Source organism: Oncorhynchus tshawytscha, unplaced genomic scaffold (genome assembly GCF_018296145.1).
Source record: "Oncorhynchus tshawytscha isolate Ot180627B unplaced genomic scaffold, Otsh_v2.0 Un_contig_10121_pilon_pilon, whole genome shotgun sequence".
In the NCBI taxonomy this organism is placed as follows: Eukaryota; Metazoa; Chordata; class Actinopteri; order Salmoniformes; family Salmonidae; genus Oncorhynchus; species Oncorhynchus tshawytscha.
In genome coordinates, this window is record NW_024608584.1 from 1 (window position 1) to 68623 (window position 68623).

Genomic DNA, 68623 nt, shown 5'->3' on the forward strand with positions numbered 1-68623 from the left:
ACCCAGTGGACTCTGTCGCCGGGCAGACAACACAGACCTCTCAGCTGAACTTCACCGCCTGGATGGAAATGAAAGGGAGTCATTTTGCAGAGAATTTGATGTTTTTCTTTTGTATGATCTGAGTGTGAGTACCTTCTGACCTCTAAAAGTATTTGAACTCACCGGTGGTGGAGAGGTGGTGGTGGTGGTGGTGGTGGTGGTGGTGAGGTGGTGGAGAGGTGGTGGTGGAGAGGTGGTGGTGGTGGTGTTGGAGAGGTGGTGAGGTGGTGAGGTGGTGGAGAGGTGGTGGTGGTGGTGGTGGTGGTGAGGTGGTGGAGAGGTGGTGGTGGTGGTGTTGGAGAGGTGGTGAGGTGGTGGAGAGGTGGTGGTGGTGGTGGTGAGGTGGTGGAGAGGTGGTGGCGGTGGTGTTGGTGGTGGTGGTGGTGTTGGAGAGGTGGTGAGGTGGTGGAGAGGTGGTGGTGGTGGTGGAGAGGTGGTGGTGGAGAGGTGGTGGTAGTGCAGAGATGGTGATGGTGGTGGTGGTGGAGAGGTGGTGGTGGAGAGGTGGTGGTGGTGGTGGTGGTGGAGAGGTGGTGAGGTGGTGGAGAGGTGGTGGTGGTGGTGTTGGAGAGGTGGTGAGGTGGTGGAGAGGTGGTGGTGGTGGTGGTGGAGAGGTGGTGGTGGAGAGGTGGTGGTGGTGCAGAGATGGTGATGGTGGTGAGGTGGTGGTGGTGCAGAGATGGTGATGGTGGTGGTGGTGGAGAGGTGGTGGTGGTGGAGAGGTGAGGTGGTGGTGGTGAGGTGGTGTTGGTGAGGTGGTGGAGAGGTGGTGGAGAGGTGGTGAGAGGTGGTGGTGGTGGTGGTGGAGGTGGTGGTGGAGAGGTGGTGGTGGTGCAGAGATGGTGATGGTGGTGGAGAGGTGGTGGTGGTGCAGAGATGGTGATGGTGGTGGTGGTGGAGGTGGTGGTGGTGGAGAGGTGAGGTGGTGGTGGTGAGGTGGTGTTGGTGAGGTGGTGGAGAGGTGGTGGAGAGGTGGTGATGAGGTGGTGGTGGTGGTGGTGATGAGGTGGTGGTGGTGGTGGTGGTGGTGGTGGAGAGGTGGTGGTGGTGGTGGTGATGGTGAGGTGGTGGTGGTGGTGGTGAGGTGGTGGTGGAGAGGTGGTGGTGGTGGAGAGATGGTGGTGGTGGTGAAGAGGTGGTGGTGGAGAGGTGGTGGTGGTGGTGGAGAGATGGTGGTGGTGGTGGAGAGATGGTGGTGGTGGTGAAGAGGTGGTGGTGGTGGTGGTGGAGAGGTGGTGGTGGTGCAGAGATGGTGATGGTGGTGGTGGTGGAGACGTGGTGGTGGTGAGGTGGTGGTGGAGAGGTGGTGGTGGTGGTGGTGAGGTGGTGAGGTGGTGGTGGTGGTGATGGTGAGGTGGTGGTGATGGTGAGGTGGTGGTGGTGAGATGGTGGAGAGGTGGTGGTGGTGGAGAGGTGGTGAGGTGGTGGTGGTGGTGGTGATGGTGAGGTGGTGGTGATGGTGAGGTGGTGGTGGTGAGATGGTGGAGAGGTGGTGGTGGTGGAGAGGTGGAGAGGTGGTGGAGAGGTGGAGAGATGGTGGTGTTGGTGGTGAGGTGGAGTTGCTCAAGGGCAGTCAAGTCTGCGGTGAACCAAGGGCTATATCTGTTCTTAGTCCTACATTTTTTTAATGGAGCATTCTTATTTAAGATGGAGAGGTAAGTACTTTTAAAGAGCAAGCAGGCATTCTCTACTGACGGGATGAGGTCAATATCCTTCCAGGGGGGTAATATGGGGGGTTCTAGGGCCTACAGTGGTAGTATGGGGGATGGGGGAATATGGGGGGGTACCAGGGCCTACAGGGGTAATATGGGGGACAGGGGTTCTGGGGGGTTCCAAGGCCTACAGTGGTAGTATGGGGGACAGGGGTAATATGGGGGGGTTCTAGGGCCTTCAGTGGTAGTATGGGGGACAGGGGTAATATGGGGGTACCAGGGCCTACAGGGGTAGTATGGGGGACAGGGGTAATATGGGGGTTTCTAGGGCCTACAGTGGTAATATGGGGGACGGGGGTAATATGGGGGTACCAGGGCCTACAGGGGTAGTATGGGGGACAGGGGGTAATATGGGGGTTCTAGGGCCTACAGTGGTAGTATGGGGGACAGGGGGTAATATGGGGGGTTCTAGGGCCTTCAGTGGTAGTGTGGGGGTTCCACGGCCTACAGGGGTTGTATGGGGAGACAGGGGTAATATGGGGGGTTCCAGGGCCTACAGTGGTAGTATGGGGACAGGGGGTAATATGGGGGGTTCTAGGGCCTACAGTGGTAGTATGGGGGACAGGGGTAATATGGGGGTTCTAGGGCCTACAGTGGTAGTATGGGGGACAGGGGGGGTAATATGGGGGTTCTTGGGCCTACAGTGGTAGTATGGGGGACAGGGGGTAATATGGGGGTTCTTGGGCCTACAGTGGTAGTATGGGGGACAGAGGGTAATATGGGGGTTCTTGGGCCTACAGTGGTAGTATGGGGGACAGGGGGTAATATGGGGGATCCTAGGTGAACTGGGCCTACAGTGGAAGTATGGGGGACAGCGGGTAATATGGGGGGTTTAGGGCCTACAGGGGTAGTATGGGGGACAGGGGTAATATGGTGGGTTCTTGGGCCTACAGTGGTAGTATGGGGGACAGGGGGTAATATGGGGGATCCTAGGTGAACTGGGCCTACAGTGGTAGTATGGGGACAGCGGGTAATATGGGGGTTTAGGACCTACAGTGGTAGTAAGGGGGACAGGGGTAATATGGGGGGTTATTTGGCCTACTAGTATGGGGGACAGGGGTAATATGTTTTTTAGGGCCTACAGTGGTAGTATGGGGGACAGGGGGTAATATGGGGGGATCCTAGGGCCTACAGGGGTAGTATGGGGGACGTGGATAATATGGGGGTTCTAGGGCCTACAGGGGTAGTATGGGGGGGAGGGGATAATATGGGGGGTTTAGGGCCTACAGTGGTAGTATGGAGGGACGTGGATAATATGGGGGTTCTAGGGCCTACAGGGGTAGTATGGAGGGACGTGGATAATATGGGGGTTCTAGGGCCTACAGGGGTAGTATGGGGGGTTCTAGGGCCTACAGGGGTAATATGGGGGATGGGGATAATATGGGGGGTTTCTTGGGCCTACAGGGGTAGTATGGGGGTTCTAGGGCCTACAGGGGTAATATGGGGGGGACGGGGATAATATGGGGGTTTCTAGGGCCTACAGGGGGTATAATCCAGCAGCATGTGCTCTAGAGGCTCTAGAGACTGCAGGGTCACACCTCAGGATTAGACCCCAGGGTCACCTCAGGGTTAGAAATAAGGGTTTGACCTCAGGATTAGACCTCAGGGTCACCTCAGGGTTAGAACTCAGGGTTACACACCTCTGGGTTCGAACTCAGGGTCACCTCAGGGTTAGACCTCAGGGTCACCTCAGGGTTAGACCTCAGGGTCACCTCAGGGTTAGAACTCAGAGTTAGACTCGGGATCACCTCAGCGATAGAACTCAGGGTTAGACCTCGGGGTCACCTCAGGGATAGAACTCAGGGTTAGACCGCAGGGTCACACCTCAAGGTTAGAACTCAGGGTCACCTCAGGGTTAGAACTCAGGGTCACCTCAGGGTTAGAACTCAGGGTTAGACCTCAGGTTTAGACCTGAGGGTTAGGGTCAGACCTGAGGGTTAGAGTTAGGGTTAGACCTGAGGGGTAAGGTTAAACCTGAGGTGACCCTAGACCAGCTGGGGTTAGGGTCAGGGTTAGACCTGAGGTGACCCTAGACCAGCTGGGGTTAGGGTTAGGGGCAGGTTTATACCTGAGATGACCATAGACCAGCTGGGGTTAGGGTCAGGGTTAGACATGAGGTGACCCTAGATCAGCTGGGGTTAGGGTTAGGATCAGGGTTAGACCTGAGGTGGCCCTAGAACAGCTGGGGTTAGGGTCAGGGTTAGACCTGAGGTGACCCTAGACCAGCTGGGGTTAGGGGTTAGGGTCAGGGTTAGACCTGAGGTGGACTTAGATCAGCTGGGGTTAGGGTTAGACCTGAGGTGACCCTAGATAAGCTGGGGTTAGGGACAGGGTTAGACCTGAGGTGACCCTACATCAGCTGGGGTTAGGGTTAGACTTGAGGTGACCCTACATCAGCTGGGGTTAGGGTTAGACCTGAGGTGACCCTAGATCAGCTGGGGTCAGGGTTAGACCTGAGGTGACCCTAGACCAGCTGGGGTTAGGGTTAGACCTGAGGTGACCCTAGACCAGCTGGGGGTGAGGGTTAGACCTGAGGTGACCCTAGATCAGCTGGGGTTAGGGTTAGACCTGAGGGGACCCTAGATCAGCTGGGGTTAAGGTTAGACCTGAGGTGACCCTAGAACAGCTGGGGTTAGGGTTAGACCTGAGGTGACCCTAGAACAGCTGGGGATAGGGTAAGGGTTAGACCTGAGGTGACCCTAGAACAGCTGGGGATAGGGTAAGGGTTAGACCTGAGGTGACCCTAGAACAGCTCGGGATAGGGTAAGGGTTAGCCCTGAGGTGACCCTAGATCAGCTGGGGTTAGGGTTAGACCTGTGGACTTAGATCAGCTGGGGTTAGGGTTAGACCTGAGGTGACCCTAGATCAGCTGGGGTTAGGGACAGGGTTAGACCTGAGGTGACCCTACATCAGCTGGGGTCAGGGTTAGACCTGAGGTGACCCTAGACCAGCTGGGGTTAGGGTTAGACCTGAGGTGACCCTAGATCAGCTGGGGTTAGGGTTAGACCTGAGGTGACCCTAGATCAGCTGGGGTTAAGGTTAGACCTGAGGTGACCCTAGACCAGCTGGGGTTAGGGTTAGACCTGAGGTGACCCTAGATCAGCTGGGGTTAGGGTTAGACCTGAGGTGACCCTAGATCAGCTGGGGTTAGGGTTAGACCTGAGGTGACCCTAGATCAGCTGGGGTTAGGGTCAGGGTTAGACCTGAGGTGACCCTAGATCAGCTGGGGTTAGGGTTAGACCTGAGGTGACCCTAGATCAACTGGGGTTAGGGTTAGACCTGAGGTGACCCTAGATCAGCTGGGGTTAGGGTTAGACCTGAGGTGACCCTAGATCAGCTGGGGTTAGGGTCAGGGTTAGACCTGAGGTGACCCTAGATCAGCTGGGGTTAGGTTAGACCTGAGGTGACCCTAGATCAGCTGGGGTTAGGGTCAGGGTTAGACCTGAGGTGACCCTAGATCAGCTGGGGTTAGGGTTAGAACTGAGGTGACCCTAGATCAGCTGGGGTTAGGGTTAGACCTGAGGTGACCCTTGATCAGCTGGGGTTAGGGTTAGACCTGAGGTGACCCTAGATCAGCTGGGGTTAGGGTTAGACCTGAGGTGACCCTAGATCAGCTGGGGTTAGGGTCAGGGTTAGACCTGAGGTGACCCTAGATCAGCTGGGGTTGGGGTTAGACCTGAGGTGACCCTAGATTAGCTGGGGTTGGGGTTGGGGTTAGGGTCAGGGTTAGACCTGAGGTGACCCTAGATCAGCTGGGGTTATGGTTAGGCCTGAGGTGACCCTAGATCAGCTGGGGTTAGGGTTAGACCTGAGGTGACCCTAGATCAGCTGGGGTTAGGGTTAGACCTGAGGTGACCCTAGATCAGCTGGGGTTAGGGTTAGACCTGAGGTGACCCTAGATCAGCTGGGGTTCGGGTTAGACCTGAGGTGACCCTAGACCAGCTGGGGTTAGGGTCAGGGTCAGACCTGAGGTGACCCTAGATCAGCTGGGGTTAGGGTTAGCCCTGAGGTGACCCTAGACCAGCTGGGGTTAGGGTTAGACCTGAGGTGACCCTAGATCAGCTGGGGTTAGGGTTAGACCTGAGGTGACCCTAGATCAGCTGGGGTTAAGGTTAGACCTGAGGTGACCCTAGACCAGCTGGGGTTAGGGTTAGACCTGAGGTGACCCTAGATCAGCTGGGGTTAGGGTTAGACCTGAGGTGACCCTAGATCAGCTGGGGTTAGGGTTAGACCTGAGGTGACCCTAGATCAGCTGGGGTTAGGGTCAGGGTTAGACCTGAGGTGACCCTAGATCAGCTGGGGTTAGGGTTAGACCTGAGGTGACCCTAGATCAACTGGGGTTAGGGTTAGACCTGAGGTGACCCTAGATCAGCTGGGGTTAGGGTTAGACCTGAGGTGACCCTAGATCAGCTGGGGTTAGGGTCAGGGTTAGACCTGAGGTGACCCTAGATCAGCTGGGGTTAGGGTTAGACCTGAGGTGACCCTAGATCAGCTGGGGTTAGGGTCAGGGTTAGACCTGAGGTGACCCTAGATCAGCTGGGGTTAGGGTTAGACCTGAGGTGACCCTAGATCAACTGGGGTTAGGGTTAGACCTGAGGTGACCCTAGATCAGCTGGGGTTAGGGTTAGACCTAGATCAGGTGACCCTAGATCAGCTGGGGTTAGGGTCAGGGTTAGACCTGAGGTGACCCTAGATCAGCTGGGGTTAGGGTTAGACCTGAGGTGACCCTAGATCAGCTGGGGTTAGGGTCAGGGTTAGACCTGAGGTGACCCTAGATCAGCTGGGGTTAGGGTTAGAACTGAGGTGACCCTAGATCAGCTGGGGTTAGGGTTAGACCTGAGGTGACCCTTGATCAGCTGGGGTTAGGGTTAGACCTGAGGTGACCCTAGATCACCTGGGGTTAGGGTTAGACCTGAGGTGACCCTAGATCAGCTGGGGTTAGGGTCAGGGTTAGACCTGAGGTGACCCTAGATCAGCTGGGGTTGGGGTTAGACCTGAGGTGACCCTAGATTAGCTGGGGTTGGGGTTAGGGTCAGGGTTAGTCCTGAGGTGACCCTAGATCAGCTGGGGTTAGGGTTAGACCTGAGGTGACCCTAGATCAGCTGGGGTTATGGTTAGGCCTGAGGTGACCCTAGATCAGCTGGGGTTAGGGTTAGACCTGAGGTGACCCTAGATCAGCTGGGGTTAGGGTTAGACCTGAGGTGACCCTAGATCAGCTGGGGTTAGGGTTAGACCTGAGGTGACCCTAGATCAGCTGGGGTTCGGGTTAGACCTGAGGTGACCCTAGACCAGCTGGGGTTAGGGTCAGGGTCAGACCTGAGGTGACCCTAGATCAGCTGGGGTTAGGGTTAGCCCTGAGGTGACCCTAGATCAGCTGGGGTTAGGGTTAGACCTGAGGTGGACTTAGATCAGCTGGGGTTAGGGTTAGACCTGAGGTGACCCTAGATCAGCTGGGGTTAGGGACAGGGTTAGACCTGAGGTGACCCTACATCAGCTGGGGTTAGGGTTAGATTTGAGGTGACCCTAGATCAGCTGGGGTTAGGGTTAGACCTGAGGTGACCCTAGATCAGCTGGGGTCAGGGTTAGACCTGAGGTGACCCTAGATCAGCTGGGGTTAGGGTTATACCTGAGGTGACCCTAGATCAGCTGGGGTTAGGGTCAGGGTCAGACCTGAGGTGACCCTAGATCAGCTGGGGTTAGGGTTAGCCCTGAGGTGACCCTAGACCAGCTGGGGTTAGGGTTAGACCTGAGGTGACCCTAGATCAGCTGGGGTTAGGGTTAGACCTGAGGTGACCCTAGATCAGCTGGGGTTAAGGTTAGACCTGAGGTGACCCTAGACCAGCTGGGGTTAGGGTTAGACCTGAGGTGACCCTAGATCAGCTGGGGTTAGGGTTAGACCTGAGGTGACCCTAGATCAGCTGGGGTTAGGGTTAGACCTGAGGTGACCCTAGATCAGCTGGGGTTAGGGTCAGGGTTAGACCTGAGGTGACCCTAGATCAGCTGGGGTTAGGGTTAGACCTGAGGTGACCCTAGATCAACTGGGGTTAGGGTTAGACCTGAGGTGACCCTAGATCAGCTGGGGTTAGGGTTAGACCTGAGGTGACCCTAGATCAGCTGGGGTTAGGGTCAGGGTTAGACCTGAGGTGACCCTAGATCAGCTGGGGTTAGGGTTAGACCTGAGGTGACCCTAGATCAGCTGGGGTTAGGGTCAGGGTTAGACCTGAGGTGACCCTAGATCAGCTGGGGTTAGGGTTAGACCTGAGGTGACCCTAGATCAACTGGGGTTAGGGTTAGACCTGAGGTGACCCTAGATCAGCTGGGGTTAGGGTTAGACCTGAGGTGACCCTAGATCAGCTGGGGTTAGGGTCAGGGTTAGACCTGAGGTGACCCTAGATCAGCTGGGGTTAGGGTTAGACCTGAGGTGACCCTAGATCAGCTGGGGTTAGGGTCAGGGTTAGACCTGAGGTGACCCTAGATCAGCTGGGGTTAGGGTTAGAACTGAGGTGACCCTAGATCAGCTGGGGTTAGGGTTAGACCTGAGGTGACCCTTGATCAGCTGGGGTTAGGGTTAGACCTGAGGTGACCCTAGATCACCTGGGGTTAGGGTTAGACCTGAGGTGACCCTAGATCAGCTGGGGTTCGGGTTAGACCTGAGGTGACCCTAGACCAGCTGGGGTTAGGGTCAGGGTCAGACCTGAGGTGACCCTAGATCAGCTGGGGTTAGGGTTAGCCCTGAGGTGACCCTAGATCAGCTGGGGTTAGGGTTAGACCTGAGGTGGACTTAGATCAGCTGGGGTTAGGGTTAGACCTGAGGTGACCCTAGATCAGCTGGGGTTAGGGACAGGGTTAGACCTGAGGTGACCCTACATCAGCTGGGGTTAGGGTTAGATTTGAGGTGACCCTAGATCAGCTGGGGTTAGGGTTAGACCTGAGGTGACCCTAGATCAGCTGGGGTCAGGGTTAGACCTGAGGTGACCCTAGATCAGCTGGGGTTAGGGTTAGACCTGAGGTGACCCTAGATCAGCTGGGGTTAGGGTCAGGGTTAGACCTGAGGTGACCCTAGATCAGCTGGGGTTAGGGTTAGACCTGAGGTGACCCTAGATCAGCTGGGGTTAGGGTCAGGGTTAGACCTGAGGTGACCCTAGATCAGCTGGGGTTAGGGTTAGACCTGAGGTGACCCTAGATCAGCTGGGGTTCGGGTTAGACCTGAGGTGACCCTAGACCAGCTGGGGTTAGGGTCAGGGTCAGACCTGAGGTGACCCTAGATCAGCTGGGGTTAGGGTTAGACCTGAGGTGGACTTAGATCAGCTGGGGTTAGGGTTAGACCTGAGGTGGACTTAGATCAGCTGGGGTTAGGGTTAGACCTGAGGTGACCCTACATCAGCTGGGGTTAGGGTTAGATTTGAGGTGACCCTAGATCAGCTGGGGTTAGGGTTAGACCTGAGGTGACCCTAGATCACCTGGGGTCAGTGTTAGACCTGAGGTGACCCTAGATCAGCTGGGGTCAGGGTTAGGGTCAGGTTCAGGGTTAGACCTGAGGTGACCCTTGACCAAATCAAATCAAATCAAATCAAATGTATTTATATAGCCCTTCGTACATCAGCTGATATCTCAAAGTGCTGTACAGAATCCCAGCCTAAAACCCCAAACAGCAAGCAATGCAGGTGTAGAAGCACGGTGGCTAGGGAAAACTCCCTAGAAAGGCCAAAACCTAGGAAGAAACCTAGAGAGGAACCAGGCTATGTGGGGTGGCCAGTCCTCTTCTGGCTGTGCGGGTGGAGATAACAGAACATGGCCAAGATGTTCAAATGTTCATAAATGACCAGCATGGTCCAATAATAATAAGGCAGAACAGTTGAAACTGGAGCAGCAGCACGGTCAGGTGGACTGGGGACAGCAAGGAGTCATCATGTCAGGTAGTCCTGGGGCATGGTCCTAGGGCTCAGGTCCTCCGAGAGAGAAAGAAAGAGAGAATTAGAGAACGCACACTTAGATTCACACAGGACACCGAATAGGACAGGAGAGGTACTCCAGATATAACAAACTGACCCTAGCCCCCCCAACACATTAACTACTGCAGCATAAATACTGGAGGCTGAGACAGGAGGGGTCAGGAGACACTGTGGCCCCATCCGAGGACACCCCCAGACAGGGCCAAACAGGAAGGATATAACCCCACCCACTTTGCCAAAGCACAGCCCCCACACCACTAGAGGGATATCTTCAACCACCAACTTACCATCCTGAGACAAGGCTGAGTATAGCCCACAAAGAACTCCGCCATGGCACAACCCAAGGGGGGGGCGCCATCCCAGACAGGATGACCACATCAGTGAATCAACCCACTCAGGTGACGCACCCCTTCCAGGGACGGCAAGAGAGAGCCCCAGTAAGCCAGTGACCAGCTGGGGTTAGGGTTAGGGTCAGGGTCAGGGTTAGACCTGAGGTGACCCTAGATCAGCTGGGGTTAGGGTTAGGGTCAGGGTTAGGGTCAGGGTTAGGGTCAGGGTTAGACCTGAGGTGACCCTAGACTGCCATTTATTATACCACTGGTGTCATTCTAACTCTCCCACAGTCCTCAATGTTAGGCCATCTCCTCCCCTCTCCTCTCTCGCTGCCTATGAGGGAGGTATATTAGTCTGGCCCTAGTTGAACTGTTCTATGGCCTGTCATGTCCTCGGGCGAAAGCATAGTGCATTGTCCAGAAACATACATTTTCGTAAAATAAACGTTTTCATTTTCAAAATAGTTTTCATTGGGACAGCAGATAAAATGTTTATATCTAATCAATCACTTTTTTTTTTTAAATGTGAAAACAAAGAATCCTATTTACGTCACTTTAGTTTTGATCCGACTTCGCCAGCGGCCCAGAGCCCGGTTTCAAAACGATTGGGTGGATTCAAATATGCTGTGAAAGGGGGAGGAGCTCCCTAATCAGATGGAACAGTGATCTGTGCTGCTTTGTCATTTTGTCAACAAGCCAGCGTGGTGCATCGTCCACAAACCTACATCTATTTTCAATTCAAATAAATGTTAGAATTTTCTACCTGGTTTTCATTGGGAAGGCAGATAAAGCTAGTTGCTACCACTTGCATTTGGAAACACAGAATCCTACTCATTACTCCACTTGCATTTGGAAACACAGAATCCTACTCATTACTCCACTGGCATTTGGAAACACAGAAACCTACTCATTACTCCACTTGCATTTGGAAACACAGAATCCTACTCATTACTCCACTGGCATTTGGAAACACAGAATCCTACTCATTACTCCACTTGCATTTGGAAACACAGAATCCTACTCATTACTCCACTTGCATTTGGAAACACAGAATCCTACTCATTACTCCACTGGCATTTGGAAACACAGAAACCTACTCATTACTCCACTTGCTCCTACATCACTTTAACTTTGTTTTGAGCTGACTTTGCCGTGGGCTTTTGGTGCATTCAAGACAACTGGGATCTTGGAAAAATACAAGGTCAATTAATGACTTCAGTGATCTTCAGGTCAGAAAGTTGGAGCTCTGGAAAGAGGCCCGAGTTCCCGAGTTGGATGACTGTTCAAAAGATTTTTCTCTGTCGGAGCAAGTTTTGTTTTCTCTCCAGAGTTCCCAGTTGTCTTGAACGCACTGCTGTCGGTAGTCTGAGATTTCAGAGTTCCCAGTTGTCTTGAACGCACTGCTGTCGGTAGTCTGAGATTTCAGAGTTCCCAGTTATCTTGAACGCACTGCTGTCGGTAGTCTGAGATTTCAGAGTTCCCAGTTGTCTTGAAGGCACTGCTGTCGGTAGTCTGAGATTTCAGAGTTCCCAGTTGTCTTGAACGCACTGCTGTCGGTAGTCTGAGATTTCAGAGTTCCCAGTTGTCTTGAACGCACTGCTGTCGGTAGTCTGAGATTTCAGAGTTCCCAGTTGTCTTGAACGCACTGCTGTCGGTAGTCTGAGATTTCAGAGTTCCCAGTTGTCTTGAACGCACTGCTGTCGGTAGTCTGAGATTTCAGAGTTCCCAGTTGTCTTGAAGGCACTGCTGTCGGTAGTCTGAGATTTCAGAGTTCCCAGTTGTCTTGAACGCACTGCTGTCGGTAGTCTGAGATTTCAGAGTTCCCAGTTGTCTTGAACGCACTGCTGTCGGTAGTCTGAGATTTCAGAGTTCCCAGTTGTCTTGACCGTTACAGTGTGATGTTATTATAGAAGACTAGACAGACCATTACAGTGTGATGTTATTATAGAAGACTAGACAGACCACTACAGTGTGATGTTACTATAGAATACTAGACAGACCGTTACAGTGTGATGTTATTATAGAAGACTAGACAGACCGTTACAGTGTGATGTGTAACAGACAGACCATTACAGTGTGATGTTATTATAGAAGACTAGACAGACCATTACAGTGTGATGTTATTATAGAAGACTAGACAGACCACTACAGTGTGATGTTATTATAGAAGACTAGACAGACCACTACAGTGTGATGTGTAACAGACAGACCATTACAGTGTGATGTTATTATAGAAGACTAGACAGACCATTACAGTGTGATGTTATTATAGAAGACTAGACAGACCACTACAGTGTGATGTTATTATAGAAGACTAGACAGACCACTACAGTGTGATGTTATTATAGAAGACTAGACAGACCGTTACAGTGTGATGTGTAACAGACAGACCATTACAGTGTGATGTTATTATAGAAGACTAGACAGACCATTACAGTGTGATGTTATTATAGAAGACTAGACAGACCGTTACAGTGTGATGTGTAACAGACAGACCATTACAGTGTGATGTTATTATAGAAGACTAGACAGACCATTACAGTGTGATGTTATTATAGAAGACTAGACAGACCGTTACAGTGTGATGTGTAACAGACAGACCATTACAGTGTGATGTTATTATAGAAGACTAGACAGACCGTTACAGTGTGATGTTATTATAGAAGACTAGACAGACCATTACAGTGTGATGTTATTATAGAAGACTAGACAGACCACTACAGTGTGATGTTATTATAGAAGACCAGACAGACCATTACAGTGTGATGTTATTATAGAAGACCAGACAGACCATTACAGTGTGATGTTATTATAGAAGACTAGACAGACCATTACAGTGTGATGTTATTATAGAAGACCAGACAGACCATTACAGTGTGATGTTATTATAGAATACTAGACAGACCACTACAGTGTGATGTGTAACAGACAGACCATTACAGTGTGATGTTATTATAGAAGACTAGACAGACCATTACAGTGTGATGTTATTATAGAAGACTAGACAGACCATTACAGTGTGATGTTATTATAGAATACTAGACAGACCATTACAGTGTGATGTTATTATAGAAGACTAGACAGACCATTACAGTGTGATGTTATTATAGAAGACTAGACAGACCGTTACAGTGTGATGTTATTATAGAAGACTAGACAGACCATTACAGTGTGATGTTATTATAGAAGACTAGACAGACCATTACAGTGTGATGTGTAACAGACAGACCGTTACAGTGTGATGTTATTATAGAAGACTAGACAGACCATTACAGTGTGATGTTATTATAGAAGACTAGACAGACCGTTACAGTGTGATGTTATTATAGAAGACTAGACAGACCACTACAGTGTGATGTTATTATAAAAGACTAGACAGACCGTTAGTCTTAGGCGGTTGACTTGGATGTCGATTATGGCAGCTCCCCGCACCTCTCTGATTCAGAGGGGTTGGGTTAAATGCAGAAGACACATTTCAGTTGAAGGCATTAGGTGTACAGCTGACTAGGTATCCCCCTTTGCCCACTGTGATGTGTAACAGACAGACAGAGAGACAGACAGAGAGACAGACAGACAGACAGACAGATAGACAGAGTGCAAAACACGCCTACACGGGCCCCCTAGCGAAGGGCCTCAATGCAATTTAATTTCACCCTATGTAAACTCCTCCCAGTGGGGTAACCCGGGCCAGATAAACGAAACCCCTTATTGTCACTACCTCACCAGTCTGTTCCGAGTCGCCCCTAACCTCCTCTCCCCCTCCTCTCCCCTCCTGCACGTCTGGTCGAAGAGAGTGGCTTCCTTGTTTGGGGGTGGGCCATAGTCCGTGCATCCAGCCTTCAGTCGATCGGAGAGGTGTTTTCCCCTGTACAGCGGAGAGAGAGAGGAACTACACGGCCAGGCGGATAACGTTACTCGCTCTGTCTGAGAATGTACTAGTCTGAAGAAATGGCATGCGGATACACTTTAAAACAAATTACTTTAACTTGGTAGCAATATGTATTATGTCGTACTCAAGGGAATGTGAACGGGCACCGGAGACAGACTCAGGCTGGAAGTTTTGAAGGGCCGATCACGGCGCCTCTTCCCCGGTCCGGTGTTATTACCGGGGTCCCATTTCCCCGGGTAGCCCCATGCAAAACATAACGGCACCCGGCAGCCCCAACAACAACTCTGATGTCATTTGCTCCTGTAACTGCACCGGTCCCCAGCCGGAGGGAATGGAGATATGTAAGTAGTATTGTAGCGGAAACCGCGGATGCCGCTTTGGAAATGATGTCTGTTGTTCTACTGTGATTTATCACTATGTTACCTTTACGCATCGATTACGCGCATGTAAACGACGATGTGTTATAAACGAGAGGTACACATTGTAGGGGATTATTTAAATACAATTTGGTTATGGTTTGGGAACTTTTTATCAGTCAAATATCCGTGTTTGGTTGGTGTTCTGGTATGTTCGCTGTCAGTCGTTTATGGTTACGTTACCGTGTTGCTGTCGTCGTTCGGTAATTGCCATAGACTGGCAGTAGTTTCTGCTACATACTCCAACACTGTAAAACATTGAGACGAAATACGCTATGAAGGAAGATATATAACCCTGTTGACAGTTTCATGGGACTTGCTGGGTTACGTTGTTGTGTTGAGATGTTGTTACAGCCAGACAGACAGACAGTGTGTTGTGTGACAGACAGACAGACAGACAGTGTGTTGTGTGACAGACAGACAGACAGTGTGTTGTGTGACAGACAGACAGACAGACAGTGTGTTGTGTGACAGACAGACAGACAGTGTGTTGTGTGACAGACAGACAGACAGTGTGTTGTGTGACAGACAGACAGACAGTGTGTTGTGTGACAGACAGACAGACAGACAGACAGACAGTTTCATGGGACTTGCTGGGTTATGTTGTGTTGAGATGGTGTGACAGACAGACAGACAGACAGACAGACAGATAGTTTCATGGGACTTGCTGGGTTATGTTGTTGTGTTGAGATGTTGTTTGAATGGAATGTAGACAGAACTACTGATTTCATTGCAGACAGTCAGACAGACAGACAGACGGGTTGTGTTACAGTGGATGTGTCATTTCCCCTGGGACCAGGGCCAGACAGACAGACAGACAGACAGACAGACAGACAGTCATTTCCCCTGGGACCAGGGCCAGGCAGACAGACAGACAGTCATTTCCCCTGGGACCAGGGCCAGACAGACAGACAGTCATTTCCCCTGGGACCAGTGCCAGACAGCAACACGACGAGAAAAGGAAGGCAGCAGGATATATTAGATGGTGATTTGGCAGTTAGGCTGGGATGAACTGACGCCATCATGTAACCAAAAGACCACTATCGCTGTCTGCTATGGTCTGTCTGCTATTGGCTGTCTGCTATGGTCTGTCTGCTATGGTCTGTCTGCTATTGTCTGTCTGCCTGCTATTGTCTGTCTGCTATGGTCTGTCTGCTATGGTCTGTCTGTTCTGGTGCTGTCTGCTATGGTCTGCCTGTTCTGGTGCTGTCTGCTATGGTCTGTCTGGCCTGGTGCTGTCTGCTATGGTCTGTCTGTTATGGGTCTGTATGCTATGGTATGTCTGGTGCTGTCTGCTATGGTCTGTCTGGTGCTGTCTGTTATGGTCTGTCTGGTCTGGTGCTGTCTGCTATGGTCTGGTGCTGTCTGCTATGGTCTGTCTGGTCTGGTGCTGTCTGCTATGGTCTGTCTCGCCTGGTGCTGTCTGCTATGGTCTGTCTGGTCTGGTGCTGTCTGCTATGGTCTGTCTGCTATGGTCTATCTGCTATGGTCTGTCTGGTCTGGGGCTGTCTGCTATGGTCTGTCTGGTCTGGTGCTGTCTGCTATGGTCTGTCTGTTCTGGTGCTGTGTGCTATGGTCTGTCTGGCCTGGTGCTGTCTGCTATGGTCTGTCTGTTATGGGTCTGTCTGCTATGGTCTGTCTGTTATGGGTCTGTCTGCTATGGTCTGTCTGGTGCTGTCTGCTATTGTCTGTCTGGTCTGGTGCTGTCTGCTATGGTATGTCTGGTCTGGTGCTGTCTGCTATGGTCTGTCTGCTATGGTCTGTCTAGTCTGGTGCTGTCTGCTACTGTCTGTCTGCTACTGTCTGTCTGCTATGGTCTGTCTGGTCTGGTGCTGTCTGCTATGGTCTGTCTGCTATGGTCTGTCTGCTATGGTCTGCCTGCTATGGTCTGTCTGGTCTGGTGCTGTCTGCTATGGTCTGTCTGGTCTGGTGCTGTCTGCTATGGTCTGTCTGGTCTGGTGCTGTCTGCTATGGTATGTCTGGTCCGGTGCTGTCTGCTATTGTCTGTCTGGTCTGGTGCTGTCTGCTATGGTCTGTCTGGCCTGGTGCTGTCTGCTATTGTCTGTCTGGTCTGGTGCTGTCTGCTATGGTCTGTCTGGCCTGGTGCTGTCTGCTATGGTCTGTCTGGTCTGGTGCTGTCTGCTATGGTCTGTCTGGTCTGGTGCTGTCTGCTATGGTCTGTCTGGCATGGTGCTGTCTGCTATTGTCTGTCTGGGCTTGTGCTGTCTGCTATTGTCTGTCTGGTCTGGTGCCATCTGCTATGGTCTGTCTGCTCTGGTCTGTCTGGCCTGGTGCTGTCTGCTATTGTCTGTCTGGTCTGGTGCTGTCTGCTATGGTCTGTCTGGCCTGGTGCTGTCTGCTATGGTCTGTCTGGCCTGGTGCTGTCTGCTATGGTCTGTCTGGTCTGGTGCTGTCTGCTATGGTCTGTCTGGCATGGTGCTGTCTGCTATTGTCTGTCTGGTCTTGTGCTGTCTGCTATTGTCTGCCTGGTCTGGTGCCGTCTGCTATGGTCTGTCTGCTATGGTCTGTCTGGTCTGGTGCTGTCTGCTATGGTCTGTCTGGCCTGGTGCTGTTTGCTATGGTCTGTCTGGTCTGGTGCTGTCTGCTATGGTCTGTCTGGCCAGGTGCTCTCTGGTCTGATGCTGTCTGCTATGGTCTGTCTGGTCGGGTGCTGTCTGCTATGGTCTGTCTGGTCTGGTGCTGTCTGCTATGGTCTGTCTGGTCTGGTGCTGTCTGCTATGGTCTGTCTGGCCAGGTACTGTCTGCTATGGTCTATCTGGTATGGTGCTGTCTGCTATGGTCTGTCTGGTCAGGTGCTGTCTGCTATGGTCTGTCTGGTCTGGTGCTGTCTGCTATGGTCTGTCTGGTCTGGTGCTGTCTGCTATGGTCTGTCTGGTCTGGTGCTGTCTGCTATGGTCTGTCTGGCCAGGTGCTCTCTGGTCTGGTGCTGTCTGCTATGGTCTGTCTGGTCTGGTGCTGTCTGCTATGGTCTGTCTGGTCTGGTGCTGTCTGCTATGGTCTGTCTGGTCTGGTGCTGTCTGCTATGGTCTGTCTGGCCAGGTGCTGTCTTGTCTGGTGCTGTCTGCTATGGTCTATCTGGTCTGGTGCTGTCTGCTATGGTATGTCTGGTCTGGTGCTGTCTGCTATGGTCTGTCTGCTATGGTCTGTCTGGTCTGGTGCTGTCTGCTATGGTCTGTCTAGTCTGGTGCTGTCTGCTATTGTCTGCCTGGCTTGTTGCTGTCTGCTATGGTCTGTCTGGTCTGGTGCTGTCTGCTATGGTCTGTCTGGTCTGGTGCTATCTGCTATGGTCTGCGTCTGTCTGCTATTGTCTGTCTGGTCTGGTGCTGTCTGCTATGGTCTGGGTCTGTCTGCTATTGTCTGTCTGGTCTGGTGCTGTCTGCTATGTTCTGTCTGGTCTGGTGCTGTCTGCTATGGTCTATCTCCTCTGGTGCTGTCTGCTATGGTCTGTCTGGTCTGGTGCTGTCTGCTATGGTCTGTCTGGTCTGGTGCTGTCTGCTATGGTCTGTCTGGCCAGGTGCTGTCTTGTCTGGTGCTGTCTGCTATGGTCTGTCTGGTCTGGTGCTGTCTGCTATGGTCTGTCTGGTCAGGTGCTGTCTGCTATGGTCTGTCTGGTCTGGTGCTGTCTGCTATGGTATGTCTGGTCTGGTGCTGTCTGCTATGGTCTGTCTGCTATGGTCTGTCATGTCTGGTGCTGTCTGCTATGGTCTGTCTAGTCTGGTGCTGTCTGCTATTGTCTGCCTGGCTTGTTGCTGTCTGGTCTGGTGCTATCTGCTATGGTCTGGGTCTGTCTGCAATTGTCTGTCTGGTCTGGTGCTGTCTGCTATGGTCTGGGTCTGTCTGCTATTGTCTGTCTGGTCTGGTGCTCTCTGCTATGTTCTGTCTGGTCTGGTGCTGTCTGCTATGGTCTATCTCCTCTGGGTCTGTCTGCTATGGTCTGTCTGGTCTGGTGCTGTCTGCTTGTGTCTGTTTGGCCAGGTGCTGTCTGGTATGGTGCTGTCTGCTATGGTCTGTCTGGTCTGATGCTGTCTGTAATTGTCTGTTTGGCCAGGTCTGGTCTGGTGCTGTCTGCTATGGTCTGTCTGGTCTGGTGCTGTCTGCTATGGTCTGTCTGGCCAGGTGCTGTCTTGTCTGGTGCTGTCTTATATGGTCTGTCTTGTCTGGTGCTGTTTGCTATGGTCTGTCCGGTCTGGTGCTGTCTGCTATGGTCTGTCTGGCCAGGTGCTGTCTGCTATGGTCTGTCTAGTCTGGTGCTATCTGCTATTGTCTGCCTGGCTTGTTGCTGTCTGCTATGGTCTGTCTGGTCTGGTGCTGTCTGCTATGGTCTGTCTGGTCTGGTGCTGTCTGCTATGGTCGGTCTGCTATGGTCTATCTGCTATGGTCTGTCTGGTCTGGGGCTGTCTGCTATGGTCTGTCTGGTCTGGTGCTGTCTGCTATGGTCTGTCTAGTCTGGTGCTATCTGCTATTGTCTGCCTGGCTTGTTGCTGTCTGCTATGGTCTGTCTGGTCTGGTGCTGTCTGCTATGGTCTGTCTGGTCTGGTGCTGTCTGCTATGGTCGGTCTGCTATGGTCTATCTGCTATGGTCTGTCTGGTCTGGGGCTGTCTGCTATGGTCTGTCTGGTCTGGTGCTGTGTGCTATGGTCTGTCTGTTCTGGTGCTGTCTGCTATGGTCTGTCTGGCCTGGTGCTGTCTGCTATGGTCTGTCTGTTATGGGTCTGTCTGCTATGGTCTGTCTGTTATGGGTCTGTCTGCTATGGTCTGTCTGGTGCTGTCTGCTATTGTCTGTCTGGTCTGGTGCTGTCTGCTATGGTATGTCTGGTCTGGTGCTGTCTGCTATGGTCTGTCTGCTATGGTCTGTCTGCTATGGTCTGCCTGCTATGGTCTGTCTGGTCTGGTGCTGTCTGCTATGGTCTGTCTGGTCTGGTGCTGTCTGCTATGGTCTGTCTAGTCTGGTGCTGTCTGCTATTGTCTGCCTGGCTTGTTGCTGTCTGGTCTGGTGCTGTCTGCTATGGTCTGTCTGGTCTGGTGCTATCTGCTATGGTCTGGGTCTGTCTGCAATTGTCTGTCTGGTCTGGTGCTGTCTGCTATGGTCTGGGTCTGTCTGCTATTGTCTGTCTGGTCTGGTGCTCTCTGCTATGTTCTGTCTGGTCTGGTGCTGTCTGCTATGGTCTATCTCCTCTGGGTCTGTCTGCTATGGTCTGTCTGGTCTGGTGCTGTCTGCTTGTGTCTGTTTGGCCAGGTGCTGTCTGGTATGGTGCTGTCTGCTATGGTCTGTCTGGTCTGATGCTGTCTGTAATTGTCTGTTTGGCCAGGTCTGGTCTGGTGCTGTCTGCTATGGTCTGTCTGGTCTGATGCTCCGTGTCATCTTGCCAGGAAAGGACACAATGAAGTCTAACATAGCTAGTTGAGAATAAATAGACCGTAGATAATGTTTGTTGTTGTTGTTGTTCATTCGGAAGAAGTCTCCTGTTTATTGAATTGTCTTCTGTTGTCAGACAGCCATCATCCTGTAGACCAGGTCCTCTGGTGTCAGACAGCCATCATCCTGTAGACCACGTCCTCTGGTGTCTTCTCTTGTCAGACAGCCATCATCCTGTAGACCACGTCCTCTGGTGTCAGGCAGCCATCATCCTGTAGACCACGTCCTCTGGTGTCAGACAGCCATCATCCTGTAGACCACGTCCTCTGGTGTCTTCTCTTGTCAGACAGCCATCATCCTGTAGACCAGGTCCTCTGTTGTCAGACAGCCATCATCCTGTAGACCAGGTCCTCTGGTGTCAGACAGCCATCATCCTGTAGACCACGTCCTCTGGTGTCAGACAGCCATCATCCTGTAGACCACGTCCTCTGGTGTCTTCTCTTGTCAGACAGCCATCATCCTGTAGACCAGGTCCTCTGTTGTCAGACAGCCATCATCCTGTAGACCAGGTCCTCTGTTGTCAGACAGCCATCATCCTGTAGACCAAGTCCTCTGTTGTCAGACAGCCATCATCCTGTAGACCACGTCCTCTGTTGTCAGACAGCAATCATCCTGTAGACCAGGTCCTCTGGTGTCAGACAGCCATCATCCTGTAGACCAGGTCCTCTGGTGTCTCTGTTGTCAGACAGCCATCATCCTGTAGACCATGTCCTCTGGTGTCTCTGTTGTCAGACAGCCATCATCCTGTAGACCATGTCCTCTGGTGTCTCTGTTGTCAGACAGCAATCATCCTGTAGACCAGGTCCTCTGGTGTCAGACAGCCATCATCCTGTAGACCAGGTCCTCTGGTGTCTCTGTTGTCAGACAGCCATCATCCTGTAGACCATGTCCTCTGGTGTCTCTGTTGTCAGACAGCAATCATCCTGTAGACCAGGTCCTCTGGTGTCAGACAGCCATCATCCTGTAGACCAGGTCCTCTGGTGTCTCTGTTGTCAGACAGCCATCATCCTGTAGACCAGGTCCTCTGGTGTCTCTGTTGTCAGACAGCCATCATCCTGTAGACCAGGTCCTCTGGTGTCTCTGTTGTCAGACAGCCATCATCCTGTAGACCAAGTCCTCTGTTGTCAGACAGCCATCATCCTGTAGACCAGGTCCTCTGGTGTCTCTGTTGTCAGACAGCCATCATCCTGTAGACCATGTCCTCTGGTGTCTCTGTTGTCAGACAGCAATCATCCTGTAGACCAGGTCCTCTGGTGTCAGACAGCCATCATCCTGTAGACCAGGTCCTCTGGTGTCTCTGTTGTCAGACAGCCATCATCCTGTAGACCAGGTCCTCTGGTGTCTCTGTTGTCAGACAGCCATCATCCTGTAGACCAGGTCCTCTGGTGTCAGACAGCCATCATCCTGTAGACCACGTCCTCTGTTGTCAGACAGCCATCATCCTGTAGACCAAGTCCTCTGTTGTCAGATAGCAATCATCCTGTAGACCACGTCCTCTGTTGTCAGACAGCCATCATCCTGTAGACCAGGTCCTCTGGTGTCTCTGTTGTCAGACAGCCATCATCCTGTAGACCAGGTCCTCTGTTGTCAGACAGCCATCATCCTGTAGACCAGGTCCTCTGTTGTCAGACAGCCATCATCCTGTAGACCAGGTCCTCTGTTGTCAGACAGCCATCATCCTGTAGACCACGTCCTCTGGCGGGCAGACTGGTGTCAGTGTTGTAGTTTGTTCAGGTGTTGAGGAGACTCACTAGTTGACCCTCACTCCCATACCAATACTAGTTAGGATCCCTCACTCCCCTGTCCAATACTAGTTAGGATCCCTCACTCCCCTGTCCAATACTAGTTAGGATCCCTCACTCCCCTGTCCAATACTAGTTAGGATCCCTCACTCCCCTGTCCAATACTAGTTAGGATCCCTCACTCCCATACCAATACTAGTTAGGATCCCTCACTCCCCTGTCCAATACTAGTTAGGATCCCTCACTCCCCTGTCCAATACTAGTTAGGATCCCTCACTCCCCTGTCCAATACTAGTTAGGATCCCTCACTCCCCTGTCCAATATTAGTTAGGACCCCTCACTCCCCTGTCCAATATTAGTTAGGATCCCTCACTCCCCTGTCCAATACTAGTTAGGATCGCTCACTAACATACCAACACTAGTTAGGATCCCTCACTCCCCATACCAATACTAGTTAGGATCCCTCACTCCCCTGACCAATACTAGTTAGGATCCCTCACTCCCTGTCCAATACTAGTTAGGATCCCTCACTCCCCTGTCCAATACTAGTTAGGATCCCTCACTCCCATACCAATACTAGTTAGGATCCCTCACTCCCCTGTCCAATACTAGTTAGGATCCCTCACTCCCCTGTCCAATACTAGTTAGGATCCCTCACTCCCATACCAATACTAGTTAGGATCCCTCACTCCCCTGCCCAGTGCTGGTTGTGGTGTGTGTTGGTGTTTATGGGGTTAGGCAGTGTGTTTCTGTTAGTAATGTTCCATAATGAGTCTCTTGTACATTCATTCTAAACCAGAGAGCTGAAGTCAAACCCAGCTCTGTGTTACTCACTGACATTAGTTTCACTTCTTTGGTTTGACTCTCAATGGAGCTTTGTTTTGTTCAGTACTTTCAGCCTGGTTCCTTATAGGCTCTGTGGGCTATAGTGTGGTCTGGCTCTGTGGGCTATAGTGGGGTCTGGCTCTGTGGGCTATAGTGTGGTCTGGTTCTGTGGGCTATAGTGGGGTCTGGCTCTGTGGGCTATAGTGGGGTCTGGCCCTGTGGGCTATAGTGGGGTCTGGCTCTGTGGGCTGTAGTGTGGTCTGGCTCTGTGGGCTATAGTGTGGTCTGGCTCTGTGGGCTATAGTGGGGCCTGGTTCTGTGGGCTATAGTGTGGTCTGGCTCTGTGGGCTATAGTGGGGTCTGGCTCTGTGGGCTATAGTGGGGTCTGGCTCTGTGGGCTATAGTGGGGTCTGGCTCTGTGGGCTATAGTGTGGTCTGGCTCTGTGGGCTATAGTGGGGCCTGGTTCTGTGGGCTATAGTGGGGTCTGGCTCTGTGGGCTATAGTGGGGTCTGGCTCTGTGGGCTATAGTGGGGTCTGGCTCTGTGGGGTCTGTCTCTGGGCTATAGTGTGGTCTGGCTCTGTGGGCTATAGTGGGGTCTGGCTCTGTGGGCTATAGTGGGGTCTGGCTCTGGGCTATAGTGTGGTCTGCTTCTGTGGGCTATAGTGGGGTCTGGCTCTGTGGGCTATAGTGTGGTCTGGTTCTGTGGGCTATAGTGGGGTCTGGCTCTGTGGGCTATAGTGGGGTCTGGCTCTGTGGGCTATAGTGGAGTCTTGCTCTGTGGGCTATAGTGGGGTCTGGCTCTGTGGGCTATAGTGTGGTCTGGCTCTGTGGGCTATAGTGTGGTCTGGTTCTGTGGGCTATAGTGGGGTCTGGCTCTGTGGGCTATAGTGGGGTCTGGCTCTGTGGGCTATAGCGGGGTCTGGCTCTGTGGGCTATAGTGGGGTCTGGCTCTGTGGGGTCTGTCTCTGGGCTATAGTGTGGTCTGGCTCTGTGGGGTCTGGCTCTGTGGGCTATAGTGGGGTCTGGCTCTGTGGGCTATAGCGGGGTCTGGCTCTGTGGGCTATAGCGGGGTCTGGCTCTGTGGGCTATAGCGGGGTCTGGCTCTGTGGGGTCTGTCTCTGGGCTATAGTGGTGTCTGGCTCTGTGGGGTTTGGCTCTGTGGGCTATAGTGGGGTCTGGCTCTGTGGGCTATAGTTGGTTCTGGCTCTGTGGGCTATAGTGTGGTCTGGTTCTGTGGGCTATAGTGGGGTCTGGCTCTGTGGGCTATAGTGGGGTCTGGCTCTGTGGGCTATAGTGGGGTCTGGCTCTGTGGGCTATAGTGTGGTCTGGCTCTCTGGGCTATAGTGGGGCCTGGTTCTGTGGGCTATAGTGGGGTCTGGCTCTGTGGGCTATAGTGGGGTCTGGCTCTGTGGGCTATAGTGGGTTCTGGCTCTGTGGGCTATAGTGTGGTCTGGCTCTGTGTCTGACTCTGTGGGCTATAGTGTGGTCTGGCTCTGTGGGGTCTGGCTTTTGGGCTATAGTGGCGTCTGGCTCTGTGGGCTATAGCGGGGTCTGGCTCTGTGGGCTATAGTGGGGTCTGGCTTTGTGGGGTCTGTCTCTGGGCTATAGTGTGGTCTGGCTCTGTGGGCTATAGTGGGGTCTGGCTCTGTGGGCTATAGCGGGGTCTGGCTCTGTGGGCTATAGTGTGGTCTGGCTCTGTGGGCTATAGTGTGGTCTGGCTGTGTGGGCTATAGTGGGGCCTGGTTTTGTGGGCTATAGTGTGGTCTGGCTCTGTGGGCTATAGTGGGGTCCGGCTCTGTTGGCTATAGTGGGGTCTGGCTCTGTGGGCTATAGTGGGGTCTGGCTCTGTGGGCTATAGTGGGGTCTGGCTCTGTGGGCTATAGTGGGGTCTGGCTCTGTGGGCTATAGTGGGGTCTGGCTCTGTGGACTATAGTTGGGCCTGGTTCTGTGGGCTATATTGTGGTCTGGCTCTGTGGGCTATGGTGTGGTCTGGCTCTGTGGGCTATAGTGGGGTCCGGCTCTGTTGGCTATAGTGTGGTCTGGCTCTGTGGGCTATGGTGGGGCCTGGTTTTGTGGGCTATAGTGTGGTCTGGCTCTGTGGGCTATAGTGGGGTCCGGCTCTGTTGGCTATAGTGGGGTCTGGCTCTGTGGGCTATAGTGGGGTCTGGCTCTGTGGGCTATAGTGGGGTCTGGCTCTGTGGGCTATAGTGGGGTCTGGCTCTGTGGGCTATAGTGGGGTCTGGCTCTGTGGACTATAGTGTGGTTTGGCTCTGTGGGCTATAGTGGGGTCTGGCTCTGTGGGCTATAGTGGGGTCTGGCTCTGTGCGCTATAGTGTGGTCTTGCTCTGTGGGCTATAGTGGGGCCTGGTTCTGTGGGCTATAGTGTGGTCTGGCTCTGTGGGCTATAGTGTGGTCTGGCTCTGTGGGCTATAGTGGGGCCTTGTTCTGTGGGCTATAGTGTGGTCTGGCTCTGTGGGCTATAGTGGGGTCTGGCTCTGTGGGCTATAGTGTGGTCTGGCTCTGTGGGCTATAGTGGGGTCTGGCTCTGTGGGCTATAGTGTGGTTTGGCTCTGTGGGCTATAGTGGGGTCTGGCTCTGTGGGCTATAGTGGGGTCTGGCTCTGTGCGCTATAGTGTAGTCTTGCTCTGTGGGCTATAGTGGGGCCTGGTTCTGTGGGCTATAGTGTGGTCTGGCTCTGTGGGCTATAGTGTGGTCTGGCTCTGTGGGCTATAGTGGGGCCTGGTTCTGTGGGCTATAGTGTGGTCTGGCTCTGTGGGCTATAGTGGGGTCTGGCTCTGTGGGCTATAGTGTGGTCTGGCTCTGTGGGCTATAGTGTGGTCTTGCTCTGTGGGCTATAGTGGGGCCTGGTTCTGTGGGCTATAGTGTGGTCTGGCTCTGTGGGCTAAAGTGGGGTCTGGCTCTATGGGCTATAGTGTGGTCTGGCTCTGTGGGCTATAGTGTGGTCTGGCTCTGTGGGCTATAGTGGGGCCTGGTTCTCTGGGCTATAGTGTGGTCTGGCTCTGTGGGCTAAAGTGGGTTCTGGCTCTATGGGCTATAGTGGGGTCTGCCTCTGGGCTATAGTGGGGTCTGGCTCTGTGGGCTATAGTGGGGTCTGGATCTGTGGGCTATAGTGTGGTCTGGCTCTGTGGGCTATAGTGTGGTCTGGCTCTGTGGGCTATAGTGGGGTCTGCCTCTGGGCTATAGTGTGGTCTGCCTCTGTGGGCTATAGTGTGGTCTGGCTCTGTGGGCTATAGTGGGGTCTTGCTCTGTGGGCTGTAGTGTGGTCTGGCTCTGTGGGCTATAGTGGGGTCTGGCTCTGTGGGCTATAGCATGGTCTAGCTCTGTGGGCTGGCTCTGTGGGCTATAGTGGGGTCTGACTCTGGACTATAGTCGGGTCTGGCTCTGTGGGCTATAGTGTGGTCTGGCTCTGTCTCCGTGCCTGTCTTTGTGTCTGTCTCTGTCTCTGTGTCTGTCTCTGTGTCTGTGTTTTATGGTCTGCAGTGTGGTCCTTTACACAGAGGGTTCTACATGGAACCCAAAATAGTTCTCCTCGGAACCCAGAAGGGTTTTCCTACGGGGACAGCCGAAATACACTTTTGGAGCCCTTCAGAGTGTACGGTTGTTATAGAGGACTACAGCCAGGGGATACGGTATGACAATTAGAAAGAGCTGCTTGTCTATGGGGGTCAAGGAGCAGGCTGAGGCACTAGGCAGAGAAGAGGAGAGGTCCGCCCTCACGTCACGTCCTCTTGTCTCAGACCTCAGACTGGTTCCTGCTTGCTGAGACATGCTACAGGCAGCCAGCCAGCCAGTGACTGGGCTCCCTCTCTTTGTGTCTGGGTTCCTCACCACCCACTCCCTCTACTTGTTCCCAACCTTCCCCTGTTTGTCTGTGGTGTGTGACAGGCCATTAGTCAGACTAGAGAGGGGTGTGTGTGTCTGATGTCTCGGAGGGTCAACAGCTATTTACTCTCTAGATGGTCTGAGATGACAACGCTGTCTGAGATGATAACGCTGTCTGAGATGACTACGCTGTCTGAGATGATAACGCTGTCTGAGATGATAACGCTGTCTGAGATGATAACGCTGTCTGGGATGATAACGCTGTCTGGGATGATAACGCTGTCTGGGATGATAACGCTGTCTGAGATGACTACGCTGTCTGAGATGACAACGCTGTCTGAGATGATAACGCAATCTGAGATGATAACGCTGTCTGAGATGACTACGCTGTCTGAGATGACTACGCTGTCTGAGATGACTACGCTGCCTGAGATGATAACGCTGCCTGAGATGATAACGCTGTCTGAGATGATAACGCTGTCTGAGATGACTACGCTGTCTGAGATGACTACGCTGTCTGAGATGACTACGCTGCCTGAGATGATAACGCTGCCTGAGATGATAACGCTGCCTGAGATGATAACGCTGCCTGAGATGATAACGCTGCCTGGGATGACAACACGGTCTGAGATGATAACGCTGTGATAACGCTGTCTGAGATGATAACGCTGTCTGGGATGATAACACTGTCTGAGATGATAATGCTGTGATAACGCGGTCTGAGACGATAACACTGCCTGAGATGACAACGCTGTGATAACGCTGTCTGAGATGATAACGCCGTCCGAGATGATAACGCTGTCTGAGATGATAACGCTGTCTGAGATGATAACGCTGTCTGAGATGATAACGCTGTCTGAGATGATAACGCTGTCTGAGATGACTACGCTGTCTGAGATGCTAACGCTGTCTGAGATGACTACGCTGTCTGAGATGCTAACGCTGTCTGAGATGATAACGCTGTCTGAGATGCTAACGCTGTCTGAGATGCTAACGCTGTCTGGGATGATAACGCTGTCTGAGATGATAACGCTGTCTGGGATGATAACGTGGTCTGAGATGATAACGCTGTCTGGGATGATAACGCGGTCTGAGATTATAACGTTGTCTGAGATGATAACACTGTCTATTCTGCCACTGTGTACTCTCTGTTTAGGCCCAAATAGCATTCTAGTTCAGTTTTTTGCCAATTCTTTCCAATGTGTCAATGAATTTTCTCAACCTGGTCTCTCCTCTCTTCTCTCTCCTTCTTACAGGACATTACAACCTGGTCTCTCCTCTCTCCTTATAGGACATTACAACCTGGTCTCTCCTCTCTCCTCTCTCCTTCTTACAGGACATTACAACCTGGTCTCTCCCCTCTCCTCTCTTCTTACAGGACATTACAACCTGGTCTCCTCTCTCCTCTCTTCTTACAGGACATTACAACCTGGTCTCTCCTCTCTCCTCTCTTCTTACAGGACATTACAACCTGGTCTCTGGGTCTCTCCTCTCTCCTTACAGGACATTACAACCTGGTCTCTCCTCTCTCCTTACAGGACATTACAATCTGGTCTCTGGGTCTCTCCTCTCTCCTTACAGGACATTACAACCTGGTCTCTGGGTCTCTCTTATCTCCTTCTTACAGGACATTACAACCTGGTCTCTCCTCTCTCCTTCTAACAGGACATTACAACCTGGTCTCTCCTCTCTTCTCTCTCCTTCTTACAGGACATTACAACCTGGTCTCTCCTCTCTCCTTCTTACAGGACATTACAACCTGGTCTCTGGGTCTCTCCTCTCTCCTTACAGGACATTACAACCTGGTCTCTGGGTCTCTCCTCTCCTTCTTACAGGACATTACAACCTGGTCTCTGGGTCTCTCCTCTCTCCTTACAGGACATTACAACCTGGTCTCTGGGTCTCTCCTCTCTCTTACAGGACATTACAACCTGGTCTCTCCTCTCTCCTTACAGGACATTACAACCTGGTCTCTCTCTCTCCTTTCTCCTTACAGGACATTACAACCTGGTCTCTGGGTCTCTCCTCTCTCCTTACAGGACATTACAACCTGGTCTCTCCTCTCTCCTTTCTCCTTACAGGACATTACAACCTGGTCTCTGGGTCTCTCCTCTCTCCTTACAGGACATTACAACCTGGTCTCTCCTCTCTCCTCTCTCCTTACAGGACATTACAACCTGGTCTCGGGTCTCTCCTCTCTCCTCTCTTCTTACAGGACATTACAACCTGGTCTCTGGGTCTGTCCCTCTCCTTACAGGACATTACAACCTGGTCTCTCCTCTCTCCTTACAGGATATTACAACTTGGTTTCTCCTCTCTCCTCTCTTCTTACAGGACATTACAACCTGGTCTCTCCTCTCTTCTTACAGGACATTACAACCTGGTCTCTGGGTCTCTCCTCTCTCCTTACAGGACATTACAACCTGGTCTCTCCTCTCTCCTTACAGGACATTACAACCTGGTCTCTCCTCTCTCCTCCTTACAGGACATTACAACCTGGTCTCTGGGTTGCTCCTCTCTCCTTCTAACTAACATTACAGATATGAGATCCTCTCAGTGGGCCCTGTACGTGACAGATAGGAGATCCTCTCACTGTTCCCTGTACGTGACAGATATGAGATCCTCTCACTGGGCCCTGTACATGACCGATAGGAGATCCTCTCACTGGGCCCTGGACGTGACAGATAGGAGATCCTCTCAGTGGGCCCTGTACGTGACAGATATGAGATCCTCTCACTGGGCCCTGTACGTGACAGATAGGAGATCCTCTCACTGGGCCCTGTACGTAACAGATAGGAGATCCTCTCACTGGGCCCTGTACGTAACAGATAGGAGATCCTCTCACTGTTCCCTGTACGTGACAGATAACACACACTGGGTTGTCTTAGTACTGTTGTAACTCTATAATGCCCTGTACAGATAACACACACTGGGTTGTCTTAGTACTGTTGTAACTCTATAATGCCCTGGGTGCATCCCAATCGGCACCCTCTTCCCTATAGTGTAGGGTACGACTTGGTACTAGTTTACCATTTGGCTGATCTGGGATATTTGTGGTGTCTGGAGTCGTCCTCTGTCTTCATCAGTGATTCAGAGGGTGTCTGAATCTCAACCACCTCTCCCCTAGACTACAGCCTCCTCCCCGCTGTCTGGCAGCTCTAGACTATCCCCCCCCCCCCCACCAGCTGACTGCTGACCCCAGGCCCCTGGGGCAGAGGGAGAGACACAGAGGAAGAGGGGCTGGCTGGTCTATTGTCTGGAGGGAGAGTGAGAGGAAGAGGCGCTGACTGGTCTATTGTCTGGAGGGAGGGAGAGTAGTGAGTGTGTACAAAAATGCATGCACTCACAACTTTATATCTCTCTGGATAAAAGCTTCTGCTAAATGACTCAAATTGAAATGTCTGGTCTGGTGAAGCCCCCTTCCAGCTGACTGCTGACCTGAGGGCCCAGGAGAAGGAGAGAGGAAGGCTGGTCTACTGTCTGGAGGGAGAGAGAGGAGAGGGGCTGGCTGGTCTACTGTCTGGAGGGATAGAGAGAGGGGCTGGCTGGTCTACTGTCTGGAGGGAGAGAGAGGAGAGGGGCTGGCTGGTCTACTGTCTGGAGGGAGAGAGGCTGGCTGGTCTACTGTCTGGAGAGAGAGAGAGGAGAGGGGCTGGCTGGTCTACTGTCTGGAGAGAGAGAAGAGAGAGACTGGCTGGTCTACTGTCTGGAGGGACAGAGAGAGAAGGAGAGAGACTGGCTGGTCTACTGTCTGGAGGGAGAGAGAGAAGGAGAGGGGCTGGCTGGTCTACTGTCTGGAGGAGAGAGAGAAGGAGAGGGGCTGGCTGGTCTACTGTCTGAGCTGGCTGGTCTACTGTCTGGAGGAGAGAGAGCTGGTCTACTGTCTGAGAGAGGGGCTGGCTGGTCTACTGTCTGGAGACAGACAGACAGACAGACAGACAGACAGACAGACAGACAGACAGACAGACAGACAGACAGACAGACAGACAGACAGACAGACAGACAGACAGTCAGACAGACCTGGCACTCAAGAGAAGACAGACTATGTGCAACTCTGCCCACAAAATGAGGTGGAAACTGAGCTGCAATTCCTCACCTCCTGCCAAATGTATGACCATATTAGAGACATATATTTCCCTCAGATTACACAGATCCACAAAGAATTTGAAAAAACAAATCAAACATTGATAAACTCCCGTATCTGTGACATCACAGAGAGATCAGGTGGAATACCACAGTGTGACATCACAGAGAGATCAGGTGGAATACCACAGTGTGACATCACAGAGAGATCAGGTGGAATACCACAGTGTGACATCACAGAGAGATCAGGTGGAATACCACAGTGTGACATCACAGAGAGATCAGGTGGAATACCACAGTGTGACATCACAGAGAGATCAGGTGGAATACCACAGTGTGACATCACAGAGAGATCAGGTGGAATACCACAGTGTGACGTCACAGCAGCAAGATGTGACCTGTTGCCACAAGAAAAGGGCAACCAGTGAAGAACAAACACCATTGTAAATACAACCCATATTGATGTTAATTTATTTTCCCTTTTGTACTTTAACTATTTGCACATCATTATAACACTGTATATAAACACAATATTGTTTTGGAACTTTTGTGAGTGTAATATTTACTGTTCATTTTTATTGTTTATTTCACTTTTGTTTATTATCTACTTCACTTGCTTTGGCAATGTTAACATAGGTTTCCCATGCCAATAAAGCCCCTTGAATTGAAATCGAATTGAGAGCAGTGCTCAGGGGAGTCGGGCACTCCAAAAATCTGATGGGGCACAAAGTATGTGAGGATGGCTGGGGGGACGGTCACCCTGTCCTTAAGTTGGATCAGTCAAAACACCTGAAACAATCTAGAGTCGTCAACATTATGCTTCATTCTATGTTTTTAAATCCATGTATTGTTCTGCATGTCTCAGCATAGCTCTTGAGCTGTCTGTATCCACCTGGCGTTCTGGTTTTCAAACAACACGCTCCTCTGCATCTCTGCTCCAATCTGGGTAAAAAACACTGAATGGAATGTCAGTCTTGTTCACTCCATTCACCTGTTGCTTGTTTTTCTGAAGTCCACCAACCGGGCCAGCAGCGTGCCGGATAAAATACTTCCACAAGATAATAGAGTTAGACAAGATAAAATAGTTAGACAAGATAATATGGTTAGACAAGATAATATAGTTAGACAAGATAATATAGTTAGACAAGATAAAATACTTCCACAAGATAATATAGTTAGACAAGATAAAATACTTCCACAAGATAATAGAGTTAGACAAGATAATATAGTTAGACAAGATAATATGGTTAGACAAGATAATATGGTTAGACAAGATAATAGAGTTAGACAAGATAAAATACTTCCACAAGATAATATAGTTAGACAAGATAATATGGTTAGACAAGATAATATAGTTAGACAAGATAATATAGTTAGACAAGATAAAATACTTCCACAAGATAATACTTAGACAAGATAATATAGTTAGACAAGATAAAATACTTCCACAAGATAATATAGTTAGACAAGATAAAATACTTCCACAAGATAATACTTAGACAAGATAATATAGTTAGACAAGATAAAATACTTCCACAAGATAATATAGTTAGACAAGATAATATAGTTAGACAAGATAATATAGTTAGACAAGATAATATAGTTAGACAAGATAATATAGTTAGACAAGATAATATAGTTAGACAAGATAATATAGTTAGACAAGATACAATACTTCCACAAGATAATATAGTTAGACAAGATAATATAGTTAGACAAGATACAATACTTCCACAAGATAATATAGTTAGACAAGATAATATGGTTAGACAAGATAATATAGTTAGACAAGATAAAATAGTTAGACAAGATAAAATACTTCCACAAGATAATACTTAGACAAGATAATATAGTTAGACAAGATAAAATACTTCCACAAGATAATATAGTTAGACAAGATAAAATACTTCCACAAGATAATAGAGTTAGACAAGATAAAATACTTCCACAAGATAATATAGTTAGACAAGATAATATGGTTAGACAAGATAATATAGTTAGACAAGATAATATAGTTAGACAAGATAATATAGTTAGACAAGATAATATAGTTAGACAAGATAATATAGTTAGACAAGATAATATAGTTAGACAAGATACAATACTTCCACAAGATAATATAGTTAGACAAGATAATATGGTTAGACAAGATAATATAGTTAGACAAGATAAAATAGTTAGACAAGATAAAATAGTTAGACAAGATAATATAGTTAGACAAGATAATATAGTTAGACAAGATAATATAGTTAGACAAGATAAAATACTTCGACAAGAAAATACTTGACAAAGATAATATAGTTAGACAAGATAAAAACTTCCACAAGATAATATAGTTAGACAAGATAATATGGTTAGACAAGATAAAATAGTTAGACAAGATAATATAGTTAGACAAGATACAATACTTCCACAAGATAATATAGTTAGACAAGATAATATGGTTAGACAAGATAATATAGTTAGACAAGATAAAATAGTTAGACAAGATAAAATAGTTAGACAAGATAATATAGTTAGACAAGATAATATAGTTAGACAAGATATGGTTAGAAAAGCTAGCCTGAAATAGCTTCTTCAAATCAAGCTTTATTTATACAGCATATTTCAGATATGTAACGCAACACAATGTGTTTCAGGAGAGAGAGGTGGTAGTAGTGGTAGTAGTAGTATTATCAGTGGTAGTAGTAGTATTATCAGTAGTAGTAGAAGTGGTAGTAGTAGTAGTAGTAGTAGTGGTAGTAGTAGTAGTAGTATCAGTTGTAGTAGTAGTAGTATTATCAGTAGTAGTAGTAGAAGTGGTAGTAGTAGTAGTAGTAGTAGTAGTAGTAGTAGTAGTAGTAGTAGTAGTAGTAGTAGTGGTAGTAGTAGTATCAGTAGTAGTAGTAGTAGCAGTAGTAGTAGTGGTGGTAGTGGTAGCAGTAGTAATAGTAAAAGTGGTTGTGGTGGTAGTAGTAGTAGTAGTAGTATCAGTAGTAGTAATGGTGGTAGTAGTAGTAGTAGTATCAGTAGTAGTAATGGTAGTAGTAGTGGGAGTAGTATTAGTAGTGGTAGTAGCAGTAGTAGTAGTAGTAGTAGTAGTAGTAGTGATAGTAGTTGTAGTATCAGTAGTAGTAGTAGTAGTGGTAGTAGTAGTAGTAGTAGTAGTAGTAGTAGTAGTAGTAGTAGTAGTGGTAGTAGTAGTATCAGTAGTATTAGTAGTAGTAGTAGTAGTGATAGTAGTTGTAGTATCAGTAGTACTAGCAGTATTAGTAGTAGTAGTAGTAGTAGTAGTAGTAGTAGTAGTAGTAGTAGTATCAGTAGTACTAGCAGTATTAGTAGTAGTAGTGGTAGTAGTAGTATCAGTAGTACTAGCAGTATTAGTAGTAGTAGTAGTAGTAGCAGTATTAGTAGTATCAGTAGCAGTAGTAGTAGCAGTTGTAGTAGTAGTATCAGTACTAGTAGTAGCAGTTGTAGTAGTATCAGTAGTAGTAGCAGTTGTATCAGTAGTAGTAGTAGTAGTAGTTGTTGTTGTAGCAGTTGTTGTAGCAGTTCTAGTATAAGTAGTAGTAGTAGCAGTAGTAGCAGTAGTGTCAGTAGTAGTCGTAGCAGTAGTAGTTGCAGTATTAGCTGTTACTACTCTCTTTACCAGTGAGTCTGTCTACAGGTGTTGCTACTCTCTTTACCAGTGAGTCTGTCTACAGGTGTTGCTACTCTCTTTACCAGTGAGTCTGTCTGCAGGTGTTACTACTCTCTTTACCAGTGAGTCTGTATACTGGTGTTACTACTCTCTTTACCAGTGAGTCTGTATACAGGTGTTACTACTCTCTTTACCAGTGAGTCTGTCTACAGGTGTTACTACTCTCTTTACCAGTGAGTCTGTCTGCAGGTCTTTACCAGTGAGTCTGTCTGCAGGTGTTACTACTCTCTTTACCAGTGAGTCTGTCTGCAGGTGTTGCTACTCTCTTTACCAGTGAGTCTGTCTGCAGGTCTTTACCAGTGAGTCTGTCTACAGGTGTTACTACTCTCTTTACCAGTGAGTCTGTCTACAGGTGTTGCTACTCTCTTTACCAGTGAGTCTGTCTGCAGGTGTTACTACTCTCTTTACCAGTGAGTCTGTCTACAGGTGTTACTACTCTCTTTACCAGTGAGTCTGTCTACAGGTGTTGCTACTCTCTTTACCAGTGAGTCTGTCTGCAGGTCTTTACCAGTGAGTCTGTCTACAGGTGTTACTACTCTCTTTACCAGTGAGTCTGTCTACAGGTGTTACTACTCTCTTTACCAGTGAGTCTGTCTGCAGGTCTTTACCAGTGAGTCTGTCTACAGGTGTTACTACTCTCTTTACCAGTGAGTCTGTCTACAGGTCTTTACCAGTGAGTCTGTATTCAGGTGTTGCTACTCTCTTTACCAGTGAGTCTGTCTACAGGTGTTACTACTCTCTTTACCAGTGAGTCTGTCTACAGGTGTTGCTACTCTCTTTACCAGTGAGTCTGTCTGCAGGTGTTACTACTCTCTTTACCAGTGAGTCTGTCTGCAGGTCTTTACCAGTGAGTCTGTCTGCAGGTGTTACTACTCTCTTTACCAGTGAGTCTGTCTGCAGGTGTTGCTACTCTCTTTACCAGTGAGTCTGTCTACAGGTGTTGCTACTCTCTTTACCAGTGAGTCTGTATTCAGGTGTTACTACTCTCTTTACCAGTGAGTCTGTCTGCAGGTCTTTACCAGTGAGTCTGTCTACAGGTGTTACTACTCTCTTTACCAGTGAGTCTGTCTGCAGGTGTTGCTACTCTCTTTACCAGTGAGTCTGTCTACAGGTGTTGCTACTCTCTTTACCAGTGAGTCTGTCTACAGGTGTTACTACTCTCTTTACCAGTGAGTCTGTCTACAGGTGTTACTACTCTCTTTACCAGTGAGTCTGTCTACAGGTGTTACTACTCTCTTTACCAGTGAGTCTGTCTGCAGGTCTTTACCAGTGAGTCTGTCTACAGGTGTTACTACTCTCTTTACCAGTGAGTCTGTCTGCAGGTCTTTACCAGTGAGTCTGTCTGCAGGTCTTTACCAGTGAGTCTGTCTGCAGGTCTTTTCCAGTGAGTCTGTCTACAGGTGTTGCTACTCTCTTTACCAGTGAGTCTGTATTCAGGTGTTACTACTCTCTTTACCAGTGAGTCTGTCTGCAGGTGTTGCTACTCTCTTTACCAGTGAGTCTGTCTACAGGTGTTGCTACTCTCTTTACCAGTGAGTCTGTCTACAGGTGTTACTACTCTCTTTACCAGTGAGTCTGTCTACAGGTGTTACTACTCTCTTTACCAGTGAGTCTGTCTACAGGTGTTACTACTCTCTTTACCAGTGAGTCTGTCTGCATGTCTTTACCAGTGAGTCTGTCTACAGGTCTTTACCAGTGAGTCTGTCTGCAGGTGTTGCTACTCTCTTTACCAGTGAGTCTGTCTGCAGGTGTTGCTACTCTCTTTACCAGTGAGTCTGTCTGCAGGTGTTGCTACTCTCTTTACCAGTGAGTCTGTCTACAGGTGTTGCTACTCTCTTTACCAGTGAGTCTGTCTACAGGTGTTACTACTCTCTTTACCAGTGAGTCTGTCTGCAGGTGTTACTACTCTCTTTACCAGTGAGTCTGTCTGCAGGTGTTACTACTCTCTTTACCAGTGAGTCTGTCTACAGGTGTTACTACTCTCTTTACCAGTGAGTCTGTCTACAGGTGTTTCTACTCTCTTTACCAGTGAGTCTGTCTACAGGTGTTGCTACTCTCTTTACCAGTGAGTCTGTCTACAGGTGTTGCTACTCTCTTTACCAGTGAGTCTGTCTGCAGGTGTTGCTACTCTCTTTACCAGTGAGTCTGTCTGCAGGTGTTGCTACTCTCTTTACCAGTGAGTCTGTCTGCAGGTCTTTACCAGTGAGTCTGTCTACAGGTCTTTACCAGTGAGTCTGTCTACAGGTGTTGCTACTCTCTTTACCAGTGAGTCTGTCTGCAGGTGTTACTACTCTCTTTACCAGTGAGTCTGTCTGCAGGTCTTTACCAGTGAGTCTGTCTGCAGGTGTTTCTACTCTCTTTACCAGTGAGTCTGTCTACAGGTGTTGCTACTCTCTTTACCAGTGAGTCTGTCTGCAGGTCTTTACCAGTGAGTCTGTCTACAGGTGTTTCTACTCTCTTTACCAGTGAGTCTGTCTACAGGTGTTGCTACTCTCTTTACCAGTGAGTCTGTCTGCAGGTCTTTACCAGTGAGTCTGTCTACAGGTGTTACTACTCTCTTTACCAGTGAGTCTGTCTACAGGTGTTACTACTCTCTTTACCAGTGAGTCTGTCTACAGGTGTTGCTACTCTCTTTACCAGTGAGTCTGTCTACAGGTGTTGCTACTCTCTTTACCAGTGAGTCTGTCTACAGGTGTTGCTACTCTCTTTACCAGTGAGTCTGTCTACAGGTGTTGCTACTCTCTTTACCAGTGAGTCTGTCTGCAGGTGTTGCTACTCTCTTTACCAGTGAGTCTGTCTACAGGTGTTGCTACTCTCTTTACCAGTGAGTCTGTCTACAGGTGTTGCTACTCTCTTTACCAGTGAGTCTGTCTACAGGTGTTACTACTCTCGTTGTAGGGTATCTCCTCTGTAGCTGTCTATTAGATACAGAGACAGAGATCAGTCTTTGTTAATGAAGAGAAGAGGGTCAGTCTTAGTTCATGAAGAGGGTCAGTCTTAGTTCATGAAGAGAAGAGGGTCAGTCTTAGTTCATGAAGAGGGTCAGTCTTAGTTCATGAAGAGGGTCAGTCTTAGTTCATGAAGAGGGTCAGTCTTAGTTCATGGAGAGAAGAGGGTCAGTCTTAGTTCATGAAGAGAAGAGGGTCAGTCTTAGTTCATGGAGAGACGAGGGTCAGTCTTAGTTCATGAAGAGAAGAGGGTCAGATTTAGTTCATGAAGAGAAGAGGGTCAGTCTTAGTTCATGAAGAGAAGAGGGTCAGATTTAGTTCATGAAGAGAAGAGGGTCAGTCTTAGTTCATGAAGAGCAGAGGGTCAGTCTTAGTTCATGAAGAGCAGAGGGTCAGTCTTAGTTCATGAAGAGAAGAGGGTCAGTCTTAGTGGTCGTGTCTATATTGGTCCTGTCTATAGTGGTCCTGTCTGTAGTGGTCTATAGTGGTCCTGTCTATAGTGGTCCTGTCTATAGTGGTCCTGTCTATAATGGTCCTGTCTATAATGGTCCTGTCTATAGTGGTCCTGTCTATAATGGTCCTGTCTATAGTGGTCCTGTCTATAATGGTCCTGTCTATAGTGGTCCTGTCTATAGTGGTCCTGTCTATAGTGGTCCTGTCTGTAGTGGTCCTGTCTATAGTGGTCCTGTCTATAGTGGTCCTGTCTATAGTGGTCCTGTCTGTAGTGGTCTATAGTGGTCCTGTCTGTAGTGGTCCTGTCTGTAGTGGTCTATAGTGGTCCTGTCTGTAGTGGTCCTGTCTATAGTGGTCCTGTCTATAATGGTCCTGTCTATAATGGTCCTGTCTATAGTGGTCCTGTCTATAATGGTCCTGTCTATAGTGGTCCTGTCTATAGTGGTCCTGTCTATATTGGTCCTGTCTGTAGTGGTCCTGTCTATATTGGTCCTGTCTATAGTGGTCCTGTCTATAGTGGTCCTGTCTATATTGGTCCTGTCTATATTGGTCCTGTCTATATTGGTCCTGTCTATATTGGTCCTGTCTATAGTGGTCCTGTCTATAGTGGTCCTGTCTATAGTGGTCCTGTCTATAATGGTCTATAGTGGTCCTGTCGATAGTGGTCCTGTCTATAGTGGTCCTGTCTATAATGGTCATGTCTATAGTGGTCCTGTCTATAGTGGTCTTTAGTGGTCCTGTCTATAGTGGTCCTGTCTATAGTGGTCTATAGTGGTCCTGTCTATAGTGGTCCTGTCTATAATGGTCTATAGTGGTCCTGTCCGTAGTGGTCCTGTCTATAATGGTCCTGTCTATAATGGTCTATAGTGGTCCTGTCTATAGTGGTACTGTCTATAGTGGTCCTGTCTATAGTGGTCCTGTCTATAGTGGTCCTGTCTATAATGGTCTATAGTGGTCTATAGTGGTCCTGTCTATAGTGGTCCTGTCTATAATGGTCTATAGTGGTCCTGTCTATAGTGGTCTATAGTGGTCCTGTCTATAATGGTCCTGTCTATAATGGTCTATAGTTGTCCTGTCTATAGTGGTACTGTCTATAGTGGTCCTGTCTATAGTGGTCCTGTCTATAGTGGTCTATAGTGGTCTATAGTGGTCTATAGTGGTCTATAGTGGTCCTGTCTATAGTGGTCCTGTCTATAATGGTCTATAGTGGTCTATAGTGGTCCTGTCTATAGTGGTCCTGTCTATAATGGTCTATAGTGGTCCTGTCTATAGTGGTCTATAGTGGTCCTGTCTATAGTGGTCCTGTCTATAATGGTCTATAGTGGTCCTGTCTGTAGTGGTCCTGTCTGTAGTGGTCCTGTCTGTAGTGGTCCTGTCTGTAGTGGTCCTGTCTGTAGTGGTCCTGTCTGTAGGGGTCCTGTCTATAGTGGTCCTGTCTATAGTGGTCCTGTCTATAGTGGTCCTGTCTGTATTGGTCCTGTCTGTAGTGGTATTGTCTATAGTGGTCCTGTCTGTAGTGGTCCTGTCTATTGTGGTCCTGTCTGTATTGGTCCTGTCTGTAGTGGTATTGTCTATAGTGGTCCTGTCTGTAGTGGTCTATAGTGGTCCTGTCTATAGTGGTCCTGTCTGTAGGGTCTATAGTGGTCCTGTCTGTAGTGGTCCTGTCTGTAGGGGTCTATAGTGGTCCTGTCTGTAGGGGTCTGTAGTGTTCCTGTCTGTAGTGTTCCTGTCTGTAGTGGTCCTGTCTGTAGTGGTCTATAGTGGTCCTGTCTGTAGTGGTCCTGTCTGTAGGGGTCTATAGTGGTCCTGTCTGTAGGGGTCTGTAGTGTTCCTGTCTATAGTGTTCCTGTCTGTAGTGGTCTATAGTGGTCCTGTCTGTAGTGGTCCTGTCTGTAGTGGCCTATAGTGGTCCTGTCTGTAGTGGTCCTGTCTGTAGTGGTCTATAGTGGTCCTGTCCATAGTGGTCCTGTCCATAGTGGTCCTGTCTGTAGTGGTCTATAGTGGTCCTGTCTGTAGTGGTCCTGTCTGTAGTGGTCCTGTCTGTAGTGGTCTATAGTGGTCCTGTCTGTAGTGGTCCTGTCTGTAGTGGTCTATAGTGGTCCTGTCTGTAGTGGTCCTGTCTGTAGTGGTCCTGTCTGTAGTGGTCCTGTCTGTAGTGGTCTATAGTGGTCCTGTCTGTAGTGGTCCTGTCTGTAGTGGTCTATAGTGGTCCTGTCTGTAGTGGTCCTGTCTGTAGTGGTATATAGTGGTCCTGTCTGTAGTGGTCTATAGTGGTCCTGTCTATAGTGGTCCTGTCTTTAGTGGTCTATAGTGGTCCTGTCTGTAGTGGTCTATAGTGGTCCTGTCTGTAGTGGTCTATAGTGGTCCTGTCTGTAGTGGTCCTGTCTCTAGTGGTCTATAGTGGTCCTGTCTATAGTGGTCCTGTCTGTAGTGGTCTATAGTGGTCCTGTCTGTAGTGGTCCTGTCTCTAGTGGTCTATAGTGGTCCTGTCTATATTGGTCCTGTCTGTAGTGGTCCTGTCTATAGTGGTCCTGTCTGTAGTGGTATTGTCTATAGTGGTCCTGTCTGTAGTGGTCCTGTCTGTAGTCGTCCTGTCTATTGTGGTCCTGTCTGTATTGGTCCTGTCTGTAGTGGTATTGTCTATAGTGGTCTATAGTGGTCCTGTCTATAGTGGTCCTGTCTGTAGGGGTCTGTAGTGGTCCTGTCTGTAGTGGTCCTGTCTGTAGTGGTCCTGTCTGTAGGGGTCTATAGTGGTCCTGTCTGTAGGGGTCTATAGTGGTCCTGTCTGTAGGGGTCTGTAGTGGTCCTGTCTGTAGTGTTCCTGTCTGTAGTGGTCTATAGTGGTCCTGTCTGTAGTGGTCCTGTCTGTAGGGGTCTATAGTGGTCCTGTCTATAGTGGTCCTGTCTATAGTGGTCCTGTCTAGTGGTCCTGTCTGTAGTGGTCTATAGTGGTCCTGTCTGTTGTGGTCCTGTCTGTAGTGGCCTATAGTGGTCCTGTCTGTAGTGGTCCTGTCTAACGGTCCTGTCTGTAGTGGTCTATAGTGGTCCTGTCCATAGTGGTCCTGTCTGTAGTGGTCCTGTCTGTAGTGGTCCTGTCTGTAGTGGTCTATAGTGGTCCTGTCTGTAGTGGTCCTGTCTGTAGTGGTCTATAGTGGTCCTGTCTGTAGTGGTCCTGTCTGTAGTGGTATAGAGTGGTCCTGTCTGTAGTGGTCTATAGTGGTCCTGTCTGTAGTGGTCCTGTCTGTAGTGGTATATAGTGGTCCTGTCTGTAGTGGTCTATAGTGGTCCTGTCTATAGTGGTCCTGTCTGTAGTGGTATATAGTGGTCCTGTCTGTAGTGGTCTATAGTGGTCCTGTCTATAGTGGTCCTGTCTAGTGGTCCTGTCTGTAGTGGTCTATAGTGGTCCTGTCCATAGTGGTCCTGTCTGTAGTGGTCTATAGTGGTCCTGTCTGTAGTGGTCTATAGTGGTCCTGTCTGTAGTGGTCTATAGTGGTCCTGTCTGTAGTGGTCCTGTGGTCCTGTCTATAGTGGTCCTGTCTATAGTGGTCCTGTCTATAGTGGTCCTGTCTGTAGGGTCTATAGTGGTCCTGGCTATAGTGGTCCTTTCTGTAGTGGTCCTGTCTGTAGTGGTCTATAGTGGTCCTGTCTATAGTGGTCTATAGTGGTCCTGTCTGTAGTGGTCCTGTCTGTAGTGGTCCTGTCTGTAGTGGTCTATAGTGGTCCTGTCTGTAGGGTCTATAGTGGTCCTGGCTATAGTGGTCCTTTCTGTAGTGGTCCTGTCTGTAGTGGTCTATAGTGGTCCTGTCTATAGTGGTCTATAGTGGTCCTGTCTGTAGTGGTCCTGTCTGTAGTGGTCTATAGTGGTCCTGTCTGTAGAGGTCTGTAGTGGTCTATAGTGGTCCTGTCTGTAGTGGTCCTGTCTGTAGTGGTCCTGTCTGTTGTGGTCCTGTCTGTAGTGGTCTATAGTGGTCCTGTCTGTAGTGGTCTATAGTGGTCCTGTCTGTAGTGGTCCTGTCTGTAGTGGTCCTGTCTGTAGTGGTCCTGTCTGTAGTGGTCCTGTCTGTGTGGCCTGAAGACTGAAGCTCTCTGAGTCTCTGGATGAGCTTCACATGTTGACCTCTGCTTCCACCTGGTGGGGGAATGGAACAACAACACATCATCCCAAATCTATGCTTTCTTAATGCCGTCATCCAACATCAATCTACCAACCTTTCGGTTACTCGTCCAACACTCTAACCACTAGACTACCTGCCTCCCCCTCTAACCACTAGACTACCTGCCCCCCCCCCTAACCACTAGACTACCTGCCTCCCCCTCTAACCACTAGACTACCTGCCTCCCCTCTAACCACTAGACTACCTGCCTCCCCCCCTCTAACCACTAGACTACCTGCCTCCCCCTCTAGCCACTAGACTACCTGCCTCCCCTCTAACCACTAGGCTACCTGCCACCCCCTCTAGCCACTAGACTACCTGCCTCCCCCTCTAACCACTAGACTACCTGCCACCCCCCTCTAACCACTAGACTACCTGCCCCCTCTAACCACTAGACTACCTGCCCCCCGCCTCCCCTCTAACCACTAGGCTACCTGCCCCCCCTCTAACCACTAGACTACCTGCCACTAGTCTACCTGCCTCCTCCTCTAACCACAAGGCTACCTGCCTCCCCCTCTAACCACTAGGCTACCTGCCTCCCCCTCTAACCACTAGACTACCTGCCACTAGTCTACCTGCCTCCTCCTCTAACCACTAGGCTACCTGCCTCCCCCTCTAACCACTAGACTACCTGCCTCCCCCTCTAACCACTAGACTACCTGCCTCCCCCTCTAACCACTAGACTACCTGCCTCCCCCTCTAACCACTAGGCTACCTGCCGCCCGAAACGGTCCCTGCCAGACATTGACAGTGATTAATTAGCAACATGTTGTATTGTGGATGTTGAAACCTGTTGTCTTTCTCTCCGTGTCTGTCCTCCAGCTGTCCTGGAGTCTGCTCAGATCCTCTAACCTGTTGTCTTTCTCTCCGTGTCTGTCCTCCAGCTGTCCTGGAGTCTGCTCAGATCCTCCAACCTGTTGTTTTTCTCTCCGTGTCTCTCCTCTCTGTCCTCCAGCTGTCCTGGAGTCTGCTCAGATCCTCCAACCTGTTGTTTTTCTCTCCGTGTCTCTCCTCTCTGTTCTCCAGCTGTCCTGGAGTCTGCTCAGATCCTCATCATCCTGGTCCTGATGACTGTAATGCTGCTGGTGATTGGCTGTCTGTTGAACCACTACAAGCTGTCTGCCTGCTCCTTTACAACCAGACAGAGCCAGGCCCGGAGGCAAGCACAACACCTACAGCAGGTCAGTACAGTGTGTGTGTGTCAGTGGAGGTTGCTGAGGGAAGGACGGCTCTTAAGAACGGAACAGAGGAAATGGAATGGCATCAAACCCCTGGAAACCATGGAAACAGTGATGTGCCTGATACCATCCCACCCATTCTGCTCCAGTCATTACAACCAGCCTGTCTTCCCCAATTAAGGTGCCACCAACCTCCTGTGATTTGTGTGTGTGTGTGTGTGTGCGTGCGTGCGTGCGTGCGTGCGTGCGTGCGTGCGTGCGTGTGTGTGTGCCTGCCTGTGTTTGCATGCGTATATACCCAGTCCTCCAGACACCTCTTCCCTCTTCATGTGTACTCACCAGACACCTGTCTAGACAGCTGCCCCTGTTCCAGACACCTGTCTAGACAGCTGACCCTGTACCAGACACCTGTCTAGACAGCTGACCCTGTACCAGACACCTGTCTAGACAGCTGACCCTGTACCAGACACCTGTCTAGACAGCTGACCCTGTACCAGACACCTGTCTAGACAGCTGACCCTGTACCAGACACCTGTCTAGACAGCTGACCCTGTACCAGACACCTGTCTAGACAGCTGACCCTGTACCAGACACCTGTCTAGACAGCTGCCCCTGTTCAGCAGACACCTGTCTAGACAGCTGCCCCTGTTCAGCAGACACCTGTCTAGATAGCTGCCCCTGTTCACCAGACACCTGTCTAGACAGCTGACCCTGTACCAGACACCTGTCTAGACAGCTGCCCCTGTACCAGACACCTGTCTAGACAGCTGACCCTGTACCAGACACCTGTCTAGACAGCTGACTCTGTACCAGACACCTGTCTAGACAGCTGACCCTGATCACCAGACACCTGTCTAGACCGCTGACCCTGTTCACCAGACACCTGTCTAGACAGCTGACCCTGATCACCAGACACCTGTCTAGACAGCTGACCCTGTTCACCAGATTGGAGCTGGTTCTTGTTATAACATGTATTGCTGAGTGAAGCAGACCCAGTTCACCAGATTGGAGCTGGTTCTTGTTATAACATGTATTGCAGGGGAAGCAGACCCAGTTCACCAGATTGGAGCTGGTTCTTGTTTTAACATATATTGCTGAGTGAAGCAGACCAATATGGCCGTTAGGTTATCGGTTTCCTCCACAGGTCAAATGTTCAGACTGTCTCTTTCTGTCATCAGGATGTGTGTCTCTGGCCGCCGGACAGCGGCGCTCGACAAGGTGCCTCCGAGGTAAAAACCAAGTGTGTGTGTGTGTGTGTGTGTGTGTGTGTGTGTGTGTGTGTGTGTGTGTGCGCGCGCGCAGCGGAGGAGAGAGACAGGTCTACTTGGCAGTCACTGACATCAGTCTGTGTGATGTGATGGGGAGCCCACTGGACCCAATGTGTTTAGTAATGGACCCCCCTGGATCCAATCTGTTTAGTAATGGACCCCCCTGGATCCAATCTGTTTAGTAATGGATCCAATCTGTTTAGTAATGGATCCAATCTGTTTAGTAATGGACCCCACTGGATCCAATCTGTTTAGTAATGGATCCAATCTGTTTAGTAATGGATCCAATCTGTTTAGTAATGGATCCAATCTGTTTAGTAATGGATCCAATCTGTTTAGTATTGGATCCAATCTGTTTAGTAATGGACCCCACTGGATCCAATCTGTTTAGTAATGGACCCCACTGGATCCAATCTGTTTAGTAATGGACCCCCCTGGATCCAATCTGTTTAGTAATGGATCCAATCTGTTTAGTAATGGACCCCCCTGGATCCAATCTGTTTAGTAATGGATCCAATCTGTTTAGTAATGGATCCCCCTGGATCCAATCTGTTTAGTAATGGATCCCCCTGGATCCAATGTGTTTAGTAATGGATCCAATCTGTTTAGTAATGGACCCCACTGGATCCAATCTGTTTAGTAATGGATCCAATCTGTTTAGTAATGGACCCCACTGGATCCAATCTGTTTAGTAATGGACCCCCCTGGATCCAATCTGTTTAGTAATGGATCCAATCTGTTTAGTAATGGATCCAATCTGTTTAGTAATGGATCCAATCTGTTTAGTAATGGATCCCCCTGGATCCAATCTGTTTAGTAATGGATCCAATCTGTTTAGTAATGGATCCAATCTGTTTAGTAATGGACCCTACTGGATCCAATCTGTTTAGTAATGGACCCTACTGGATCCAATCTGTTTAGTAATGGACCCTACTGGATCCAATCTGTTTAGTAATGGACCCCACTGGATCCAATCTGTTTAGTAATGGACCCACTGGATCCAATCTGTTTAGTAATGGACCCTACTGGATCCAATCTGTTTAGTAATGGATCCAATCTGTTTAGTAATGGATCCAATCTGTTTAGTAATGGATCCAATCTGTTTAGTAATGGATCCAATCTGTTTAGTAATGGACCCCACTGGATCCAATCTGTTTAGTAATGGATCCAATCTGTTTAGTAATGGATCCAATCTGTTTAGTAATGGGTCTAGGACTAGGTGGTCTGTCTGTCTGTGTCTAGGACTAGGTGGTGTATCTGTCTATCTGTCTGTGTCTAGGACTAGGTGGTGTATCTGTCTATCTGTCTGTGTCTAGGACTAGGTGGTGTCTGTGTCTAGGACTAGGTGGTGTTTCTGTCTGTGTCTAGGACTAGGTGGTGTATCTGTCTATCTGTCTGTGTCTAGGACTAGGTGGTGTATCTGTCTGTGTCTAGGACTAGGTGGTGTCTGTGTCTAGGACTAGGTGGTGTATCTGTCTGTGTCTAGGACTAGGTGGTGTATCTGTCTGTGTCTAGGACTAGGTGGTGTTTCTGTCTGTGTCTAGGACTAGGTGGTGTATCTGTCTGTGTCTAGGACTAGGTGGTGTTTCTGTCTGTGTCTAGGACTAGGTGGTGTATCTGTCTGTGTCTAGGACTAGGTGGTGTTTCTGTCTGTGTCTAGGACTAGGTGGTGTATCTGTCTGTGTCTAGGACTAGGTGGTGTATCTGTCTGTGTCTAGGACTAGGTGGTGTATCTGTCTGTGTCTAGGACTAGGTGGTGTATCTGTCTGTGTCTAGGACTAGGTGGTGTTTCTGTCTGTGTCTAGGACTAGGTGGTGTATCTGTCTGTGTCTAGGACTAGGTGGTGTTTCTGTCTGTGTCTAGGACTAGGTGGTGTATCTGTCTGTGTCTAGGACTAGGTGGTGTTTCTGTCTGTGTCTAGGACTAGGTGGTGTTTCTGTCTGTGTCTAGGACTAGGTGGTGTATCTGTCTGTGTCTAGGACTAGGTGGTGTTTCTGTCTGTGTCTAGGACTAGGTGGTGTATCTGTCTGTGTCTAGGACTAGGTGGTGTATCTGTCTGTGTCTAGGACTAGGTGGTGTATCTGTCTGTGTCTAGGACTAGGTGGTGTATCTGTCTGTGTCTAGGACTAGGTGGTGTTTCTGTCTGTGTCTAGGACTAGGTGGTGTATCTGTCTGTGTCTAGGACTAGGTGGTGTATCTGTCTGTGTCTAGGACTAGGTGGTGTATCTGTCTGTGTCTAGGACTAGGTGGTGTTTCTGTCTGTGTCTAGGACTAGGTGGTGTATCTGTCTGTGTCTAGGACTAGGTGGTGTTTCTGTCTGTGTCTAGGACTAGGTGGTGTATCTGTCTGTGTCTAGGTGGTGTAACTATCTAACCCTCTATCTATCTCTGTGTCTAGGTGGTGTATGTGCCCCAGGCCAGGGAGAGGTTTACAGCCCCCTCCTTTATGTCCCGGGATCGTTTCAGTCGCTTCCAGCCCACCTACCCCTACCTGACCCACGACATCCACCTTCCCCCCACCATCTCCCTGTCTGACGGAGAGGAGCCCCCGCCCTACCAGGGCCCCTGCACCTTACAGCTGAGGGACCCAGAGCAGCAGTTGGAGTTAAACAGGGAGTCGGTCAGGGCCCCCCCCAATAGAACCATCTTCCACAGTGAAGTGATAGACATGCACAGTGGAGGGGGGAGAGGGCCGAGACCACCCAGCAGTAACTCTGGTATCAGCGTAGCCAATAGCAGCAGCCACGGACGCATGGAATGCTCGCCTCCGGCATATTGCGAGGTGATTAGTCACTTTTTTCACCACCCGCACAGCAGTAACCCACTCGGGACCTGGACCGGGGGTGGGACCAGCCAGCAGGGCCAATCAGAAAGCACAATACCTGCCAAGGCCAGGAAAGGGGAGGAGCTGAGGTGAGATGGATGAGGGACTAAGCTGTCTTAGACTCCTCCCCCCTGTAAAGAGGTGTGGCCAATCTCTATATGGACCGACACTCCCAGGATGCACAACTAAACACAACATTATCAACCTGCTACAACTAAACACAACATTATCAACCTGCTACAACTAAACACAACATTATCAACCTGCTACAACTAAACACATCATTATCGACCTGCTACAACTAAACACAACATTATCGACCTGCTACAACTAAACACAACATTATCTACCTGCTACAACTAAACACAACATTATCTACCTGCTACAACTAAACACAACATTATCTACCTGCTACAACTAAACACAACATTATCAACCTGCTACAACTAAACACAACATTATCAACCTGCTACAACTAAACACAACATTATCGACCTGCTACAACTAAACACAACATTATCTACCTGCTACAACTAAACACAACATTATTAACCTGCTACAACTAAACACAACATTATCAACCTGCTACAACTAAACACAACATTATCGACCTGCTACAACTAAACACAACATTATCGACCTGCTACAACTAAACACAACATTATCAACCTCCTACAACTAAACACAACATTATCAACCTGCTACAACTAAACACAGCATTATCGACCTGCTACAACTAAACACAGCATTATCGACCTGCTACAACTAAACACATTATCGACCTGCTACAACTAAACACAGCATTATCGACCTGCTACAATTAAACACAACATTATCGTTCTGCTCCAACTAAACACAACATTATCGGCCTGCTACAACTAAACACAACATTATCGACTTGCTACAACTAAACACAACATTATCGACCTGCTACAACTAAACACAACATTATCGACCTGCTACAGCTAAACACAGCATTATCGACCTGCTACAACTAAACACAGCATTATCGACCTGCTACAACTAAACACAGCATTATCGACCTGCTACAACTAAACACAGCATTATCGACCTGCTACAACTAAACACAGCATTATCGACCTGCTACAACTAAACACAGCATTATTGACCTGCTACAACTAAACACATCATTATCGACCTGCTACAAATAAACACAACATTATCGACCTGCTACAAATAAACACAACATTATCGACCTGCTAGAAATAAACACAACATTATCGACCTGCTACAACTAAACACAACATTATCGACCTGCTACAACTAAACACAACATTATCGACCTGTTACAACTAAACACAACATTATCGACCTGTTACAACTAAACACAACATTATCGGCCTGCTACAACTAAACACAGCATTATCGACCTGCTACAACTAAACACAACATTATCGACCTGCTACAACTAAACATAGCATTATCGACCTGCTACAACTAAACACAGCATTATCGACCTGCTACAACTAAACACAGCATTATCGACCTGCTACAACTAAACACAACATTATCGACCTGCTACAACTAAACACAACATTATCGACCTGTTACAACTAAACACAACATTATCGACCTGCTACAACTAAACACAACATTATCGACCTGCTACAACTAAACACAGCATTATCGACCTGCTACAACTAAACACAACATTATCGACCTGCTACAACTAAACACAGCATTATCGACCTGCTACAACTAAACACAGCATTATCGACCTGCTACAATTAAACACAGCATTACCGACCTGCTACAATTAAACACAACATTATCGACCTGCTACAACTAAACACAGCATTATCAACCTGCTACAACTAAACACAGCATTATCGACCTGCTACAATTAAACACATTATCGACCTGCTACAAATAAACACAACATTATCAACCTGCTACAACTAAACACATTATCAACCTGCTACAACTAAACACATCATTATCGTCCTGCTACAACTGAACACAACATTATCAACCTGCTACAACTAAACACATTATCGACCTGCTACAACTAAACACAACACAGAACCAAGCATAAATACATTTCTTTTTTCATTAATTGAAAGTCCGTACCGACCCCGAGCTGGACTGGGTGGTTTTATTCAGACCAGGGTCTGTACTGACCCCGAGCTGGACTGTGTGGTTTTATTCAGACCAGGGTCTGTACTGACCCCGAGCTGGACTGTGTGGTTTTATTCAGACCAGGGTCTGTACTGACCCCGAGCTGGACTGTGTGGTTTTATTCAGACCAGGGTCTGTACTGACCCCGAGCTGGACTGGTGGTTTTATTCAGACCAGGGTCTGTACTGACCCCGAGCTGGACTGAAGTGGTTTTATTCAGACCAGGGTCTGTACTGACCCCGAGCTGGACTGGGTGGTTTTATTCAGACCAGGGTCTGTACTGACCCGAGCTGGACTGGGTGGTTTTATTCAGACCAGGGTCTGTACTGACCCCGAGCTGGACTGGGGGTTTTATACAGACCAGGGTCTGTACTGACCCTGGAGATGGACTGAGTGGTTTTATACCGACTCTATGTAAGGGTCTGTAATAAAATCAGAGTACCACTGGGTGGTTTTAGAACAGACCAGGGTCTGTAAGAGACCCCGAGCTGGAATGGGTGGTTTTATTCAGACCAGGGTCTGTACTGAGAACCCAGCTGGAATGGGTGGTTTTATTCAGACCTGTAGAAGGGTCTGTACTGTCCCCTAGATGGACTGGGTGGTTTCAGTACCGACCAGGGTCTGTAGAACCACAGCCTAGCTATCTATCAGTTTTATACCACAGGGTCTGTACACAAGCAAGCTGGAGAAGAACCCAGCCAAACATCAAATCAGTGCCAAGGTTACACAGTGGAAACAGAGGAGAGGAACTGACGTGTCTAGTAACTAACATTAAAAATAATAAAATAATAAGTTGCATTGTCTACTTGTTGAAGCGTAAAGAGAGAAACACGTGATGTGATGATGTGTGTTGTTGTCCTGTCAGTACAGTGGATTGATTGATTGAACCCAGCTCCAAATCTATCAGGTAGGACAAAGTACACCAGGCTACTTTTTAGAACCCAGCCTAGTATCTATCAGTCCCACTACCACACAGTACACCAGCTACCCTATAGAACCCAGCCTAGTATCTATCAGTCCCACTACCACACAGTACACCAGCTACCCTATAGAACCCAGCCTAGTATCTATCAGTCCCACTACCACACAGTACACCAGCTACCCTGTAGAACCCAGCCTAGTATCTATCAGTCCCACTACCCCACACAGTACACCAGCTACCCTATAGAACCCAGCCTAGTATCTATCAGTCCCTACCACACAGTACACCAGCTACCCTATAGAACCCAGCCTAGTATCTATCAGTCCTACCACACAGTACACCAGCTACCCTGTAGAACCCAGCCTAGTATCTATCAGTCCTACCACACAGTACACCAGCTACCCTGTAGAACCCAGCCTAGTATTTATCAGTCCCACTACCACACAGTACACCAGCTACCCTGTAGAACCCAGCCGATTAAGACCCTAAAACCTTCTCACTAATCCACAACACTGACCAGAACCCTGAAAGACTTAGTAACTAATCCACAACACTGACCAGGTGCCATTTGACCAGAGCTCTATGGGAATAAGGTGCCATTTGACCAGAGCTCTATGGGAATAAGGTGCCATTTGACCAGAGCTCTATGGGAATAAGGTGCCATTTGACCAGAGCTCTATGGGAATAAGGTGCCATTTGACCAGAGCTCTATGGGAATAAGGTGCCATTTGACCAGAGCTCTATGGGAATAAGGTGCCATTTGACCAGAGCTCTATGGGAATAAGGTGCCATTTGACCAGAGCTCTATGGGAATAAGGTGCCATTTGACCAGAGCTCTATGGGAATAAGGTGCCATTTGACCAGAGCTCTATGGGAATAAGGTGCCATTTGACCAGAGCTCTATGGGAATAAGGTGTCATTTGATCAGAGCTCTATGGGAATAAGGTGCCATTTGACCAGAGCTCTATGGGAATAAGGTGCCATTTGACCAGAGCTCTATGGGAATAAGGTGCCATTTGACCAGAGCGCTATGGGAATAAGGTGCCATTTGATCAGAGCTCTATGGGAATAAGGTGCCATTTGGGACGTGACAGAGTCTACTTCAGTAGTACTTTTCTTTTCTCTGACATCATCAGTTTAGCTGCTTGAGACTGGATGACTAGAACAACTAGCTAGCCTACTGGTCTGGACGCCCATTAGAGAGAAGACAGACCTACAGTCAGCCTTGTGCAGTAGATCAGAGACTGGATGACTAGAACAACTAGCTAGTTTCTCTGTAGCTCAACACATAGCCCTCCATCAGTCTCTTCTATATAGAGGTTTCTCTGTAGCTCAACACATAGCCATCCATCAGTCTCTTCTATATAGAGGTTTCTCTGTAGCTCAACACATAGCCCTCCATCAGTCTCTTCTATATAGAGGTTTCTCTGTAGCTCAACACATAGCCATCCATCAGTCTCTTCTATATAGAGGTTTCTCTGTAGCTCAACACATAGCCATCCATCAGTCTCTTCTATATAGAGGTTTCTCTGTAGCTCAACACATAGCCCTCCATCAGTCTCCTCTATATAGAGGTTTCTCTGTAGCTAAATGTTCTCAGCACTTCATACTGTACATTTGGAAAATATTCAGACCCCGTGACTTTTTCCACATATTGTTACATTACAGCCTTATTGTAAAATTGATTAAAACCTTTTTCGCCCCTCATCAATCAACACACAATACCCCATAATGACATCACAATACTCCATAATGACATCACAATACTCCATAATGACATCACAATACCCCATAATGACATCACAATACCCCATAATGACATCACAATACTCCATAATGACATCACAATACTCCATAATGACATCACAATACCCCATAATTACATCACAATACCCCATAAACAAAAACAGGTTTTTAGAAAATGTTGCCCAAAAAATGTAATATCACATTTACATAAGTTTTCAGACCCTTTACTCAGTACTTTGTTAAAGCACCTTTGGCAGCGATAACAGCCTCCAGTCTTCTTGGGTATGATGCTATAAGCTTGGCACATCTGTATTTGGGGAGTTTCTCCCATTCTTCTCTGCAGATCCTCAAGCTCTGTCAGGTTGGATGGGGAGCGTCACTGCACAGCTATTTTCAGGTCTCTTCAGAGATGTTTAGATCGGGTTCAATTCCGGGTTCTGGCTGGGCCACTCAAGGACATTCAGAAACTTGTCCTGAAGCCACTCCTGTGTTGTCTTGGCTGTGTGCTTAGGGTCGTTGTCCTGTTGGAAGGTGGACCTTCACCCCAGTCTGAGGTCCTGAGCGATCTGGAGCAGGTTTTCATCAAGGTACTTTGCTCCGTTCATCTGTGCCTCGATCCTCACTAGTTTCTCAGTCCCTGCCACTGAAAAACATCCCACCAGCATGATGCTGCCACAGTAGGGATGGTGCCAGGTTTCCTCCAGACGTGACGCTTGGCATTCAGGCCAAAGAGGTCAATCTTGGTTTCATCAGACCAGAGAATCTTGTTTCTCATGCTGTGAGAGTCCTTTAGGTGCCTTTTGGCAAACTCCAAGTGGGCTGTCATGTGCCTTTTACTGAGGAGTTGCTTCCGCCTGCCTTGATTGGTGGAGTGCTGCAGAGATGGTTGTCTGTAGGAAAGTTCTCCCATCTCCACAGAGGAACTCTGGAGCTCTGTCAGAGTGACCATTGGGTTCGTGGTCACCTCCATGACCAAGGCCCTTCTTCTCCGAAAAACATTTCTAAAAGCCTGTTTTAACTTTGTCATTATGGGGTAGTCTACTCTATAGCAAGTCCTCATTTACTAGTTTACTCTATAGCAGTCCTCATTTACTAGTTTACTCTATAGCAGTCCTCCCCATTTACTAGTGTACTCTATAGCAGTCCTCATTTACTAGTCTACTCTATAGCAGTCCTCAATTACTTGTCTACTCTATAGCAGTCCTAATTTACTAGTCTACTCTATAGCAGTCCTCATTTACTAGTCTACTCTATAGCAGTCCTCCCCATTTACTAGTGTACTCTATAGCAGTCCTCATTTACTAGTCTACTCTATAGCAGTCCTCATTTACATTTACTATAGCAGTCCTCATTTACTAGTCTACTCTATAGCAGTCCTCATTTATTTACTAGTGTCTACTCTATAGCAGTCCTACTAGTCTACTCTATAGCAGTCCTCATTTACTAGTCTATTTCCCCATTTACTAGTGTACTCTATAGCAGTCCTCATTTACTAGTGTACTCTATAGCAGTCCTCCCCATTTACTAGTGTACTCTATAGCAGTCCTCATTTACTAGTCTACTCTATAGCAGTCCTCATTTACTAGTCTACTCTATAGCAGTCCTCATTTACTATTCTACTCTATAGCAGTCCTCATTTACTATTCTACTCTATAGCAGTCCTCATTCACTAAACTACTCTATAGCAGTCTTCATTTACTAGTGTACTCTATAGCAGTCCCCATTTACTAGTCTACTCTATAGCAGTCCTCCTAATTTACTAGTCTACTCTATAGCAGTCCTCCTAATTTACTAGTTTACTCTACAGCAGTCCTCCAAATGTACTAGTTTACTCTATAACAGTCCTCATTTACCACTACCTGCCACTGTTACTGCTTTAGTACCAGGACCCTACTGCTTTAGTACCAGGACCCTACTGCTTTAATACCAGAACCCTACTGCTTTAATACCCTACTGCTTTAGTACCAGGACCCTACTGCTTCAGTACCAGGACTCTACTGCTTTAGTACCAGGACCCTACTGCTTTAGAACCAGGACTCTACTGCTTTAGTACCAGGACCCTACTGCTTTAATACCAGGACCCTACTGCTTTAGTACCAGGACCCTACTGCTTTAGTACCAGGACCCTACTGCTTTAATAACAGGACCCTACTGCTTTAGTACCAGGACCCTACTGCTTTAGTACCAGGACCCTACTGCTTTAGTACCAGGACTCTACTGCTTTAGTACCAGGACCCTACTGCTCTAATACCAGGACCCTACTACTTTAGTACCCAGGACCCTACTGCTTTAATACCAGGACCCTACTACTTTAGTACCCAGGACCCTACTGCTTCAGTACCAGGACCCTACTGCTTTAATACCAGGACCCTACTGCTTTAATACCAGGACCCTACTGCTTTAGTACCAGGACCCTACTGCTTTAATACCAGGACCCTACTGCTTTAGTACCAGGACCCTGCTGCTTTAATACCAGGACCCTACTGCTTTAGTACCAGGACCCTAGTACCAGGACCCTACTGCTTTAGTACCAGGACCCTACTGCTTTAGTACCAGGACCCTACTGCTTTAGTACCCAGGACCCTACTGCTTTAATACCAGGACCCAACTGCTTTAATACACTACTGCTTTAATACCAGGACCCTAATGCTTTAGTACCAGGACCCTACTGCTTTAATACCATGACCCTACTGCTTTAGTACCATGACCCTGCTGCTTTAATACCAGGGCCCTACTGCTTCAGTACCCAGGACCCTACTGCTTCAGTACCAGGACCCTACTGCTTTAATACCCTACTGCTTTAGTACCAGGACCCTACTGCCTTAATACCCTACTGCTTTAGTACCAGGACCCTACTGCTTAAATACCCTACTGCTTTAGTACCAGGACTCTACTGCTTTAGCTCCAGGACCCTACTGCTTTAGTACCAGGACCCTACTGCTTTAATACCAGGACCCTACTGCTTTAGTACCAGAACCCTACTGCTTTAATACCAGGACCCTACTGCTTTAATACCAGGACCCTACTGCTTTTAGTACCCAGGACCCTACTGCTTTAATACCAGGACCCTACTGCTTTTAGTACCCAGGATCCTACTGCTTCAGTACCCAGGACCCTACTGCTTCAGTACCAGGACCCTACTGCTTTAATACCCAGGACCCTACTGCTTTAGTACCAGGACCTACTGCTTTAATACCAGGACCCTACTGCTCCTACCAGGAGTCTACTACTTTAGTACCCAGGACCCTACTGCTTCACCCAGGACCCTACTGCTTCAGTACCCAGGACCCTACTGCTTTACTACCAGGACCCTACTGCTTTAGTACCAGGACCCTACTGCTTTAATACCAGGACCCTACTGCTTTAATACCAGGACCCTACTGCTTTAGTACCAGGACCCTACTGCTTTAATACCCTACTGCTTTAGTACCAGGACCCTGCTGCTTTAATACCAGGACCCTACTGCTTTAGTACCAGGACCCTACTGCTTACCAGGACCCTACTGCTTTAGTACCAGGACCCTACTGCTTTAGTACCAGGACCCTACTGCTTTAGTACCCAGGACCCTACTGCTTTAATACCAGGACCCAACTGCTTTAATACACTACTGCTTTAATACCAGGACCCTAATGCTTTAGTACCAGGACCCTACTGCTTTAATACCATGACCCTACTGCTTTAGTACCATGACCCTGCTGCTTTAATACCAGGGCCCTACTGCTTCAGTACCCAGGACCCTACTGCTTCAGTACCAGGACCCTACTGCTTTAGTACCAGGACCCTACTGCCTTAATACCCTACTGCTTTAGTACCAGGACCCTACTGCTTAAATACCCTACTGCTTTAGTACCAGGACTCTACTGCTTTAGCTCCAGGACCCTACTGCTTTAGTACCAGGACCCTACTGCTTTAATACCAGGACCCTACTGCTTTAGTACCAGAACCCTACTGCTTTAATACCAGGACCCTACTGCTTTAATACCAGGACCCTACTGCTTTTAGTACCCAGGACCCTACTGCTTTAATACCAGGACCCTACTGCTTTTAGTACCCAGGATCCTACCTTCAGTACCCAGGACCCTACTGCTTCAGTACCAGGACCCTACTGCTTTAATACCCAGGACCCTACTGCTTTAGTACCAGGACCATACTGCTTTAATACCAGGACCCTACTGCTCTAATACCAGGAGTCTACTACTTTAGTACCCAGGACCCTACTGCTTCAGTACCCAGGACCCTACTGCTTCAGTACCCAGGACCCTACTGCTTTACTACCAGGACCCTACTGCTTTAGTTCCAGGACCCTACTGCTCTAATACCAGGACCCTGCTGCTTTAATACCAGGACCCTACTGCTTTAATACCAGGACCCTGCTGCTTTAATACCCTACTGCTTTCTCCTGTTCTATTCCTGTTTTCCCCTGTTCTATTCCTGCTTTCTCCTGTTCTATTCCTGCTTTTCCTGTTCTATTCCCGCTTTCTCCTGTTCTATTCCTGCTTTATCCTGTTCTATTCCTGTTATATTCCTGATTTTCCTGTTATATTCCTGCTTTCCCCTGTTCTATTCCTGCTTTCTCCTGTTCTATTCCTGCTTTTCCTGTTCTATTCCCGCTTTCTCCTGTTCTATTCCTGCTTTATCCTGTTCTATTCCTGTTCTATTCCTGATTTTCCTGTTCTATTCCTGCTTTCTCCTGTTCTATTCCTGCTTTCCTGTTCTATTCCCGCTTTCTCCTGTTCTATTCCTGCTTTCTCCTTTTCTATTCCTGCTTTTCCTGTTCTATTCGTGCTTTCTCCTGTTCTATTCCTGCTTTCTCCTGTTCTATTCCTGCTTTCCCCTGTTCTATCCCTGCTTCCTCCTGTTCTATTCCTGCTGTTCTATTCCTGCTTTCTCCTGTTCTATTCCTGCTTTTCCTGTTCTATTCCTGCCTGTTCTATTCCTGCTTCCCCCTGTTCTATTCCTGCTTCCTCCTGTTCTATTCCTGCTTTCCCCTGTTCTATTCGCCTGTTCTATTCCTGCTTTCCCCTGTTCTATTCGCCTGTTCTATTCCTGCTTGGCCTTCCATTTCCTGTATTCCACGGTCAGCTTGCTGACGTTGAGGAAGAGGTTGTTGTCCTGGCACCATACTGCCATGTCTCTGACCTCCTCCCTATAGTCTGTCTTCTCGTTTTCGGTGATCAGGCCTACCACCGTCGTCCACAAACGTAATAATGGTGTTGGAGTCGTGGCCACGCAGTCATGGGTGAACAGGGAGTACAGGAGGGGACTAAGCACACACCCCCGTGTTGGGGGTCAGCGTGGTGGATGTGTTGGTGCCCACCCTCACCACCTGAGGGCGGCCCATCAGGAAGTCCAGGATCCAGTTGCAGAGGGAGGTGTTCAGTCCCAGGGTCCTGAGCTTGGCCACTATGGTGTTGAATGCTGAGTTATAGTAAATGAACAGCATTGACACTTGCCAGATGTTAGCGTGGCCTTGTGAATGTTAACCTGTTCAAAAGTCTTACTCACATTGCCTATGGTGAGCAAGATCATAGTCGTCCGGAACAGCTGGTGCTCTCATGTATGGTTCAGTATGGCTTTCCTCGATGCGAATTTAGCTCTTCTGGTAGGCCCGTGGTTCTGTTTCCCTCTGTAATCTGTGATAGTTTGTAAGCCCTGCCACATCCGACGAGTGTCAGAGCCGGCATGGTATAATTCAATCTTTGTCCGGTATTGACGTCTCGACTGTTTGACGGCTCGTTGGGAGGTCGTAGCAGGACTTCTAATAAGCGTCCGGATTAGTGTCTCTCTCCTTGAAAGCGACAGATTCAGCCTTTATCAATGCTGCTGGTAATCAGTTGTTGGGCTTTCAATTCCCTACATGATTTTGGGAGTGAACCGTTCCATAGTTAAGTACAGTACTCAGAACATGGAATGAAGACAGGAAACGGAACGATGTTTGGAAGCTCAATATTCTGCTTTATTGCAAATTGTGATCATACCAGACATGACATTAACAGAACAGTCCAATAACTGGTACTACAGTACCCAACACCCTTCTGTTCAGACTGTGAGACTGTGGTTTTCATTTTTTTGCATTTTGGTTTAATAATTCTGTAATATCCACATAGCAACTTAAAGGGATACTTCTGGATTTTGTCCATGAGTTCATCTGACTGTGGAAGTAGATAAAGGGCTGCATTGCCAACATCCAGAAGTATCCCTTTAAGGAATCAATCAAACAACTTCTGTAATCACACTTCCTATTAAATGCACAACTTTCAGTTGATTAGACATTAGGTAGTAGGAACACAAAAATAATACAATATATTAAAATTTGGGTATTGGATAAAAAGACATTAGAAAACGTGATTTAAAACGTTGAAAGACGCAAGCAGTTACAGTCTCCATGAGGCTTTGATGGACGATGATGAATTTTATTTTTCATACCCAGAATTCATAATGCTCCTCAGTGTATTCTATTGCAACTGAGAAATTCCACCTGCCTCCTACTTATAGCAGGTATAACGGTACTAGCTGGGGCAGTCAGGAATTGCAGAAGAACAGTAATGTCTGGACTCATTCGTCTCTCAACAATAGGTTCATAATATGTGCCTTAATTCTGTCTTTAACCCCAACCACATTGAAGACACCAAACATGTGTTTATTCACAACCACTTGTAAACAAGACTAATCGAGCTTCTTTCGGTAAGACACTTCGTCTTTGGCTTCCTGTAGTTTATCAGAGAACATGTCTTTCGTCTCCCCCATCTTTCCAGAGAAACGTTCTTTCGTCTCCTCCATCTTTCCAGAGAAACGTTCTTTCGTCTCCTCCATCTTTCCAGAGAAACGTTCTTTCGTCTCCTCCATCTTTCCAGAGAAACGTACTCCTCCATCTTTCCAGAGAAACGTTCTTTCGTCTCCTCCATCTTTCCAGAGAAACGTTCTTTCGTCTCCTCCATCTTTCCAGAGAAACGTTCTTTCGTCTCCTCCATCTTTTCAGAAATACCAGACAATCGTTCTTTCGTATCTTCCATTTTCCCCGAGAGTAGTTCTTTGGTTTCTCCATTTTTTCAGAGAACAGTTCCTTAGTTTCCTCCATTTTCTCTGTGAGTTTCTCCCTGGTCTCTTCCATCCGGTCTTGCAGGTAGTCTTTGACGGGCGGAGGGGTGGAGAAGTAGCCGTGTTTACGGAGGTACTGCACTGAGAAGGACGTCCCACCCAGAGTCACTGTGTATCTGGCGGGTGTTGCAATCTGAAGGAAATCAGGACAAAGAAAGCCACTAAGTGAGTATTCTTACCCTGTACAAGTCATAGTGAGTATTCTTACCCTGTACAAGTTATAGTGAGTATTCTTACCCTGTACAAGTCAAGGTGAGTATTCTTACCCTGTACAAGTCACAGTGTGTATTCGTACCCTGTACAAGTCATAGTGAGTATTCTTACCCTGTACAAGTCATAGTGAGTATTCTTACCCTGTACAAGTCATAGTGAGTATTCTTACCCTGTACAAGTCATAGTGAGTATTCTTACCCTGTACAAGTCATAGTGAGTATTCTTACCCTGTACAAGTCATAGTGAGTATTCTTACCCTGTACAAGTCATAGTGAGTATTCTTACCCTGTACAAGTCACAGTGTGTATTCGTACCCTGTACAAGTCATAGTGAGTATTCTTACCTTGTACAAGTCACAGTGTGTATTCGTACCCTGTACAAGTCATAGTGAGTATTCTTACCTTGTACAAGTCACAGTGTGTATTCGTACCCTGTACAAGTCATAGTGAGTATTCTTACCTTGTACAAGTCACAGTCAGTGAGTATTCATACCCTGTACAAGTCATAGTGAGTATTCTTACCCTGTACAAGTAGACAGGGAGTATTATTACCTTGTACATGGAGTAGACAGGGAGTATTCTTACCTTGTACATGGAGTAGACCGGGAGTATTCTTACCTTGTACTTGGAGTAGGCAGGGAGTATTCTTACCTTGTACATGGAGTAGACAGGGAGTATTCTTACCTTGTACATGGAGTAGACAGGGAGTATTACCTTGTACATGGAGTACAGGTTAACTCAGGCCAGATACTGTGTAATATATAGGGAGGTTAACTCAGGCCAGATACTGTGTAATATATAACTCAGGCCAGATACTGTGTAATATATACAGGTTAACTCAGGCCAGATACTGTGTAATATATACAGGGAGGTTAACTCAGGCCAGTAATATACTGTGTATATATACAGGAGGTTAACTCAGGCCAGATACTGTGTAATATATACAGGGAGGTTAACTCAGGCCAGATACTGCCAGATACTGTAATATATACAGGGAGGTTAACTCAGGCCAGATACTGTGTAATATATATATCAGGCCAGATACTGTGGAGGTTAACTCAGGCCAGATACTGTGTAATATATACAGGTTAACTCAGGCCAGATACTGTTAACTCAGGCCAGATACTGTGTAATATATAGGTTAACTCAGGCCAGATACTGTGAGGTTAACTCAGGCCAGATACTGTGTAATATAATATAATCAGGCCAGATACTGTGTAATATATACAGGTTAACTCAGGCCAGATACTGTGTAATATATACAGGAGGTTAACTCAGGCCAGATACTGTGTAATATATACAGGGAGGTTAACTCAGGCCAGATACTGTGTAATATATCAGGCCAGATACTGTGTAAGGTTAAGGTTAACTCAGGCCAGATACTGTGTAATATATACAGGAGGTTAACTCAGGCCAGATACTGTGTAATATATACAGGGAGGTTAACTCAGGCCAGATACTGTGTAATATATACAGGTTAACTCAGGCCAGATACTGTGTAATATATACAGGTTAACTCAGGCCAGATACTGTGTAATATATACAGGAGGTTAACTCAGGCCAGATACTGTGTAATATATACAGGAGGTTAACTCAGGCCAGATACTGTGTAATATATAGGTTAACTCAGGCCAGATACTGTGTAATATATACAGGTTAACTCAGGCCAGATACTGTGTAATATATACAGGGAGGTTAACTCAGGCCAGATACTGTGTAATATATACAGGTTAACTCAGGCCAGATACTGTGTAATATACAGGTTAACTCAGGCCAGATACTGTGTAATATTAACTCAGGCCAGATACTGTGTAATATATACAGGAGGTTAACTCAGGCCAGATACTGTGTAATATATACAGGAGGTTAACTCAGGCCAGATACTGTGTAATATATACAGGGAGGTTAACTCAGGCCAGATACTGTGTAATATATACAGGGAGGTTAACTCAGGCCAGATACTGTGTAATATATACAGGGAGGTTAACTCAGGCCAGATACTGTGTAATATATAAGGTTATCAGGCCAGATACTGTGTAATATATACAGGGAGGTTAACTCAGGCCAGATACTGTGTAATATATACAGGGAGGTTAACTCAGGCCAGATACTGTGTAATATATACAGGGAGGTTAACTCAGGCCAGATACTGTGTATATATATAGGCCAGATACTGTGTAATATATACAGGAGGTTAACTCAGGCCAGATACTGTGTAATATAATCAGGCCAGATACTGTGTAATATATACAGGAGGTTAACTCAGGCCAGATACTGTGTAATATATACAGGCCAGATACTGTGTAATATATACAGGGAGCTGTTAACTCAGGCCAGATACTGTGTAATATATACAGGGAGGTTAACTCAGGCCAGATACTGTGTAATATATACAGGGAGGTTAACTCAGGCCAGATACTGTGTAATATATACAGGAGGTTAACTCAGGCCAGATACTGTGTAATATACAGGGAGGTTAACTCAGGCCAGATACTGTGTAATATATACAGGGAGGTTAACTCAGGCCAGATACTGTGTAATATACAGGTTAACTCAGGCCAGATACTGTGTAATATATACAGGGAGGTTAACTCAGGCCAGATACTGTGTAATATATACAGGAGGTTAACTCAGGCCAGATACTGTGTAATATATACAGGTTAACTCAGGCCAGATACTGTGTAATATATACAGGTTAACTCAGGCCAGATACTGTGTAATATATACAGGGAGGTTAACTCAGGCCAGATACTGTGTAATATATACACGAGGTTAACTCAGGCCAGATACTGTGTAATATACAGGAGGTTAACTCAGGCCAGATATAGGAGGTTAACTCAGGCCAGATACTGTGTAATATAGGTTAACTCAGGCCAGATACTGTGTAATATATACAGGTTAACTCAGGCCAGATACTGTGTAATATATATACAGGTTAACTCAGGCCAGATACTGTGTAATATATACACAGGTTAACAGGCCAGATCAGGCCAGATACAGGAGGTTAACTCAGGCCAGATACTGTGTAATATATAGGAGGTTAACTCAGGCCAGATACAGAGGTTAACTCAGGCCAGATACTGTGTAATATATGTTAACTCAGGCCAGATACTGTGTAATATACAGGGAGGTTAACTCAGGCCAGATACTGTGTAATATATACAGGGAGGTTAACTCAGGCCAGATACTGTGTAATATAAGGTTAATAGATACTGTGTATATATACAGGTTAACTCAGGCCAGATACTGTGTAATATATACAGGAGGTTAACTCAGGCCAGATACTGTGTAATATATACAGGTTAACTCAGGCCAGATACTGTGTAATATATACAGGAGGTTAACTCAGGCCAGATACTGTGTAATATATACAGGGAGGTTAACTCAGGCCAGATACTGTGTAATATATACAGGAGGTTAACTCAGGCCAGATACTGTGTAATATATACAGGGAGGTTAACTCAGGCCAGATACTGCCAGGAGGTTAACTCAGGCCAGATACTGTGTAATATATACAGGGAGGTTAACTCAGGCCAGATACTGTGTAATATATACAGGGAGGTTAACTCAGGCCAGATACTGTGTAATATATACAGGTTAACTCAGGCCAGATACTGTGTAATATATACAGAGGTTAACTCAGGCCAGATACTGTGTAATATATACAGGGAGGTGTAACTCAGGCCAGATACTGTGTAATATACAGGAGGTTAACTCAGGCCAGATACTGTGTAATATATACAGGAGGTTAACTCAGGCCAGATACTACAGCGAGGTTAACTCAGGCCAGATACTGTGTAATATATACAGGGAGGTTAACTCAGGCCAGATACTGTGTAATATACAGGAGGTTAACTCAGGCCAGATACTGTGTAATATATGTTAACTCAGGCCAGATACTGTGTAATATATACAGGTTAACTCAGGCCAGATACTGTGTAATATACAGGGAGGTTAACTCAGGCCAGATACTGTGTAATATATACAGGTTAACTCAGGCCAGATACTGTGTAATATATACAGGTTAACTCAGGCCAGATACTGTGTAATATATACAGGGAGGTTAACTCAGGCCAGATACTGTGTATATATACAGGTTAACTCAGGCCAGATACTGTGTAATATATACAGGAGGTTAACTCAGGCCAGATACTGTGTAATATATACAGGTTAACTCAGGCCAGATACTGTGTAATATATACAGGGAGGTTAACTCAGGCCAGATACTGTGTAATATACAGGTTAACTCAGGCCAGATACTGTGTAATATACAGGGAGGTTAACTCAGGCCAGATACTGTGTAATATATACAGGTTAACTCAGGCCAGATAACAGGAGGTTAACTCAGGCCAGATACTGTGTAATATATACAGGTTAACTCAGGCCAGATACTGTGTAATATACAGGTTAACAGGCCAGATAGGTTAACTCAGGCCAGATACTGTGTAATATATACAGGAGGTTAACTCAGGCCAGATACTGTGTAATATATACAGGGAGGTTAACTCAGGCCAGATACTGTGTAATATATACAGGTTAACTCAGGCCAGATACTGTGTAATATATACAGGATAACTCAGGCCAGATACTGTGTAATATATACTGGGAGGTTAACTCAGGCCAGATACTGTGTAATATATACAGGAGGTTAACTCAGGCCAGATACTGTGTAATATATACAGGGAGGTTAACTCAGGCCAGATACTGTGTAATATATACAGGAGGTTAACTCAGGCCAGATACTGTGTAATATATACAGGGAGGTTAACTCAGGCCAGATACTGTGTAATATATACAGGAGGTTAACTCAGGCCAGATACTGTGTATATATACAGGTTAACTCAGGCCAGAGGTTAACTCAGGCCAGATACTGTGTAATATACAGGGAGGTTAACTCAGGCCAGATACTGTGTAATATATACAGGTTAACTCAGGCCAGATACTGTGTAATATATACAGGAGGTTAACTCAGGCCAGATACTGTGTAATATATACAGGGAGGTTAACTCAGGCCAGATACTGTGTAATATATACAGGGAGATACTGTGTAATATAGTTACAGCCAGAAGTGTTAACTCAGGCCAGATACTGTGTAATATATAACTCAGGCCAGATACTGTGTAATATATACAGGTTAACTCAGGCCAGATACTGTGTAATATATACAGGTTAACTCAGGCCAGATACTGTGTAATATATATACAGGTTAACTCAGGCCAGATACTGTGTAATATATACAGGTTAACTCAGGCCAGATACTGTGTAATATATACAGGAGGTTAACTCAGGCCAGATACTACAGGTTAACTCAGGCCAGATACTGTGTAATATATACAGATACTGTGTAATATATACAGGTTAACTCAGGCCAGATACTGTGTAATATATACAGGAGGTTAACTCAGGCCAGATACTGTGTAATATATAGGTTAACTCAGGCCAGATACTGTGTAATATATAGGTTAACTCAGGCCAGATACTGTGTAATATATACAGGGAGGTTAACTCAGGCCAGATACTGTGTAATATATACAGGGAGGTTAACTCAGGCAGATACTGTGTAATATATACAGCGAGGTTAAGGCCAGATACTGTGTAATATATACAGGTTAACTCAGGCCAGATAGGTTAACTCAGGCCAGATACTGTGTAATATACAGGGAGGTTAACTCAGGCCAGATACTGTGTAATATATACAGGAGGTTAACTCAGGCCAGATACTCAGGTTAACCAGGCCAGATACTGTGTAATATATACAGGAGGTTAACTCAGGCCAGATACTGTGTAATATATACAGGGAGGTTAACTCAGGCCAGATACTGTGTAATATATACAGGGAGGTTAACTCAGGCCAGATACTGTGTAATATATACAGGAGGTTAACTCAGGCCAGATACTGTGTAATATATACAGGAGGTTAACTCAGGCCAGATACTGTGTAATATATACAGGTTAACTCAGGCCAGATACTGTGTAATATATACAGGTTAACTCAGGCCAGATACTGTGTAATATATACAGGGAGGTTAACTCAGGCCAGATACTGTGAGGTTAACTCAGGCCAGATACTGTGTAATATATACAGGAGGTTAACTCAGGCCAGATACTGTGTAATATATACAGGGAGGTTAACTCAGGCCAGATACTGTGTAATATATACAGGGAGGTTAACTCAGGCCAGATACTGTGTAATATATACAGGTTAACTCAGGCCAGATACTGTGTAATATATACAGGCCAGAGGTTAACTCAGGCCAGATACTGTGATATATATACAGGGAGGTTAACTCAGGCCAGATACTGTGTAATATATACAGGTTAACTCAGGCCAGATACTGTGTAATATATACAGGGAGGTTAACTCAGGCCAGATACTGTGTAATATATACAGGTTAACTCAGGCCAGATACTGTGTAATATATACAGGGAGGTTAACTCAGGCCAGATACTGTGTAATATATACAGGTTAACTCAGGCCAGATACTGTGTAATATATACAGGAGGTTAACTCAGGCCAGATACTGTGTAATATATACAGGAGGTTAACTCAGGCCAGATACTGTGTAAATATAGGTTAACTCAGGCCAGATACTGTGTAATATATACAGGGAGGTTAACTCAGGGTTAAGGTTAACTCAGGCCAGATACTGTGTAATATATACAGGAGGTTAACTCAGGCCAGATACTGTGTAATATAGGTTAACAGGCCAGTTAACTCAGGCCAGATACTGTGTAATATATACAGGGAGGTTAACTCAGGCCAGATACTGTGTAATATATACAGGAGGTTAACTCAGGCCAGATACTGTGTAATATATACAGGAGGTTAACTCAGGCCAGATACTGTGTAATATATACAGGCCAGAGGTTAACTCAGGCCAGATACTGTGTAATATATACAGGAGGTTAACTCAGGCCAGATACTGTGTAATATATACAGGTTAACTCAGGCCAGATACTGTGTAATATATATAGGGAGGTTAACTCAGGCCAGATACTGTGTAATATATACAGGTTAACTCAGGCCAGATACTGTGTAATATATACAGGCCAGAGGTTAACTCAGGCCAGATACTGTGTCAGGCCAGATATACAGGGAGGTTAACTCAGGCCAGATACTGTGTAATATATACAGGAGGTTAACTCAGGCCAGATACTGTGTAATATATACAGTTAACTCAGGTTAACTCAGGCCAGATACTGTGTAATATATACAGGGAGGTTAACTCAGGCCAGATACTGTGTAATATATACAGGTTAACTCAGGCCAGATACTGTGTAATATATACAGGTTAACTCAGGCCAGATACTGTGTAATATATACAGGAGGTTAACTCAGGCCAGATACTGTGTAATATATACAGGGAGGTTAACTCAGGCCAGATACTGTGTAATATATACAGGAGGTTAACTCAGGCCAGATACTGTGTAATATATACAGGAGGTTAACTCAGGCCAGATACTGTGTATATACAGGGAGGTTAACTCAGGCCAGATACTGTGTAATATATACAGGGAGGTTAACTCAGGCCAGATACTGTGTAATATATAACTCAGGCCAGATAGGTTAACTCAGGCCAGATACTGTGTAATATATACAGGGAGGTTAACTCAGGCCAGATACTGTGTAATATATAGGTTAACTCAGGCCAGATACTGTGTAATATATACAGGGAGGTTAACTCAGGCCAGATACTGTGTAATATATACAGGAGGTTAACTCAGGCCAGATACTGTGTAATATATAACAGGCCAGATACTGTGTTAACTCAGGCCAGATACTGTGTAATATATACAGGAGGTTAACTCAGGCCAGATACTGTGTAATATATACACTGTGGAGGTTAACTCAGGCCAGATACTGTGTAATATATACAGGAGGTTAACTCAGGCCAGATACTGTGTAATATATACAGGAGGTTAACTCAGGCCAGATACTGTGTAATATATACAGGGAGGTTAACTCAGGCCAGATACTGTGTAATATATACAGGGAGGTTAACTCAGGCCAGATACTGTGTAATATATACAGGAGGTTAACTCAGGCCAGATACTGTGTAATATATACAGGGAGGTTAACTCAGGCCAGATACTGTGTAATATATACAGGGAGGTTAACTCAGGCCAGATACTGTGTAATATACAGGTTAACTCAGGCCAGATACTGTGTAATATATACAGGAGGTTAACTCAGGCCAGATACTGTGTAATATATACAGGGAGGTTAACTCAGGCCAGATACTGTGTAATATATACAGGGAGGTTAACTCAGGCCAGATACTGTGTAATATATACAGGGAGGTTAACTCAGGCCAGATACTGTGTAATATATACAGGTTAACTCAGGCCAGATACTGTGTAATATATACAGGAGGTTAACTCAGGCCAGATACTGTGTAATATAGGTTAACTCAGGCCAGATACTGTGTAATATATACAGGTTAACTCAGGCCAGATACTGTGTAATATATACACAGGTTAACTCAGGCCAGATACTGTGTAATATATATAGGGAGGTTAACTCAGGCCAGATACTGTGTAATATATAGGTTAACTCAGGCCAGATACTGTGTAATAACAGGTTAACTCAGGCCAGATACTGTGTAATATATACAGGAGGTTAACTCAGGCCAGATACTGTGTAATATATACAGGTTAACTCAGGCCAGATACTGTGTAATATATACAGGAGGTTAACTCAGGCCAGATACTGTAATATATGTAATATAACTCACAGATACTGTGTAATATAGGTTAACTCAGGCCAGATACTGTGTAATATATACAGGAGGTTAACTCAGGCCAGATACTGTGTAATATATACAGGTTAACTCAGGCCAGATACTGTGTAATATATACAGGTTAACTCAGGCCAGATACTGTGATATATATACAGGAGGTTAACTCAGGCCAGATACTGTGTAATATATAGGAGGTTAACTCAGGCCAGATACTGTGTAATATATACACGAGGTTAACTCAGGCCAGATACTGTGTAATATATACAGGTTAACTCAGGCCAGATACTGTGTAATATATACAGGTTAACTCAGGCCAGATACTGTGTAATATATACAGGTTAACTCAGGCCAGATACTGTGTAATATATAGGTTAACTCAGGCCAGATACTGTGTAATATAACAGGGAGGTTAACTCAGGCCAGATACTGTGTAATATAGGTTAACTCAGGCCAGATACTGTGTAATATTAAGGGTTAACAGGCCAGATACTGTGTAATATATACAGGGAGGTTAACTCAGGCCAGATACTGTGTAATATATACAGGTTAATATATACAGGGAGGTTAACTCAGGCCAGATACTGTGTAATATATACAGGAGGTTAACTCAGGCCAGATACTGTGTAATATATACAGGAGGTTAACTCAGGCCAGATACTGTGTAATATATACAGGGAGGTTAACTCAGGCCAGATACTGTGTAATATATACAGGAGGTTAACTCAGGCCAGATACTGTGTAATATATACAGGGAGGTTAACTCAGGCCAGATACTGTGTAATATGTGTTAACTAATATATACAGGAGGTTAACTCAGGCCAGATACTGTGTAATATATACAGGGAGGTTAACTCAGGCCAGATACTGTGTAATATATACAGGCCAGGAGGTTAACTCAGGCCAGATACTGTGTAATATATACAGGAGGTTAACTCAGGCCAGATACTGTGTAATATATACAGGTTAACTCAGGCCAGATACTGTGTAATA

The 68623-nt window shown here is 47.4% G+C and overlaps 1 protein-coding gene across 2 annotated transcripts; it reads left to right on the plus strand.

Moving 5' to 3' along the window:
* The first annotated feature begins 13740 nt into the window (after positions 1-13740).
* On the plus strand, positions 13741-47105 carry LOC121843637 (low-density lipoprotein receptor class A domain-containing protein 4-like). 2 transcript variants are annotated; one of them, XM_042313393.1, is made up of 4 exons: positions 13741-14265; positions 42533-42687; positions 43863-43913; positions 46350-47105. In XM_042313393.1, the coding sequence occupies exons 1-4, from the start codon at positions 14169-14171 to the stop codon at positions 46866-46868; spliced, it is 822 nt and encodes a 273-aa protein (XP_042169327.1). In that variant the 5' UTR covers positions 13741-14168; the 3' UTR covers positions 46869-47105. The 2 variants fall into 2 exon arrangements, with proteins under 2 accessions (XP_042169327.1, XP_042169328.1); XM_042313394.1 differs by lacking the exon at positions 43863-43913.
* The last annotated feature ends 21518 nt before the right edge of the window (positions 47106-68623 follow it).

What these genes read in the sequence shown, in the direction of transcription:
- LOC121843637 (XM_042313393.1), top strand. Translation starts at nt 14,169, where the DNA reads ATGCAAAACATAACGGCACCCGGCAGCCCCAACAACAACTCTGATGTC. An exon ending in GCCGGAGGGAATGGAGATAT is followed by an intron (nt 14,266 to 42,532) that starts GTAAGTAGTATT and finishes TCTGTTCTCCAG; the next exon opens with CTGTCCTGGAGTCTGCTCAG. An exon ending in AAGCACAACACCTACAGCAG is followed by an intron (nt 42,688 to 43,862) that starts GTCAGTACAGTG and finishes TTCTGTCATCAG; the next exon opens with GATGTGTGTCTCTGGCCGCC.